A 71,997-nucleotide genomic window follows, 5' to 3' on the forward strand; every position below is an offset into this window, starting at 1 on the left:
CTGGATAGATGGATGCAGCAAAAACTCTCTTAGAGGAAGAGCGGATCCTGTAAAAGGCTGGGTGGCCTTTACAACCACAAAACCTGGGTTTTGTGGTTGTAAACGCTGGGTGAGATTAGCAATCTCACCCAGTGTTTTACAGGATCCTCTCTCCTTAGGGGTGTTTGGTTGCACCCATTTATTAAACAGAAATTAATAATAGATGATGGAAAATATGATGAGGGTTTCTAAGGAGAATTATTTCATGACTTTTACCAAAGGGGGCTCCGCTTGTTTGGTAGGAACTGTTAGTGCCCGATGGTACGTTGTATAACTGGTGGGGGTCTGTGCCTAACCCCAGCTTGCCTGTAAAAAAAAATTATTTCATGACTTTGGAGATGGCAGAAAATAGCTTCAACTTGCTTTTAAACTCATTCTTGAGTCAAGGAATCATTTTCCAAAGGATGGTGCAAACTTAGGTCACCCGTACCAAAAAAAGAAAGAAAACCAGGATCTTTCTATAAACTTCTAAACAAAAGAAATTTTTTCATATTTTTCTGTAATTTCACCAGCTGTATCCATGAAGAACTTCCCCACCGAAAGTGGTGGAGAAAATTTTCACAGCCGTACGTCCCATGCTTTTCTTATAATACGAATACTCGGAATCATATCAGAATTTTTTATCACTTCTGGCCTTAAACCAAAGAAAATGGGGAGTAAATAATTTAAACGATCAATCAACAAACATTCTGCATTTAGTTCTTACAGCTCTCTGTTTGGAGAGAAAACAAGCACCTGATTGCAAGAACTAAATCAGTAAACTGCGATGAATGGCATCAAAACAGACCCTATCCAAAGCTTTCCATCCTTCTCCTCCACTTCACTTACAGCTCTCACGACCTTCCCTTGCTTGTCCTCTAAAACTTCTAGCACTTCACCATTGGAATCGTACTTCACAACAATGGCATGAAGACGACCGCCAATTTGCAACAGATACTGATACTTTACCGGAATCGGAAGCCTGAGAATGAATGTTCGCAGTTGAGGATAAAGGCCAAGTATGTGATTGTAGAGGTTGCGACGGCAGTGAATTCCCACCCAGAATTCTCCCTTTACATTAGTTCTTATATTGTCAGGAAAGCCTGGAAGTGTGGCAAAAACATCGGTGGTTCCTGTTTTTTCACCCTTTAACCAGTATCTATTCAATCTGCAGACCAGAAATGTATCGTTATATACAAAAAAATACATATAACAAGGATAGGAACTCCATATGATATCTGGGTTAATTTCTAATTTCCAGAATCAGAGAGATGAATAGCAGTGAAATAACACAATTTTTCATGACAAAAAAAATCTTGGAAAATCTCGTCAAAAATTAAGAAGCAAAAAGAAAAAAGTGGGGACTGTCTTAAAGTTTTTAATGAATGTCAAAATAATCTCATATTTTGATGCTAACATGCTATCAAAACTTTAAGAATTCAAATTTATTGATAAAAGCATTTTGAAAATCGCGATATTTTTTGGGGGGGATATTTCATATTCAAAAAGCTCAATGAAAATATCATGATCCAGATTAGAGGTATAAGATATTCATCCAATGCATAGCAAAACCAGCCTGGTAAAAAGGAAAATGAGATATCATGCATCAATCTGCAATCATGGCATGAAAACTCCTACCTGCCAATAGAACACTCACTAAAGAGAAGGAAGGACTTGTTTTTGCTCATAGATACACCATTGGGGAATGAAAGGTTGCGAACCAAAACTGTTGCTTCCTTCTTAACAGGGTCATACTTCAATAGCCTTCCTGAATCCTCAGCAGAAAAGACCAGTTGCATAAAGTTCCTAGAGAAAATGTTAAAATGTTAACAGTTAATAACACCCTCCAAACAAAATCTGCTTTTCTATAATTAATAACTTGAGGAGCATAGTACTGCTGGCAAAAAATTAGCCCTTTAATAAGTGAAAAGGGAAAACAGAAGTAAAATACTTGGATTTACAGCCAAGAAAACTGGGTTCAGGAGGACCAATGTGCAGATAAGTGATATGGAATCAATTCCATGGTCAAGAATCAGCATAAGCCATCTTTAATTCTCCAAACTAACCAGGCAGCAGCAATCCATACTTTCCATACAGGTGCAACTTAGAAGTTAAAACTAAACTAAGGGAAGGTGTGGTGCAAGGTGGAAAATGCATATATGTGTCTATACTTTTGTATGGAAATTTTAGCTATTCTGAACCATGTATATGAGTGAACAGTTAGGGATACACTTGGAAAGGTAGGTCTCATTGCATGCAAATTCATGGTGGAGCCTAACTCTGAACTATCAAATTTGACTCTCTTTTTTTTTATGAACGAACCAATCAACAAGCATATAGAATATATGAAAAATCGCCTTCAACTTCATGAAAATATCATGTTTTCCTTGTTTTCCCTAATGAATAATTCCAAACAATAAAACCAAACTAAAATCCTTCAACTCGAGTCCTGCAAATTGTTTGTACAGTTAACATTGATATATAAAACACTCAAATGAGTAAGTCACAAGTACAAGGCAAGTGACATGACGACAGACCTGCCCGATTGATATATATATATATATATATATATATATATATATATATATATATATATATATATATATATATATATATATATATATATATATATAAACCAACTCTTTTGTCATCAAGTCACATCAGCAACCTCATCTTGTTCCAAACCAACAAAGGTTTTTTATCTTTGCCCCCACTACGTGAATTTTAGTATACAATAACTTGTACGCTTGAAGGGCTTCCATTACGTGGTCAGCTTAAAATATGCACACACAGCAAGTTTAGATTGAGATTGAGATTCTGCCTTTTCTTTTTCTTTTTTTGCTTTTCATTGATGTCCATGATGTATAACTAACCAGTTAAATTATGGAGCCTTTGCACTACATGGGCATAGGTGCACGTCCTCCACTGGGTTAAAAGAAAAATCCGGGTCTCTAATGAATCAGAAGGCACATTCCCCTCTCCCACACACAACCCCACTTTAGGATCTTTTTGAGTGTCAGGGAAGAGGGTGCCACGGCACCTTCTTCCGCTCTTTCCTTTCCACGGAAAGAGAATCGGGCCACCGCCACTGGAACACTTTTCGCTGAAAAGGGGGGATCCCGTGTATTTTGGGCTCTTTTTCCTCGCGGAAAGAGAGTCCTTCGTTTGTTTGGTCACAGTGAGTCCTGCAAAAACGCAGGCCCGTCGATGCATTTCTGAGGAAAGCACCCACTTTCTGTGACAAACAAACGGGTGGTCACCAAATCTGCTGGCACGCATACAGGTGAAACTGATGGGCACAAAACAAATAACATCTTAAGAAATAAGGAGGACAACCATTCTGGCTCATCCAACTACCAAACTGCAGACTCTCTGAAACTAGATTCTCCTCTACCAAAATATCAAAATTCCAGTTTCCAACCAATCACAAAACTAACAATTTGCAGGAAAATGTGAAGAACACTATGGAAAGCAGGATAGTGAAAAGAGAGTTGGAAATAAAGCAGACGAATGGCAATACCTTCTCTGATAGTGACCGCTACTATCTGTGAAGTAAATATTGCCTTCGTCATCTATATCCAGATCATTTGTGAACCTTAGCGGCACGCCCTCTGCCTCTGTCACCAGCGACGTCGCCAACCCACCTCCTGGTCCAACCTTCATCAACCCGAAATACGCATCTGCTATGTACAAATCACCCGTTTTCTTATCAAAACGGAGCCCCAACGGCCTCCCACATATGTGCTCATTCTTCACATAAGCCAAAGGCGATGGCTTTGGTGCACACAACTCCGATCTAACGCCAAAACAAATAAAAAATCAATGAGAAGAAAACAGAACCAATCTTGACGAAAAAAGCGAAATTCCGCGAGAAGAAATAAAAAAAATACCAAATGGGTATGGAGGAAAAAGGGAAATTCTATTAAAAGAAAGCAAAAAACCAAATGGGTATCGAGGAAAAAGGGAAATTCCATTAAAAGAAAGCAAAAAAACCAAATGGGTATCGAGAAAAAAGGGAAATTCCATTAAAAGAAAGCAAAAAACACCAAATGGGTATCGAGAAAAAAGGGAAATCCCATTAGAAGAAAGCAAAAAAAAAAAAAAGGTATCGAGGAAAAGGGGGGTATTCGACGAGAAGAAAGCAAAAAAAAAAAAAACAAAAAAAAAAAAAACAAATGGGTATCGAGGAAAAAGGGGATACATATTCGACGCCAAGAAAGCAAAACACCTGAGTAGCGATGAAAAAGGGCGAAGTCGTCTTAAGAAAGCGCAAAAACCAAATGGGTAGCGATGAACAGTGGGAAAACCGTGTACCTGTTGGAGGACGTGTACGCGAAATCGGTCCAGGACTCCTCATTCCAGAACAGAACCCGGCCATCGGCGACTCCGGTGTACGGCCCCCGGCCCAGTGGGTCAAAGGCGATGCTCTCAGGGCCCTGAACTTGGTTGAGGAACTTGATCTCGGACCTCTGGAGCTTGTTCTCGGGGTCGTTCAGGGAGGGGAGCTGCGACCAAGGAGGGAAGTCGACCTTGTAGGCCTTGAACTCTGGGAATCCATATATGGCGCTGTGGTGGAAGGGGTCGATGCCGCAGTAGACAGCGAAAAGGAAAACGATCCCGGCGAGAATTCCGGCCAGCGCCATCGTCGATCTACAACTACCAAGAGTATGCGTTTCTCTGAGGGATTTTAAGGCGTGCACTTCAACTGCTACTCATCCACCCGTCCTTCGTACTCTTACTTACCACCGATCGGTGAGTGGTCTTGTAGTGTGATTGTGTGGGGTGGAGACCGCACTCGAAAGGCATGATCTCGCTAGCTCAGCCGGTCATACTTACTGTCCTTCGTACTCCTACTTACCACCGATCGGTGAGTGGTCTTGTAGTGTGATTGTGTGGGGGTGGAGAGTTTGAATGGGGGTATATTATTTATTTATAACCGAAAAAACCGCACTCGAAAGGCATGATCTCGCTAGCTCAGCCGGTCAAACTTACTGTCGTTGTATCACCAGCGTAAACTTTTGAGGTTGAGACCCTTGTTCTCAGGGCTTATACTGGGCGTCAGCTTTCTCAGAAGAAAGATGCTTATGAAATCCAACCTTGATTGCACATCTAGCAACTAAGCTTCCCACCCGACTGCACCAACCCCCCTTTACGACTGAATTGGAGACCCTCTGTCCCAACTGACCTGCACACACTGGGAGAGAGGATCAGGTGCAATGTGATGCACACTTTTAGCATGCTAATGCACCTGATCGGTTTTGGACTGGGTCCGACCCGGGTCTGTTTTGGACCGGGTCTGACCCGGGCCTGTTTCGGACTGGGTGGTTCTGTTAGGGTCGGGTCAGACCCGGATCCCATTTAAACCGGATTGGATTCATGCAATGCAGGATCCAAACACTATTGAGACTGAATCGGATCAGGAACCTGATCTGACCCCTTCTGGAACCGGTTCAGAGCAGTTTTTGACCGGTTATTTCCAGTTTTTCACCGGTTCCGAAATGCTGAGACCCTGTTTTCATAGGTATAAAGAAATACAGGGATTTTGGCATACGGTTATAGGGTTTTATGAACTTTTGTTCATATTATGTATCGGTTTATAAGGTTCAAAACCGGTTCGGACCCTTAGATGACCGGTTCGGGGCGATTTCAGACCGGTTCAGAGTGTTTTTAGACCGGTTCCTACTTGAGGACCCTAGGTTTTACCCATATGAGCATGCTTTTGTTATTTTTCATGCTTTATAAAGTATTTATTTTGAATAATGCATGACTTATGCATGTTAATTCATGTATTTAGCGTTGGTTAAGTTATGCATGCTGATTTTAAGCATGAATTATGACTAAATTTATGACAATTAGTTTATGCATTTTTGTTGTAGTATGAACTGATATTATGTCATGAATATACATGCATTAAAATGTGTGCATGTGTCTGCTCCATAATACGAATAGGTTTTTCAGTAAAAGATTTTGATTAACCAATTCATGTAATCACCAAAGTGATCTGAGTCGTGTTAATTAAAGATTCTTTGGACCGTATTAAGATTCGTAATTATAATTGTGTGTGAATTTATGAAACATTGATTCTACCCAAAGGTAGGTCGTTGTGTTCCAAATTTACACAGGGTGTGATAGTAGATATGCATTCCAGCCCATGAAGCATGTTCGTACCCAAAGGTACAGTGCTGAATTGCCTCTGGATTCATGATCTACTAGTTTCACCAACTGTAGTCAATTCCTTGAGAATTGAAGAGACGGAGCAATTATGAGTATTATCGTTTTCACCAAAGTGAAACGATAATGGCTCAACTATGCTTGTCTCAGAAAAGGTGAAAATAAAGGGTCTCACTTTCACCTTTTCAACACGAGTCTCGTTTGAGCAATAATAGTAACATCTTTCCATTTTTCGTATCTTTGATTTATCAGGTTCCTTCCATATCGACGGTTCTAGTAGTATCCCTATCTTAGACAGATCAAATTTTTCTAATTGGAAAGAAATCGTGTTATTCACTTTGGGCTATATGGATTTAGATCTGGCCCTTAGAATTGACGAACCTCCCACTCTTACAGAGCAGAGTACAACCGATCAGAAGGCTGCCTCTGAGAAGTGGGAGCGCTCGAACAGACTTAGCCTGTTGCTTTTGCAATCTCGGGTGGCTAAGAACATTCGAGGCGCAATTCCTCACTGTAGGACTGTGAAGGAATTTCTGGGAGCCATTGAGGCTCAATTCGTCACTTCTAATAAGGCAAGAGCCAGTACCCTCATGTCCAAATTAATGTCTATGAAATATGCTGGTGACAGTCACATCCGACAGCACATTTTGGAAATGAGGAATATTGTGACTCAACTGAATGACATGAAGTTCGCCATCTCTGACTCATTTTTAGTCCATCTGATCTTAACCTCGTTACCTACTGAGTATGGACCCTTTAAAATCTCCTACAACACACAGAATGATGAGTGGTCTTTTAATGACCTCTTGAGTAAGTGCGTTGAGGAAGAAGAAAGATTGAAGGGAGAGAGGGTGCCAAGTGCACATATGACCTCTCATAAGGATAAACAGAGGTTGAGGCCAAAGAAAAACTCATTCAAAAAGAAGAATCAGAAGAGAGCCACTTGGGAGAGTTCAAACTCTCAGGCGAAAGCCAAATCCCAGTTGGGTGGTCCTTCTATAAAGTGTTTCTTCTGCAAAAAGAAGGGGCATAAGAAGGTGGACTGTTTGAAGTTCAAGAAATGGCTCGAAAATAAAGGTAATAAGTCATTTGTTTCTCATGAGTGCAATCTAATTCATGTTCCATTGCATAGTTGGTGGATTGATTCTGGTGCCACGGTGCACATTGCCAACTCTTTGCAGGCATTTCTGAACAAAAGGGAACCAACGGAGCATGAAAGAAGCATCTTCTCAGGAAATAAGATGCGTTCACATGTCAAGAGTGTTGGGACCTGCAGAATTGTGTTGGAGTCAGGATTCATGTTGGATTTGGTCGATACATTTTATGTTCCATCTTATAGTCGGAGCTTAATTTCAATTTCAAAACTTGATAAGTTTGATTTTGTGTTTAAATTTGAAAAATCTGAACTTATTATTATGAAAAATTCAATGAATATAGGTTCTGCATATATGTGTGATGGTTTGTATCGATTAAGAACCAAACTCCAAATTCAGGAATCTCACTCCATTGAGAACACAATGATTGGCAATAAACGTTGTCTAAAGGATGATCAATCCTATTTGCTTTGGCATCGGAGGTTAGGACATATCTCGAAAGAGAGAGTCCAAAGACTCGTGAAAGAGGGAATCCTTAGATTCCTTGATTTTACGAATATAGAGCCATGTGTTGACTGCATAAAGGCTAAGCAGTCTAACACATACAAGAAAGATGCTAAACGCAGCAATGGAAAGTTAGAAATAGTGCATACGGATGTCTGCGGCCCTTTTTCACCGTGTTATACGGGTGAAAAGTATTTTGTCATCTTTATAGACGATTACTCATGGTATATGTATCTCTACTTATTATCTGAAAAATCTGAAGTCTTTCAAGTTTTTAAGGACTTCAAGAAAGAAGTAGAGAAACAAACCGGTGAAGTTATTAAGGTTGTCAGATCAGATAGAGGTGGCAAATATTATGGTCGTTTCACTGAGATGGAACAAAAGGAAGGTCCATTAGCGCGGTTTCTAAAAGAGGAAGGCATTGTACCTCAGTATACCATGCCTGGTAGTGCTTACCAGAATGGTGTAGCTGAAAGGAGAAACCGTACACTTAAAGAAATGGTTCGAGCGATGTTGAATCACTCAAACCTTCCTTTGACCTTGTGGGGTGAAGCTCTTAGGAGTGCAATGCATATTTTGAATAAGGTTCCTACGAAGGTTGTTCAAAAGACTCCTTACGAGTTATGGACAGGTAGAAAACCTTCTTTGTCATATATACACATATGGGGATGTCTAGCAGAAGCTAAATTGTATAACCCACATATAAAAGCTTTTGATCCTAGGACAACTAGTGGTTTCTTCATTGGTTATCCAGAAAGATCGAAAGGCTTTAGGTTTTATTGTTTATCTCATACACCACAGATAGTGGAAACAGATAAAGCAAGATTTCTTGAAAATGGTTCTGTTAGGATAGATGCATCTCAAAATATTGATTTTGAGGAAATGCAGGATTTAGGTTCTACACCTGTTGAGGATAATGACCCGATTTTCTCTATCATTGTTCCTTCGAGTAATGTAAGAAAAAGTCCAGTCAATGAACATCAATCCCAACTATATCCGGTTGTTGATGAAAATATACAACAACAATAGGATACATAGGCTCATTTTGAACCACCTGTAGCACTTGTATGGAGGTCCACCAGAATTAGGAAATCTGCTATCCATCCGGACTATGTGGTGTATTTACAAGAGTCAAATGATTTCATAGACATTGATGAAGATCCCTTCACATTTGCAGAAGCCATTGAAAGTGAAAGATCAACACATTGGATCAATGTCATGAAAGAAGAGCTTGACTCTATGGCAAAGAACCAAGTGTGGGATCTTGTACCTAGACCTGATGGAGTTAGACCAATTGGTTGTAAATGGGTTTACAAAACCAAAATAGACTCTAAAGGTCATATGGAGAGGTACAAGGCTAGGCTTGTTGCAAAAGGTTTCACAAAGATAGAGGGCATTGATTATAATGAGACTTTTTCTCCTGTCTCAACTAAAGAATCATTAAGAATAATCATGGCCCTCGTAGCTCATTTTGATTTAGAGCTACATCAGATGGATGTGAAAACTGCCTTTCTGAATGGGGATCTGGATGAGGAGGTATACATGCAACAACCTCCTGGTTTCAGTATAGATGACTCGAATAACTTAGTTTGCAAATTGAATAAGTCAATTTATGGACTTAAACAGGCCTCCCGCCAGTGGTATAAGAAGTTCAATCAGGTAATAATGAACTTTGGATTCACTGAAAACATTGTTGATCAGTGTATTTACATTAAGACTAGTGGGAGTAAGTTCATAATTTTGGTTTTATATGTTGACGATATTCTTCTTGCAACTGATGATTTGAGTCTTTTACATGAAACAAAAGACTTTCTTTCCTCTCATTTCGATATGAAAGACATGGGTGAGGCCACTTATGTCCTTGGAATCGAGATCCGTCGTAACAGAACTAAGGGTGTCCTTGGCCTATCTCAGAAATCCTATATCCTTAAGGTTCTTAAAAGATATGGGATGGAGAATTGTTCTCCTAGTTCGGCACCTATAGTGAAATGGGGTAAATTGAGCTTGAATGACTGTCCTCAAGATGATATTGCGAAGGCTCAGATGGATGTTGTCCCATATGCTTCAGCAGTTGGGAGTTTACAGTATGCGCAGACCTGCACTCGACCTGATATAGCATTTGCTGTGGGAATGCTTGGTAGATATCAGTCAAATCCAGGCATTGCGCACTGGAAGGCAGCGAAGAAGGTCATGCGCTATTTACAAGGAACAAAAGATTATATGTTGACCTACAGGAAAGCTGACCACCTAGAGGTCGTTGGATACTCTGATGCGGACTTAGGAGGATGTATTGACAGTAGAAAATCCACTACTGGATACATTTTCCTTCTAGCGGGTGGTGCTGTCTCATGGAGAAGCGGAAAGCAGTCTACCACTGCTGCTCATACCATGGAGGCAGAATTTATTGCTCTATACGAGACTTCGTCACAAGCCATTTGGATAAGGAACTTCATTATAGGTCTTGGTATAATGGACTCTATTGAGAGATCAATAAAGATCTTTTGTGATAATGAAGCAGCCGTGTCCTTTTCAAATAACAACAAGAGCTCAACATCGTGTCGACACATGGAGTTAAAATATTTTGTTGTTAAAGAAAGGACTGAGAATCATCTGGTATGTATTGATACAATTGGGATGAAGGAAATGACTGCGGATCCCCTTACTAAAGGGCTAGCACCGGGATTGTATTCCCAACATGTAAAGGGGAAGGGTCTTTTTTATTCCTTCTGATGTATGACAATACATTATGTAATCACATTTGTGTTTATGTTTTGATTCTCTAAGGTTTTGAGTTATTGTTGATTTTGCATAAATGATCTCTCATATGGGTTAGAGAGAATAGCAGAATAACAATATTAAAGGACCAATAGAATAGGTGAGAGACCAACCTATTCATAAAGGTAATTTCTTTACATGCCTAAGCACTGAAGGTGAATTGTAGTGTAGTACAAGGAAATATGATATTTCATAAAGGGGTGTTTATATCCTTGACTCATACGATTCATCCTTGTGATAAAGGGTGGCATGTGAACCCACATGAAGAATTAAATCGAGATAACAGTATACACCTCGATTTAGTACACTTTTGGTGTCGATGGGTCAAGTGGGAGAATATTGGACATTTTGGGTTTTCGGGTCCAACCCACAGTCTGACCCAGTTTGACACCCTGTTAGTGGGTCACGTAAGTGACTGAATAATGGAGGTAGTGGGTGGGAGTTACGTGAATGTGGAGAGACCACATTCACGTAACTGCCCAATTCTCCATTATATAAAGATGTTTGGGGTTACGAAAATGATGAGAGTTCGTAACATATCCTTGCCAAAATTAAGTTCTGCATTGAGGCTTAAGCAGAACAGGGTCCTGCTCACCGTCGACATTAGGCCTGGACTCATTGTGGGCGTCGACCGGCTGAGGAGAACGCCGAATTGACTACACGGACAATGGCGAATCCAGGTACGCTCCCTGTCTTGTTTGTTTTACAGGGTTTCGCCCAACAATCCAACCTTGATTGCACATCTAGCAGCTAAGCTTCCCACCCGACTGCACCAACCCCCCTTTACGACTGAATTGGAGACCCTCTGTCCCAACTGACCTGCACACACTGGGAGAGAGGATCAGGTGCAATGTGATGCACACTTTTAGCATGCTAATGCACCTGATCAGCTTCTATCGTTGAGATACAGCTTGTCAGCATGGGGCTCAAGCAATGATGCCGGGTGATCAATGCAGCAGCAGCACACTAAATGTCTGCAATAAAATTACACCTAATCCTCCCTCGCCCGTGATTGTGATAATTGACTTCTCTTTTTTGTTTTCTTCATTAGTCTTCTGCATTTTAACTCTTAATTTTTTTATCTCTATGGTTTGAACTTCGAAGTTTGTCTGAACTTTTGGAGACGAAAGTAGAAAGACGGAGGTAGATTTCGGGATGGTAGGTTGCATTTAAGTGGGAGGAAGGATTATGAAGATGGGTATCTCCCCATCTGGGTTGGGCTGTGTTTAATCTGAACCAAATCTGTATTTGGGCAGTAATGCAAACAAACTCTCCAGAAGAAGCATATCTCAATCCGCAACGATGTCTTATTATTGGTTTCAATCTGAATAAAAAAATGCTCTCTATAGAAGTTTGAATCCAATATCACATAAAATTGTCACTATGTGTTAAGAATTCATAGCTACTGGTTACAAATCAGATGTAATCCGACCCGCTTGCACCCCTTCTAACTATTCACTCCTATTCAAATGATTTCCCACTCATTGTTGTGGGTATCGTTGCGAATCGGCGATTCGTATCTTATCATCCCAAAATCGATGGGAAACTAGCTGATTCGGCTTATTTAGAATCCCTGTCCCCCAACTTGCCTATTTAACAAAAAAGGGGTCCTAAAATTTCCTCAAAAAATTCAAAAAGCTTCATGCCTATATTTAGGATCTTTGTCTGGAACTGTGGATCCAAGAAAGCATTTGCAATTCAAAGATTTGGGTGTTACAACATAATTGACTTTTTATAGTTCAAATTCTTGGCTTTAAAGGGGTGGTGATAATTGTGATATTTTTCATTAATTTCAGATTTCATTAGTCCTATTCCTTATTTTAATTCTAGTTCCACTATTCAATAGCTTAATGGCAAATATCATGTGATATTTTTGAAAAATATCATCTTTATCACCCATGCTAAGCATAGAATATATCATGATATTATGTAAATTTTAGGCTGGTATTGTCTAAAAAAAAACATAATGTTTATGTTTGGTAAAAAAACAACAGTTTTAAAGTTGTTTACGTGCTTTTTTTTTCCTCTCAGGATCAAGTTACACATGTGACTCCCTTGGGGGAGGAAACTTGCTCTCACTTTCCAAATCGGTTTCACTCATCCCTATCTTAATACCCTCTTTAAGATTTCATTGATGTAACTTGTTTTGTTCAAATCTTATTCCATAGATGTGATCTACAACATTCATTTAGTGAATATCATTATTTAAATCACCGAAATCCGGCTTGGTTGACAAAATACAAAATTTTGTGATTTAAAAATAATATATTTTCATCAAAAGAATACCATCTAAGGGTTGACTTATTAAATCTTCCTTGCTGAATCCATTTATCGAGTTAGATTTGATCAAAACAACTTGTTTCATAAGATTTAAGAGGGGTATGATTGAAAATAAGGCATGAACGAAACCAAACTCCTCACCTTCACATGATGGTAAGGCCTACTTTACTCTTAACTCACTGTTGCCTATCTCTAGCAATGAATTAGCTGTGCTGGATGCTTTGATTTATGGTGGGTGCCTTTAAAGCTACACAGTACATCCAAATAAATGTGACGAGGATTGATGTGGTCCAAAATAAATCAAGGATGAGTCCTGATCAGTCTGTGTAAGGGGGTAACAACCTAATTCAGTTGACTAACCCTTGCCTTGTGTTCATGTAAACCAAGTGAACCTGTTATTTCTGTATATAAGAGGTTTATAAATGAAACAATTTTTAGGTTTTGTATTTTTCCAAGTGAAAGCATTCATCATCTTAATGTAATATAGATCTTATTCTTCTCTCTTTTCTTTTCTTTTCACATAAAAAACCACTCCACCCGCAAGACTAAAATAGTCAGGAAAAAACACCTCATTCACTCAAGCTCAGTGATGTAAAAATCCTAGGTCTCCCTTACCCACTGGAGATTACACCTTGCTTTTGACCTCACCACAAGCGACATGCATCCATGGGTTTTTAACTAATGACATCTCTTCAACTTGGTAACATTTATGTCTAAAACAGTTAAGTTATGCAGCTTTTCTTTTATTTTCTTTTTTCTTTTTCATAGTTACCAAATTAAGATTGGGTCTGAGAACCAATGTGCAAAGCTTGTGAAGTGAAGATGGAGCTTTTAGAAAAGGGATAGCATTTGCTACCATCAATAGTTTAGGAACCCCCTAGTTGGAACTCATATGGAAAGGTTATTTTGACAAAATCTGACTTCATAGATGTGTTTAACATGGTCAAAATGGTAGGAAGCAACTCTTGGATCATGTTTTTTCAGCATACAAAAATGTTTTTTTGAATGTTACATTGTAGGCCATTAACTTTTTCAGCCCAATCTAACATATACATTAGAAAAACATGAACCAAAGGTCAGTTTCTATTAGATTATATCTGAAAGGTCAGATCACTAAGAGGTTATTTACCCACACTGGTATCAAACATTACCCCTTTAGGAAATACCTTAGTATGTGAAGCATAAAATGTTTAAAAAGCAAAAAGGAAAACATATAAGAAGCGACTAGAAAGTAACGTTAAAATACACAAAAAGTTGTGTTGTTACTTGCATACATCTTTGGTCATCTTGCGTAAAATATCCACAAACAAATCTTCTATCAAAAAGCTGCATTTTTAACAAAGAAAAGTTTTAATTTTGTATTGTGAGAAATGAGCTTCTCATGAAATTTCAGAACCATGAAAAAAGCACTTGGTTTCATGCTTCATGTTTCTTGGGATGCATGATTTGAAGGTTTTTAAAAGATCGTGGTATCATCCACAGGCTGCATTTCAAGTTTTATTTTTTATTTTTAAAAACGGTTATAAATTTGTTCAAGCTACAAGTATCATAATGACATTTTTTTTGACAGAGAAAGCTGGGATTAGGCAGACCCCTACCAGTTATACAACCATACCATTGAGATTTGAACTTGTCTCAACACAAGGTGAAGTGCAATAACTTCTCTTGTTAGACAAGCTGAGTGTTGGATTTAGGATCGGTGTGTGTGCAGTGAGCCAGCTCATAAATGACCTGCATTAAGGGGGATCTCTCGTACTATGACTCATAGATGAATTTAACCTCCCTTAGTGTATTGCATCTCGAATTTAATATATTTAATGCATTTTCAATGCATGTATTTTGATTTTCTCACGAGTTATGAGCCCACCATTATGTGGCTCCTTGGATTTCAATGTGAGACTGTTATGCCCATATTTGATCCATTATCTAGATCCAAGATCTCTTACTTGGCCATACAAGACGAACAACCTATTATATCACAAGTGTTTCAAGTATCATATATAACATTTTATGACAAAACATACACCAAATAAATCATGCACAATTGCAAGGGTTTTATCAATATCTAAGTATGATATTTTTCTGACATGCTATGGGTTATTTTTTCACATAGTCATGCAAGTTTTTCATCATTCAGTTTCAAGTATGAGGTATTCACACATGTTATGAGTTATTTTTCATACAGTCATGTGGATATTTTCATCATTCATATTCAAGTATGGGGTTTTTGCACATGCTATAGTTATTTCACACATAGCTATGTGCACTTTTCTTTATTTTTAAGTATGATATTTTTCACACATGCTATGAGTTATTTTCATATGAATCATGATTTTTTTCATATATTATATGAGTTTAGTCATGACATCATTTTTTATACACTCATTTTGTAAGACCCACAAATTTTATGAAGAAAAAAAACCAATACATGATGGAATTTTAAAATATATTTATGTATATATATATATATATATATATATATATATATATATATATATATATATATATATATAAAGATATCGTAAGGATATTATATCGAGTCTCTAAGTTTTTTTTTAAATACATAAAATTATTTGAATTGCACCATCGAGAATTTTTAAATGAATTAAACCCCTTTCATTTTACACAATTTGACAAAGAATTGAGGTTTGAGAAATTCTTAAGTTTTACTGGAGTTTAGAAAGATCATTTTCAAAAAAAAAATACTAACTCTAAGTGTAATATTAGATAGAACAAAATTTGATTTTTTTTCTTGGTTTGTTTGGGCTCGACTCGGAAAGCTCAAACTTAGACCCTAGCTAGGGCTCACTGGGCGTGTTTGACTAGCTGGGCGTGTTTAACCAGCTGGGCGGTGGCCCAGTTGTAACTTTTGTTGGGTTTTCAAAAAGGCAAAGGCTCATTGGCCATAAGGGGCGGCATCCCTATGGCATTTTTGAAAGACAAGCTAAAAAGATTCAAAAAGGAGGAAGATGCTCATTGGTCACAAGGGGCGGCAACCCTGTGACATTTTTGGAAAGTTTTCAACCCTAGAGGGCTTTAAAGACTTTAGTGAGTGGTATTTTTGAAAAGCTTTTAATGAAATTCAAACAAGAGAAGCCCATTGGGACCGTGGGAGGCAAGCTTGAGGTATTTCAAGGTTACCCTTGCCTAGAAGGGTGTGAAACCCCTTCTAAGCCCTTGATCTTCAACTTTAAATCTCAACCACCCAATTGCAAACCCTACCTATTTAAATCTAAGGAAGAGAGAGAGAACTCATTTCTCTCTCTCTCTCTCTCTCTCTCTCTCTCTCTCTCTCTCTCTCTCTCTCCAAAGGGTGCCAACCGTACCCCTCTTCTCACTTTCTCTCTTCCTCCCAACCGAACACCATTGCTTCTTCCTTGAGCTTGGGTGTGTAGTGGAGGGTACCGTGCTTGAGGGACTTTCCCCTACACGGCAAGCCTTGAAGGAAGCCCATCTTTTCTCCCCTTCCAACAAAGAAGCACAGTGAGAATTTCTACAACTTTCATTTTGTTTTTTTGAAAAACGTATTTCTATGTGCAAACATGAAACTGAGTATCACTACAAGAAAATAGATTGTTAGCGACGGACTTTAGTGACGGAATACTTCCGTCGCTAGTTAGCGACAGATTAACGAGCAAAAAATATTTGTCGCTATCATCAATGAAATTTACGAAAATAGCGATGGAAGATATTCCGTCGCACCATCCGTCGCTAATTAGCGACGGATTTTGTGCCATAGTATTTTGTCGTAGCGGACACAACTTTTAGCGACGTCGTTTGCTACGAAATCTGTTCCGTCGCTAATTAGCGACAGAAGTGGCGATGGAATATATTCCGTCGCTATGTTGGTAAATTTGATTTACGGTCGCTATGTTAGTAATTGTTTTAGATTCTTTTTATATGAAATTTTATGTGTACTTTGTTTTTTATTTATAGGAAATATAAATTGTACAGAAAATATAAATTGTAGCGTTCTCGATATTTAATTTTCAAATAAATTTTTTTTATTTTTTTTTGCAAGTTTGCGACGGATTAGCGAGGGATATATCCGTCGCTATACATATAATTTAGCGACGGCTTAGCGACAGATGTAAATCCGTCGCCAAGCCGAGGTCACCGTTTAGTACCGGCGGATTTGCGACGGAATCCGTCGTTCGTTATTCCGTTGCAATTAGCGACAGAACTGGCGACAGATTTATTCCATCGCCAGTTAGCGTCAAAAAATTCGTGACGTAAGTTGTCCGTCGCCGCTTCGTCGCTAAGCCGGTTAGCGACGAAATAGCGACGAAATGAGGTCGTCGCTAATCCACTGCTTTGTTGTGGTGTATCCTCCAATGCATTTTATGAAATGCACGACAGATTCGAGGGATTAGAAATGTTAATGGCTATGTTTTTCTTTGTTGTATGCTAAGTACATGGTAATAACACACACACGCACATGTTTTACCTTCTTGCAGTGCCTTTTTCCTTCTTTTGGTTCAACCCACACCACACGACCTCTCTGTGGTCGTGAGGACTCCAAGCACATGAAGCAACCAGGTGGAGGGTGGCTGAAACTCACTTTTTGCATTCTTGAGTGCAAGGGTTGCCATTTCCGGTACTCTATCTTGCAATATATATATATATATATATATATATATATATATATATATATATATATATATATATATCGCACTTTGGATGGGTTCTCCTTTTGTTTCCATATTTCGGGCATCAGCTGGAAGGCCCAAACCAGGGTCTAAACCACGTGGTTCAGACCTGGTCAATCTGTCTAGACTAGCTTGCCTCTGGTCTGATTCCATTCAGACCAGACCTGGGCGCACTCTTCGTACCGTTTGGGCGGCTGCAGCATGACACGTGCACCACTCAGCTGAGCCAAGTTGGGTGCATCCCATGCTGACCCTAGAAGCAACCCGACACCTGGGGGCTTGCTCAGATTCGGATATGCCTGCATTAAAAAAAATTAATAAAAAAATAAAAAGGAGAAGAACAAGCATGCTTATGTCAAATCGGCTTTCAGGCACATAATGATGTATAGGTTTCTTTCTATTTTTGGTTTTAGCTTGTTGTGGTTGAACGGGTGAGCCAGACCAGCTGGTCAGCGAACTGACCAAACTGGAGGTCTGCCTTGTAGTGGCAGCAGCTTGACACCGTCGGGTTTGGCCACTAGGTTGCAAGCCGCATGGCCCAAACTGTTGCATGCTGCAGGTTGAGTGGCCCTTTCAGCACCTTGACCGGTGGGTCTTGGCCTACACATCAGTCTGTGTGTCCCTTGCCGTAGGGCACACATATCAGCCTTGCCCTACAGGCGCAGCAGGTGGTGTTGCTGCTCAGCAGATTCCTGAACCCCACTAATGCCAAACCATCAAGTGCCGGTGAGCCCTTAGGTTTTGGAAAAAAACCAACCCTTGGACAACCCCTTCGCTAGCCATAGTCTTTCTGCATTTAGAACACCTAAGTGGCAGCACCTTCGGTACCGCACTTCCCCTCATCTTGGTGCATGTTTGGCATGCGTTTCAGCACTAGAATGTTGTGCTGGAAAACATCCCTAAACCTTTTGGCCGAAAGCCTATTGCCGCGATTTACTTTTCGCTTTTTCATTGCATGTGGCAGCACATAGAGGCTATGATATTTTTCTGCAACCTTGTCGCTTGATGGCAGCACCTCATGCACAACAATTTCCTGTAGAAGAGCGCTTGCTGGCAGCATTTAATTGGCTGTGTTTTCTTTGCACACTTTGAATGCATGGCAGCAAACCGTTTGCTGCGATCTGCCTATGCACTTGGCTCATGTAGGGCAACACATAGCTGCTAGAGTTTTCTGCACGTGTGGCACCTTTGGGCAGCACCTTGGCTGTCGTTGTTATGGCGGTTAGATCATAGCTTGGACAATATATAGTGCTACCAACTCACTGCACCTATGACATTTATTTGACTGCATTTAAGTTTTTATTTAAATAGTGTAATTCTAACCCAAATGAAGGTTACTGCAACATGCTTGAATATGATGTTTCACACTCACTTATCGGCACAACTGTGAATTTTTCATTATGAACATGATATTCAAGTATTGTAGTTTTTCACACAATGCGTGATGAAATAACATATGCCACAAGCACTTGTCGCACATCTTGACACGATTGCAAGTGTACGTTATGAGCATGATATGACATGAAAACATCGATGCTATAGCACGAATGAAAACTTGCCACGTGCATATTATGTCACTGAACTAAAATGTGATGAATTGAGCATGTTTACAAATCAAGTTTCTTATATTTAACGATGTTTCTTAGCATGCAATGAATGCTTTAATGGATTCGTGTGCATTTACACTTGACACTTGATTTGTCCCAAAAATATAATGGGGACTTAAGGCACATTATAGGGGTATAATTGTCTTTTAAGACTTGATATATGTTGTAAACTCTATGGCGAGTTATGTGTGGGTGATGGACCCACCTCGTGAGTCAAGCTCACTTGTTTAAGAATGTCATACACCCCTAAAATGATGAATGTTAATGTCGTCTTCACCGACGAAGTGCTCCAGTTGGCTTTGTTGTGCTAGAGCACGTGAATGGCCGGACTTGACCTTGTTATGGTGTTTGTGTTGCCCTGCGGGGAACATAAGGCAAATGTGCCTAAATACCTCGAAAGGAGGGAATGCTTACTAACTAAAGCCATAAAAAGATAAACCGCCTGGTTGCCCATTCACAAAATGGTTCACCTTGGAGAGGGTGGATGGTACATCTCTGAGTGATCGATCGATTTTACAATACGTTTAAAGAGCAATGACATCCTTTGGCCTCTAGTCACTCAGAGTTAGAGAGGTCAAGGTTATCTATTGAGGTACATCAGCTACTGCAGTAGTATGAGTTGTAATCTGTTACCTATGCAAAGTTTTCTCTCGGCCACAGGCCACTCGCATGAGGTTTACTCAGTCTGTAGGTACCCCAGTTATCACATAACATAGAATAACAAATGACAGGGGTATTTTCCACAAAATGCGAGATTCCTTCGTGTACCCGAAGGAGTAATCAAGACAGAACAATAAAACTAACATGCTAACTACTGACTTATGAGTTGATGTTTATGTCATAGTTTATTTCTTAGTTGTTTAATTGCTTAATTTCACTGCCTAAAGCATGCTAGACTCTTGATGTTGTCGCCTATTGCTCAGTTTTGATATTCTGCTTATTGTTTCCTTATTGGCTTATTGTTGCTCTTGTTAATTATTGCAAATGTTTCTAACTGTTCTATCATGTTAGATTTACTTATGCTTTTATAATGGTTAGCCATGTTGATATTTGCACCTTATGCTAGCACTGTTTATGTTTTTCATAAAATGGTAAGTTGTGGATATTATCTCACCAACTCGAAGAGTACTGATCCCATTTTATGGGGATACAGATGATGATTGCTAGTGGTGTGATGGCATTCGATGTACGGTGGAAAATTGGGCCTACACTTTAGACTTTTGCGATCTTGGCAGTTGGTTTTGAGAAACCCCCTATTTTGAGAGATATTTTTTGTAAAGGGAATGATGTACATCTTATTCTGTCTCATTTTGTAAACCAATAGTAATGTAATGTTTCTACTTGTTTATCCCGTAACCCGCTCATAATTTTCAACTGTTTTTTCCTATGGTTTTTCGCTTGCGCTATATTTCAAAAAAAAATTTACTCTAAAAATTTAAGGATTTTTTCAAGTTGGGATTTTGGGGCGTTACACATTTCACATAATCGTATGTATTTTTTATTATGTCATAATTTAAATTATAACCATAATATGCAATATCATATTCAAATAAATACATTATATTGTTAGTCTCACTTTCTTAGTTAGCCATGGGTTCTTATGGCTCTTCCATGATAATCCCATGGGACATCATCATGTTCACATGCACATTAGTGAAATACTACAAATTTTCATCATGGATTCACGATAAAATATGATTTGCCAAATATGATAAATACTCTCATTTTTCAAAATTTTACTATAGTCAACACTCTCACTATCCATGTGCATCATCATCACATGCAACATGCTTTAACTATCATAAGGTTAAACACCACCTGATCATTTTGGATTGACATATTCAGATCTAAATAATCATAAAAATTATAAAAAACATGAATAACACCATATTTCATGTCATGCATAAGCTTCTAAAAACACGAAAATATCACTTCATGCATTCATATAACAAACCATAAGGAGCATGATTTATGATGATTATTTATCATCATATACAAATAAATGTTCACATATGCATGTGTAAAATTATAATTCAACTTACTTTTCTAAATATCACAAAAATTAAATATAGTGCTATTTCCTATACACAAAAAAATTCTTTTGCAATTTACTGTAATATTTTCCTTTGCTAAAAAATCATGATAAGGACTAACGGGGCTCCGCTTGTCTGGCCCTTGTGTTGGGATGTTGCAAATTTGAACCCCAAATGGTATGGTTGTATAACTGGTAGGGGTTTGCCTAACCCCAACTTTCTCTGTCGAAAAAAATAAAATTTATGATAAGGAGATTTACAACTACTATTAAAACAGACCTCAACTGGGTGAGACCCAGGCCAAACCCCAACACAATAAGAATCTGAGTTGGGTCTTTCACGGGCTTAGTGATGGGGCTGTGTTTGTTGGACCCTAACAGGCACATGGTTCAATCGGGTCAGACAGGCCAACCCTTATTAATTTTCAATAATGTAACACTGACAGGAGATCGAGCAATACATTATGCTGTTTTGAAAGACATCAATTTTTTTTATATAAAACCCCATCACCAACCACACATTGGCTGGCCTCCGGTTGGTAAACTACCACTCGACGTCCTCCTCGCCCACTCCAGAGTACACTCAGCTTCACCACCCCGAGTTTTGAACTTGAGATGTCCTGTCAACTTGGTGACGTTAAGACCAAACAGGAGTTGCATTCACCTAAATTACATACATTTTTCATAATCTAATAATATGATTAAGGTTGATACTTGGTTGTCCTCTAACAGCTTAGGGCTTTTTAAAATTTAGATGATGCACATGCTCGTTGCCTGGTGCTGGGTATCCCTTAGTGTGAGCAAAAAGCATGAAAAGGGCGATTAAAATCAGAAGCCCTTCTTCAAAAACTATTAATCAAGCAATTAAAAGAAGGAAAGAAAACTGGTTTATCTTATATGTCCACGGCTTAATAACACTTGATCTCAACCGTTGAGAGGGGTTTAATTAATTAATTAATAAAATTTCGGGCAATGTTATAACGTAAAATAAATTGGGCCTACGTGGTCGGAAGTAATACCCATAGCCCGTAGGAAGGGAGAAGAGGCGGCTTCGCTTCACAGAGGACTCGTTTCCTTCCGCTCGTCTTTCTCTTTCAATCAGAAAGAGGAGGAGAGAGCTAGGGATGGCAGTGGACTGGGGCGGGGCGGGGCGGGGCGGGGCGGGGCGGGGCGGGGGACAAGGTCTTCACCCCCGCCCCGTCTCAAAACTTTAACCTTCATGCGGGGAGACGTTGGACCTCCACCCTCGCCCCGTCTCAAAATATTAATCCCCATCCCCTACCCTTGCCCCGCCCCGACCCGCCCCCCCTCCCATTTTCGCTTCAAGGGTTTCCTCTTGTTTGAGGTAATTGCGTGGCGAGTGGAGAGATTCCTAAGGTTTGTTTTTGGGTTCTCCGTTAGTGATCCGTTGGTTATGGGGAGTTTGCAATTGCGAGTCTCTGAGTTGGGTTTGAGTTGAATTTGAGATGCTTTAATTGTGATCCTTTGTTTCACTGGAACCTTATGTTTTGGTTTTGAGAATGGCTGATTATCCTGCAATTTCTTCTTTTTTTGGCCCCGCTTGCAGATTATTAGGTTTCGGGGAGCATGGATAGTTTGTGTTGGTCGTGAAATGTTTGTGCATCTTGTCAGGAAGTTTAAGTCCTTACTCATTCGAGACATTTTCTTGTTAGTTTATGTTTCTCTCTAAAGCAATTTTATGAATAGAACTCACGATTGTCTAAAGTGGGGTTTTCCCCCATCAGTGAATGGCTATTATAAGTCGTTTTGGAATGATTTGGTGGATATTGTATACCGCTCTAAGGCATGCTAATTTTAGAAGAGTTGGTGATTTATCATGTTTCCCTGTTTGCTAGGGCCACTCGGACTGGAAAACTGGGTGACTCTAGAAATGTTTGCTACATTTCAAAAATTCTTTCTGACAAAGTATGCAAATGTTATTTGGTTGCATATTTCTTTCCTTTTTGATGATTTATGGAAGTACGATTTAATTGTCATTCATAAATCCGAGGGCTTGTTTCATTTTCGACCGACATTAGGGTTTCTTTCTACTTGGTAGGCAAGTTGGGGATGGGCAGAATTCCACCTGTGTCAAGGAACTGTTCCTCGATAAAAACATTGAAGCTCATCTTTGCTACTGTTTAAATGGGTGAATAACTTGTTCAAACTTGAAGAAGGAAAGAAAAAGTTCTTTGATATTCTATTTGCAGATGAAAGTGTTTCCAAGAGTTAGAAGATGGTCACTGGTATAATATTTTGTAATTGAATTTTTGTTTCCATGTTGCCGTACCTTACTTCCTCTGTTCAAGTCATCATGGTTCTATAGCTTGATCTTGATAAAGTATTGTATGACACTGTATTTGCATACTTCTAAACTTTGTTTTTTTATTAATGCAATTTGAGCAGATATGAAGTTAGAGACAGTGCATGAGTATCACAAACAAGAACCTGAGGTAACTTGAAGCTTGTTATTGTTTTTTTCTTCTTCTTTTTTGCAAAATAATGTCAGCAATCTGCATTTTTTTCCTAAGTAGGGAGTTTTTAGAGAAAGTTCATGTTTCCCTATCTTGAATAGAACATCGGTTTCATTCATTGATTTTGCAAATTGCTGGTAATGTCTTGAGCAAATTTGTAGGTTGCACTTGTCTAGTGGATTTTAAATAAACCAGTTCTTGCACCATTGCCGTTTAGCATTGATCGGACCATCCTTCGGTTGATTCCTCTTGATGAAGTTGTGAATATGTTGAATAATTCTTCCTGTTTTCTGATCTATGATACTTTACACCGTTTGCTTCGGCAGTTCACTTATATTAACTTACGAATGTATTACCTATATTATACGTTGCAGATATTCCTTTTGTTGCTTCATTTTTATCTCATCTTTCCATAAGAAAAGAAAAAAATCTCATTCCTTGCTATTGCTTTTAGACTATGTCACATAGGTGCAGGTGCAGATGCGGATGCGGCGATGCGACACTTTAAAAAAACTTGGGTGCGGGGGTGCGGTGAGGGTATATATATATATATATATAATTTTTAACAGTTTTAAGTTAACACTATGTATGTGTGTGTGCATTTATGTATATATATATATAATATAGATAAAAATGGACTTGATTAGGGTTAACTGAATCTACTTTTGGATAGAAATGGACCTCAGTGTGGTTGACTTCACCTAACACAAAGGAAGCTGTGTCCAAGTGTCGCACCTGCCTGGGTGTGGGTGCGACGCGGGTGCGGTGCCCTGTCAGAAGAGTCCGTGTTACATACCTTTTAGATATAGTGTTCTTCTAGTTAAAGTTTTTTTGTCTGTTTTTATTCTTTTGATGATATGCAAAACTTGCCAATAGACGAAGGCACTTTTTTTTTTCGGTTTCCTTATGTTTTATATTTTTATATTGCTTAACTAAAGTCTCTATTTCTCTCTCTCTCTCTCTCACTCTCCATGTTCAACTTTCTGCATTGCAGTAATATGGTCTTGCCTGTACATTTTACATATTTTAGTCCTCTTAAAGAATTTAACTGGAGTATTCAGGCAATGAAAATTTTTGCTTCTCTTTTCTTTTTCTGTGACTGGCCTCTGTAACTCTAGATGTCCTGTTGTACATGGTGCAGAATCCATTACAAGGCAAACAAGAATAATTTAGTCTCCAAGAAGAAAGAGAAACTAAAAATTCTATGAGTAATAGACTTGATGAGCTTGAGCACATGCTCAAGGATAAAACCTTGTCAAGGCAAGTAATGGCTTGAATATGATTTTACTCCCACCCAGCTATCTGTAAGTTGCAGCTGTTTACTTATTTGCTTTGATTCTGAAGTGGAAGGAGTGCCAAAACATTTGCCTTGTATTACCTGTGTATCAACTATCAACTGCCATGAAATTTCTTTCTTTCCTTTTCCCTTAATAACCAGAATACCAGTTGCTGACATCAAAACATGTCATTTTGAGAAACAACATGTGCTGATGTTGTCTGGTTATATTCAAATTTCTGTTGCCTCCATGATTTTTCATTGCTTGCATGTAATATTCAACCTATAATTTATCCTTGCATTTGGTCGAGATGCACTCATATTGAATAGTTTTGGAATTTATGTTCTGTGTTCTCTTATCACTTTGTAGGGATGAGTTCAATCTCTTAACAGAGATTTTGCAATCACGAATAGTTGATTCTTCTATTGATAGTGAAACTGAAAGGATCCAAATGAATACATCGAAAGCAGCAGCCACTTGTGTGACAATCTATGTCACATGGGTGCGGGTGCGGGTGCGGGTGTGGGTACGACACGGGTGCGGAGCAATTTCAAAAATTTTGGACATGGGGACACGGCTATATATATTTATATTTTAATATATATATATATAACAATAATAAGATTGTAAATTTTAAAGCAATAAGTTGACCGGTCAAAGTTGACAAAATATATATAACAATAATAACAAAAAAAAAATATATATATATATATATATATATAACAATCATAAATGGACAAAAATAGACTCGGTCAAATTTGACCGAGTCCAAAATTAATTTTAATAAATGGATAAAAATAGACTCGGTCAAAGTTGACCGAGTCCAAAATGTGGACGGACTTGGCCCCAGTGCGTTGACCGAGTCCGACACTTCGTTGACCGTGTCCGCCCCGTGTTCGAAGCTGCACCCGTGTCGGGTACGGGCGACGCTGGTGCGTCGACCTTTTAGCTGAGTCCGTGTGACTTAGGTGACAATGAATGGCATAAATATCTCGATGCATGGAAATGTAAAAGACCTGGTGAGAACTGGATGATGAGGACCCTCATTTTTTTGTGCCTATTCAAGTTCATAAAGCCAGTTCAGTCATTCTTTCTTGTTCTGTAAACATACTCATCAATGTTTTATTATTGTAATAGGACCACCAGTAGCGTGAAGTTTTTCAAACACTCTCTACTTTGGGACAATGATCTAAGAGTTTTGACACCTGTTATGGGAATTACCTGCCAAAAGTTATCATCAAAAGTCTTAAATGCTAATTGAGAGATCTTAGGTTCAAATCCCATAGAGGGCTATACTGGAGAGAGAAAGCTTGTTATCTTCCAGAGGCTATTGAAGAAGGAAAAAAATGTTGGCATGCATTTATAGATTAGGATGGAAGATGAGATGTTATGCACTTATTTCCTTTTGTTTGAGCAAAACAGAATGTACAGGATGAGCTAGTTTTTGTGTGAGTTGCTGCTTTTTGGCATCTGAAGCTTAAAAGTGTCTTTCGTTGTTGTCAGTCATTATAGATCCCTCAACTTTTAACTACCTACTCAAAATTTGTTGACCAATTCATTTCACAGATTGCTGATGAAACAACTGCTTCTCCAACTGAAATTGCAAAGGCATTCATGGGCAGTAGGCCTGCAAGAGTATCCCCAAGGATCTCAGGTCTTCAAAGTCGGACTTACAGACAGTTTTCACCATTGACACCTAAAGCTGATAGTCTGTCGCATGTTCTAAAGTCAGCTAGTACATTTTCTGGTGTCTCTCAGGTCTGGAGAATAAGGCTTTTTTACTCCAAAATCTCAAGAATATAGATCTGTGTTGTATACTCCTGCATCTGCATATTCAAGACTTGTTTCAGAGTCCGATCGTGAGGTATGACTGTTGATAGTTCATTTCACCTTACAGTCTTTCATGCCAATGGCTTGTCAATAAGAAGTTTTCCTTCTTCCTGCCCAGGTTAATGGTGATGGCTACATTGGCCTATCAAAATCTTCTCATCAGGCAGAAGTTAATGATGCACCTTCTAGCAGTGGGCAGGTAAGTATTCCTCCACCCCCTTTTTTTTCTTAGTTTTTGGAGGCATTCCTAAGATGTTATTTTTTCTTGAAGAAGGATTTGATCACAATTTTCTTAAATCATAACAAAATTCGCTAACAAATTTTGAGCTGTGTGGGTGTTTATATTTGTTGCTGTGCATATAACTGTGCATTGAAGTACAGAATGAGAAATTGTCAGTAGTGGTAAGGGGAAATAGAACTAAACAGTTGGGAAAAGGAAAATTGAGTAAAAACAAACCACATCCTTGAGAAATAGATTTTGTGGTTTGCTGGTCTGTATTTGCAATATTCTCTGAAACCATGACTTAGATCAAGCTTATAGTGGCCGTTTAATTGCTGAAATTGTCTGTTGATTGGAATCACCAGTTAACTGTACGTGGTTTGACTGATGGTCACACTCACGTGTGTGACCCTATTCTTTTATTACAAGTATTGCTAATATGTGGCTTACTTATTTGCTATATAAGTTAACAAAAATATGTTTTTGTTACAAGTTTGCTAAAGATTCACAAAAGCCTATTTTGAACTTCAAGTTGCTAGTTCATTAATCTGTCTAAGATACTGAAATGATCACACAGCATGCATGTGTGTGCATACACAGTTGCACACAATGCATCATAGCTTCCATGTTTCTGGCCTTCTCATCACACTCCTGCTACTTTTCTAAATATGTTTGTTGATGCTTTTTGTGGGCATTGAGTCCTAATTTTGCAACTTCTGTTATGCACTTCCATTTGTTGCGAGTCTGATCCCCTCAATGTCGATTACTCTATCTCTCGGATTACATGTCCAACTTGTTTAGGTTACTATTGTTGAAGTCATGAATCAAACTTGCTACTGAGAAATACACCTGATGGTCCTGTAAAGGTAAGCTAATTTCCATTTACCAAACTACTGTTGGTCATAAACAACTTTTGTTAATTTATTGTTGTTCAGGTCCTGAAGCGGAGGAGTTCTATTTTTGATAATGACATTGGATCCATCAGCTCTATAAGGCGGATTCGCCAGAAGTCTAACTTGATGCCTACTTTTAAAGGGTTTGGTCTTCCTGCCAGTCCTATTCCTCTGCCATCATCAAGGTCTGATGTTGGTCAGAGCTCCATGTCTTCATTCCAGAAATCCGTGCAGTTACATTTTCCAAAATACAATTTGGCTACAAATAACCAGGCTATTGCAAACAGTGATCATAAAATTACACCTGTGAGTTTTGCTTCTGTTCCTCCTCAGTCTAGTGAAAAACCTAGGAAAATATTGGAGGAGATTGACAGACCATCACCAAAGGAGAAATCAACTGAACTGAAGTTGGCTATTGCAAAAGAGAAGTCTCCTACCAAGTTGACATTAAGTATGTTAGGTGGTAAGGCCCTCAGAAGCATGGAGGACATAGGCATGGAAAAATTGACCGATCATGGCATTACTTTTAATGGTTCTGGTAGTTCTCATAAATGGCCTCTTAAGGAAACAAAAGATAAGGTTGAAATGAATGGTCTGGCTGAGACTTCTGTAAAAGCCACCAAAACATATTCTAAAGATGGTGGTTTAACAAATGAGAGTTCTCCTGTTGCTGATTCTCTATCTGGGTAGAAACATGCAGACTCTAGTTCTATGATACGTCCTAAAAAAAAAAGCTGCCCTTCCAAATGGCTGCACCTGAGGTATGTACCATGTAACTTCATACGATCTCTTTTTTTCTTTTGGAGAGGTTCTGTGGCTGAACTGAGTGATGGAGTCAGCAACATAGCTACCTTTGTTCTCATGCATGCATCTTCTTAGTGTCATAATGTGCATCCTCTTTTATTTATATTTTGGTTGCTTGTTATCTACATCTTGATTGTGCATTATGAAAGTATTTATGGCTTTTGGTTTTATTTGCGGCTATTCTTTGTTCATAGTTTAAGTTTTGCTATTCAGATGGATGAGGATAACTACAGTCTTGGTGAGACCTCTGCTACATCTCTTGTGCAAACAGAAAAAGCGAAACCTTTTGCTGAAATATCTATCCAGAAGCCTTTGATTCATCCTTCTGAAAGGAAGCCTGCTACAAATTCCTCATTGACTATCAGAACTGGTATGCAGAATGTCTCTAATTTTACTTTTTCTGTTACATCATCAAACTCTCTTTCTGAGCCACCGTCTGCTCCTGGACTACAGCCTCCAATCTATAGTAAGGTAGTTGAAACCAAGAAACATGCTGTTGGAAAGAGTTCCATCATTCCACTTAACTCTTCTGCTTCTGCTGTAGTTGATGCTTCAATCAAGACTGGTGCAACAAAGATTGAGTCCAGTTAAGTCTTGTAAGATCTTGGTTTAAAAGCTATTCTGTGAGGTTCTTTGTGCCTTCTATATTTGTTACTTTTAAGTTGTTACAAACCCATCTGCCCTAACTGATTATGGTGTTTTATGCATTGGTTAGTATCTTGGTTCTGAAATGTTATTGTCTGTTCATGTCAATCCTTAAAACATAAAATTAGCTTTTGGATAATTTTCTATTGGTTTGATGTCAAGCAGTTCATACTCTGGAGAGGTATGAGCTGGGATGCCCCTTTTTTCTCCCCTAAATTGAAGCGTTTATAGGTAGCTATACACATCCGCCATTAAAATGTTTTGCATTATCCATGCCTTGGGATAGTTGGCTGTTGTGCACATATTGTGATATTACTTTTGTACTCCATGTTTATGAAAAGGTGACTGCTAACTAAGGTTGTAGCATTCAGGAAAGCCTGTAGGCATGGTGAATATTAGTTACCTTTTTTATTTTCAATTTGTGTCTTGTGATTATCAGCATTTTCTGTTCTATTCAAGAAAAATTTCCCTCATCACGTTGAACCCTATTTTTCATATCTAAGACAATTGATTTCTTGCTTATGGTGCAGTGATAATGCTGTTGTGAAAATGACTTCAACTCAACAGATAAACTTGGGATTGGATTAAGAAGTTAAACTTCGGAAAGTTGAGGAAACTGTCATGTCTTCTGCATTTACATCAGCATCATCTTCTCCCAGCGTCCTCTTTGGTTTTGGCACTTCATCTGCTCCAAGTTTAAGCATTGATTTTTCAAATTTAAGCTCTTCTGCATCTCAAGCATCATTTGCCCCAGTGGCACCTGTTTCTACTTCTGTATCCCAGACTACCACCAGCAGCCATGTAACATTAGCTTCTACCAATTTTCAGTTTGGTTGTGCATACTCATCACCTTCTTTGGCTGCAAACTCTTTTCCATCATCATCTAGGCCACAGCTGTTAGATTTGTCACCAAAAGCTTCAGAGAATCCATTGCTACTTGGCAATATTGGCTCATCTTCTCCAGTGATTATGTCATCACAATCTGAGCCTGTTTCTAGCACCTCTGTTACCACCAATGCTTCTGCTTCAACCCCACCAAATTCTAGCTCTGCATCTGCCAGTGGCAAGTTAGGGATCTACGCTTCTCCATTTAGTTCCATGATTCCCTCCCCTGTTGGCTTCCAGTTGCCACAGGCTGGAAGTGCACCACTTAAAGGTAGTTCACCAAGTCAGTCAAGTTCATCTGCTTCATTACCAACATTTGGCCTCAGTGCTGCTTCAACTTTTGGTTCTTGTAGCTCTCTCTTTGGCTTATCACTTAGTTCTGGTTCTATTCTGAGTTCATCATCCTTGTCAACAGGTGCCATTTCTTTTGGCACAGTCAACCAAGCATCTTCTACACCATCTACCATTTGGAACTAGTACCCAGTCTCAGTCCTTGTTTAGTTCTGGAGTTTCTTCTTCCTTGCCTGGAGTCAGTGGATTTTCTTTTGGCGGATCATCCTCTGGTGCCACTTCCTTAACATCGGGCTTCTCTTTCGGAGGATCAGCTGCTAGTGCTGCATCTTCAACAACAGGGTTTTCCTTTGGAGGATCGTCAGCTGGTGCTACTTCATTTCCTGCACCAGCTGGGTTTTCTTTTGGTGGATTGGCTTCTGGCTCTGCTTCATCATCTCCTTCAGCAACTGGAATTTTTGCAGCTACATCATCAAGTGCAACAGTGTCCTCTTTGTCAACTGGGTTTACTTTTGGTTGATCATCAGTGGCTGCTTCTACATCCTCATCATCAATGGCAGGGTTTTCTTTTGGTGGGTCATCAATGGGTGCTTCTACATCCTTGTCATCTGCAATGGGGTTTTCCTTTGGTGGGTCATCATTTGGTTCTACTACATCCTCCTCATCATCAGCATCCTTCTCATTTGGGGCACCATTGGCTGGTGCATCTTCTTCGGAAGGTACAGGTTTCTCTTTTGGGTTATCATCTGCTGTATCTTCTCCAGCAACTACTGGGTTTTCTTTTGGAGCCGGTGCTGTATCTTCTCCAGCAGCTATTGCATTTTCTTTTGGAGTGTCATCTTCTTCTACCAGCACGCCATTTGCATTTGGGTCTTCTGCTGGCACTTCCGCTTCAGCAAGGTCCTTGTTTTCCTTCACTGCAGCGGCATCTTCTTCAACACCGTCTTTGGGTTTTACTTCAAAAACTGGCTCTCCTGCTCCAGCTCATCCCATGATGAAGTTTGCTTCTGCATCACCAGGGAATGATCAGATGAATGTTGAGGATAATATGGCTGAGGACACTGTCCAGGCATCCATGCTCCTCGCTCCAGCATTTGCTATGAGTTCACCAGCATCCTCAAATTTCATGTTTGGCTCCCCCAGTGTTCCCACTGGAGGTCAGCCCATCTCATTTGGAGCTCCACAAGGTCTGCCAACTCAAGCACCCTCTCCATTTGCTGCTGGTGGTGGCAGCTTAGAATTCACAGGTGGAAGCTTCTCATTAGGTGCAACTGGGGGTGATAAATCTGGTCAGAAAATTGTAAGGATCAAACGTGATAATGGTCGGAAAAAGTAGTAGTGCCAGATTTTACTACCACCCGGGGTTTTCCCTTGCTTCGGCAAAGGGTTCCTCGTCATAAAAAAAAAGTTAATGGCTCTTGGCGATTGGTGGCCGTGTTATTTTGCTTGTTTTTGTTTCTGCCCGATTACATCACTTTGAGGGGTAAGCAGTGTCGGTTTTTGCTACAATTGGAGAGGTACTTGGAAATTTGTTGCCTGTTTCTTCAATCGGTGTAATTGTCACCATCCCTCATATGCCTTCCAATTTTGATGGCTTAGTTGTAGGGTATATCCGAGAACATGGCGTTCTGTTCTCTGTTGGCCTGTGTATGTTGTGTAACAAAAACAATTGGATGCGTGCATTGGTAATTTGTATGAGCTCTTTCATATTATTATTCCAGTAAAAATTTTTCCTGTTGTGCTATTCACTTGTATCTGCGTGTATCAGTAATCTGTACCAGCTCTTTATTCTACCGAGCAGAAGTTTTTCCTGTTTGTATTATTCACTTATTTTCTTCGAATGATCATTTGATGGATAGCAGTTAGTCCGAGACTTTGAGAGAAGAAAAACAATGTAACTTTGGTATAATTGGAAGGAACGTACCATGGGATTTTTAAGTTCTGTATTGTGATCCAATGACGGCATTCATCCCATTAAACTTCCCCGTCCCCATTTTTGTTTCCTAAGCCATCCTTCACTATGAAAAAAGGTTTTTAGGGTTTTGATTTCTGTAGTTTTTCTCTTTCTAACAAGAATACAAGGCTGTGTAACCAAGCCTAGGGTACTGTTGTGAAGTGTCAAGCTTGAGCCAGGTCGATCAGGCTTGTTCTTGTACTGGGACCACGCATGTTAGACCTGGCCTAAGATTAGAAGGGCAAAGGCCATACCCAGCTTAATCAGGTAAACACCCCTACTCCACAAATTTTTTTTTGGGTTAAATATACCACTCTCCTAGACAATCGAGTGTTAATTGTATATATTCTGGTTTAGATATTGATAAAGTTCACAGATGCTAAAACCAGGTCTAGATCGAGTTAGCGTTTGTACCCTCGAGAACCAACCTTAGTTTATCAGGCATGGTTTTGTGGGTCCAAGTTTGATTTCTATGGCGGTTTTATACGTGCAATCTCCTATCTCAAGTGTCTATCTCGGGCTATCAAATACAATACTTGAATAGAATTTTTTATTGAATTTAGCACTCAAAGCTACCAATCTAACAGCCGGTTGGAGATGTATTGCTTGTAATAATCTAGTGAAGGTTGGATTGATTGATCTGTGTTCAGATGATCAAATGCCATCAACAGTTGAGGCATGTCTGAGTTCACTCAAGTTATCTACTACATAAAAAGCCTCCTACTGATGTATTTGAGGGCACATCAACAAAATTGAGTCTAAACGCAGCCCTATCTATGACAAAAAGAAAGTGGAGTGGAAACCAACAATGTCTGAAGTCTCTCTCTCTCTCTCTCTCAGCATACAAGTCAATTGAAAATAATGTTAAGACTAATAGCGTAGAGTTGAGACCAACTAGAGCTGCTTAATTAGGTCTTGACAAACTCATGTCACCAGATGGGCCAAGCGATGCTCCAATTGTGCAACATCCATACATCCGTTTGGATGATGCCCAAAACCTGGCCAAAAACCAGGTTTTGGGCATAAATAAAACCTAGATTGGTGGCATGTTTGGATGTCACTAAAATATATAGGTTTGGTAAAGCCTAGTTTTTACACAACTGGGTTAAAAACCTGGTTGAAAAAACTTTGTAAAAACTCTGTTAACTGGTTTTTTCAACCCAATTTATCAGGGGTAGCCTCTCCGACTCCTTGACCACCGTCCTCTCCAAGAGACCATCATCTTCCTCTTTATTTTACCGGCCATTTCTGACTAGTGGCTGGATGGAAAATAGCTTGAAACAGGAAGCCATTTTTTTTCCTTCATGACCCTGTCTGGCCAGTCACCAACTGAGAAATGACCGACTTTTTTTGTTTGTTTGACATCCAAGACCATTTAAAAAAAAAACTTGATTGGCCATTTCCAGCCGGCCACTGGCTGGAAAATGGCTAGCCATTATTATTTTTTATTTTTTTTGGAGTTTTGAAAATTAAAACTAAGGTTTTCAGGTTCTGCGTCACGTAAACACCAACAACTTCTTGGTGTGAGTGCAGGAAGCGTGCAAACATACGATGTAATAAAAGAACAAGAAAGGAATCAATCACTCAAAAAACCAAATTTATGTGGTTCGATAAAATTGCTTACCTTCATAGGGAGAGTACAAGAGAAATCTTTATTGAAATCGGTAAGTACACAATGTTATAGAGCTTTCAAGAAAAAGATGAAATACACTAATATTCCGTCAATGCGGATTACCTCGATTCGATAAGTCAAAACAAAAACCTGCACCACTTTCTTTCTCCTCCCTTGTTGCAATCCGAATAAGCTATCCTTCACATTTGTGCATAATAACCCTCAAAGTCCTCTGGTGAAATATCCCACATTGGAACCAGTATCCTAGTAGTTTTCAAAACAAAGAAAGAAACCCACAATAAGCTAGGGTTTACTTGGAGATATAGGAAAAATACTGTGAGTCCCATGTCTCATGTGGCAAGTCAAAGCCACATTACCCAACACTTAGATTTTGACAAACCAGGCTTCAAAGCCAATGCCATCAAAACATGTATAAAGTCTAGCGGGTTTTGTTGAGGTGGCGGCTAAAAGTATTGTATTGGCGTTTAATTAAATTGATTTATTCTTAAAATGTGTTCTGATGCTGGTGATAGAGTGGTGTTTATCAATCTTTCAATTTGTATAAATGCATTTACCAAGTTGTGTGACTAACTTGGAAAAGATAAAGATGTCAAATTGTTGACTGCATTGCATCAATTGACAATTAGATAGACATAGAGATGCATGTGCCTCAGAAAGGACGAATTTATTAAATTTGCCTGAGAAGAGGAAACTTGACATTCACAATGGGAAATGGAGAAGAGGAAATGATTCTTTCATTGAATCTGGATGGATGAAAACATATTTTTGTCTACTTAGACTATCATCCAGAACACGACCACTAATTTACACCAGTTCAGGTCACCCGAATGGTGGCAAGCCTGGGGAGAAGTTGCTGACCCCTTGGTCCCAGGTTCGGTTCTCACCGGGTGTGCGGGTGCATTTCACTGGTCGGCTCTATAAGGGCTTGGGCTCCATTGAGATTCATCATAAAAAAAAGATGACCATTCAAAACAAGAGCACTAAGTTACGAAGACACCTGGCCATGCTGGTCAACCCTGCCAACCTATATGATCACTACTTTGGGGGTGGTTTTCTCCTGTTCTGATCGACAAAAAGTTATGAATTCTTCTATCATTACAAAAGATAAGTTTTTGCTTCAATAATACCTCAGATACCAAAAGATCACTACTCTAGGGTGGTTTTCTTCTTGTATATGCTAATGTCATGAGGTTCACATCCAAACCTCAAAAGAGGTTCACAAAAAAATAAAAAAATAAAATATATATATATATATATATATATATATATATATATATATATATATATATATATATATATATAAAGAGAGAGAGAGAAAGAGAGAAAGAGTAATGGGTCTGTGTCAAACCAATTTGGTGCTAAACCACATGCTAAATAGTTTTTTCGTGCCTTTTTCATTTTATTTTTAAATTCTAACCATACAGATGTGATCTATGTACTTGATTTTATAGGGATCAGCTCTTGAAGCGTTTGATTCCAACACATTGGTGGGTTTTTATAAAATTTGAAAAATCAATGGTCCAAAATCTTTGCAAAATTTTGAGGCTCCAAACATCATTTTTTTCATCCTAAACACATGATTCAGGTGTGGATTCTTAGTAAATTGACCATGTCCAACACATTTATGGGCTGAAACCGCATAAAAAGCACCAAAAAAGCCCGAAAAACCCATTTAGCACCACATTGGTTTACCACGTACCCATTTTCCTATATATATATATATATATATAGTAACTAGAATATGAGAACTGAAAATATGGGCATTTTCAACATTTTTTTTGCAAATCCAACCATGTGGATGTGCTTGACATGGTAAATTTGCTAAGAATCAACCATTGGATCATGTATTTTCGATGAAAAATATATTATTTTTGAATGCTTGAATATTTATGAAGATTGTGAGCCATTGATTTTAAAGCCTTAAAAAAATCTTGTTTATGCATCAAAATTGGATGATTCAAGGGCGATTTCTTATAAGACCAAGCATGTAGATCACATCCATGTGGTTAGATTTAAGAGGAAAGAATAAAATCCATGAAAGTCAGTTCACACATTAGTTCTCATATTTCTAGTTCTCATATTCTAGTGATTATATATATAGAGTCACTAGAATATGAGAACTAGAAATATGACCATTTCCAACACTTTTTTGCAAATCCAACCATGTGGATGCGCTTGACACACACACACACATGTGTGTGTGTGTGTGCGCGCGCGAATGTTAGGGGGTTCACATGTGAACGTCAGAACAAAATTGCAAAGGGTAAAAAATGCCTTAAAAATTCTAGAATCAAAATTTTGAACATGGGGAGGATTTTGGCAAATTGTGAGACATTTCCAAAAACACACTGTTTTACAAAGATAGTACGATCATTTTTTGAATTTCAAATGGGCATAACTTTTGATGATGATGATGCAGGCAATGAACTGCTATCAAGTAAAAACCTTATTGAGAAGTTCAATTTTCTTTTTTTTGGATAATCTAAGGGTCCCAAATCACCGACCACACATTGAAAGGCCTCCGGTTGGTAAAACCCTTGAGGTCCCCCTGTCCTGATTTTTATTACCAAATCAAGGTTATCTTATGGATTTAAGACAATGTTTGGCAAGAGGGAATGACTTCTTCCCATGACTCCAACTATGCCAAGTAAATTTCTTCAGCAAAGGAAACTGATGCCTTTGAATTAACCTTTCCATAGCTAACACACAAAGTAAGAATTTCACTCTAGTACAACAAATATGCCTCACGTAATTTCGCAGGGTCATATATATATATATATATATAAAATCAAGAAAGCTATGGAATTTATATATGATGAATTCAACAAAATCACCACTAAAATGATGAAAAAACTGTTTTAATTAAAGACACCGTATTTGACGATTAATTAAAGAAATACCACATGCTAGATTCATAATCTAGCAAAGTTTTAAGCCTATAGTATGTTGGAACCCGGTGGTTCCTTAATTCGGTATGGATGTCACTAAAAAGAGGACTTAAACCCCTATCTATCTGAAGATACATGCTCTATCAGTTGAGTTATTCTAGCCCTCTCCATATGGTGGGTTTCCTCTTCAATCCTCTCTTGAGCTCATTTCTAGCTCATGCCTCTACCATTTTCTGTTGTCATGGTCATGGATCTACATATATGGATCCATGAAGGATTGAGCTTAACTCCATCGTTGATGTAAAAATAATGTCCCATTAAACTCTATAACCACTCTATAAACTATATATTATAGGTTATATGCAACCCATAAAACTTATTAAATTATCTTAATGAGCCCACCATTCTTTGTGGCTCTTGGGTTCGGGTGTGACACTTTATGACCACATTGGATTCAAATCCAAGATCCAACATCTCTCACTTGGTCACATAGGGTGAACACTCACATTGCATCATAACCGGTGCATCATGTATCACATATAAAATTCATGATAAAACATGCACTAAATAATCATGCACAATTCCTTTGGGTTATATCAATGATGTTTTTCTCATATGTTATGGGTTATTTTTCACATAATCATGTAAAATTTTCTATCATTCAATTTCAAGTATGAGGTTTTCACATATGTTATGAGTTATTTACCATTTAGTCATATGATTTTTTCATCATCGTATGAACCATGATTTTTTTTTCACATATAGTATGGGTTTAGCCATGATATCATAAAATTTACATACACTATTTGGATTTCTCCTTCATGATATATCCCTATCAAGAGGCTATACACAAACTAGTTGATTTTCCTTCATGATACTTTTATGTACCCATTTCACATAACTATATGGATTTTTCACCATGTCAAAATTTTTATCATAACCCTTAATGTGTAATAATTTATTTTCAGTATTCACTATCAATTGCATACTCCACTATGCAGTCTATAGTTCTCGACAAGGTGAATACATCATAATATATGTCTCACATAAGTTATGGGGTTCTTATTGCTCTTCCATGACCATATCATAGGACATCATCATGTTTACTTGCACAATGGTAGAGTACTATAAATTTTATCAATTCATGAATCCATGATTTGCCTAACATAACAAATACTTTCATTTTTCAAAACTTTCACTATAGTTTATACTCTCACTATCCTTGTGCATTATCTGACATGCAACATATTTAAATTCACATCAGGTTAATCACCACATGATATTTTTTTTTATTGATATATCTAGATCCAAATCCTATGAAAGTTATTCCATTACTATTTGGATATGATAAACATGATAAGCTCATTCAAAAGCTTTAATCACACTACAAACTTGTGAAAATATCTGTTCAAATCTATTACCAGTTGCACTCAAAAAATTTAGATCAAAATTCACTGGATTTGTTTGAGTTTATATCAAAATCCGACTTGAGATGTTATTCATCAAGTTCAACACGATCCATGCAAAATAAAACCATGTATCACGAAAGGATTTATTTATAATCCAAGTCCATATCCATATATTCCAAATTTAAATGGATCAACATCTTACATCCAACATTATTCTTATCTAGATCTATCCGGGTCAAACCAGGACCCATATAGAACATGTTATTATTAAATCCAATATCCGATCTTGAAACTATCTAGATAAAACCTAAATAAAAAACTAGTTCCATATCCCATATCTGTCAGTATATTTTCTGATTCGTCTCTGGATTAAATCTGGATCCATATCCTATTAATTGGATATATTTAGATCCATTCAAGTTCAACAAGATTCAATAGCATTGTTTGGATCCAAAACTAATTCAACTGAATCTATCCAAATCTATACAGGTTCATGCAGATCCAATATTGTTTTATTGGATCACACCAGGTCTATGTCACCTTACTAGATCCAAACATCTAATTCAATAATGATCAGATCCAATCTTAACCCAAAATATCATACCTAATGGATCACAGTTTAACTAAACTTGATCCATACAAAAACTGGATCAATATTAAGTCATACCGGATCCATATAAATTAGGACCCAAAAATTAGAATGACACTTAGATCCAAAACGTATCCAACATGATACTATCTGAATTTATCATAAATCTAAATCAAATATGGATTTGGACTCATATGACCAGAGGATCTAAAGAGGCATCAAACAAAGCACACACACATAATGGATTAATTATGTAAATAAATAAATTCTGGATCCAATTAAACTTATCTGGATCAAGCAGACCATAAGTGTGTTCAAAAGAAATTTATCGGTTCTAAACAAGTTTATAAAAAACTACATGTACCAACTTGATCCAATCCAGATCCAAACATGTCAGGATAAAACCTTGGGAGGTATTTCTCAAACAAGAATCACTTTTCTACAAAATTAGAAAATTTAGAAATAGTTATGAGCAAAAATAACAATTCTGAACACTAAATATAATTTTCGAACTTTCTGAGTTAAGAACCAGATAATTGTATAAGGTAACCAGAAGTTATTGTTATAGTAACTCTCTTTGAGAGAGAGCGATAGAGAGAGTAGTTATGAAGGAGCATAGCATTTCTATGTAATAGAGATTTAAATTTATGAGTCGAACCCGTGTCAGGTGTCCTCATGTCCATGTATCTTTGTGACATAGCTTTAAACAAGTCCCCTGTTGTATCCTTATATATGAAAATTCTAATTCATTTTGGACAACTTGGTTCCCTACACTGTCGTCTTAGATTTGCTCACAATTAACTGAAATCACTCCCTAAATTATACTCTTCTCTAAGGCCTTGTGCTTCAAGTTGATGTCAACAGCCAAGACTTCTACTTAAACTTGCATGCTTCTAAGTTGTGTCTTTCTTTGTGGACTGGAGAAAAACTTCTTCTGTGAGTCCTTTGACTCCTTTCCTAAGAAGAATAATGTATCCTATGTATTAGCTAAGTCTAAAGAGGGAATGCTTCACTTTGGAGTATATCATTGATCTTGATGATCCAAATTAAATATTAGGTATTGGTTTTCTACCTAGAGAAAATGAATACTATCATACATTAACAAGCATGCATGTAGTGTGACTGTGGTTATCAGATGCTTCTGCTATCTTCAGAAGATGGCCTCTTAGAAGCTGGAACTAGGTGCTTCTGAAATATGGCTCCCTTGTTATGGGTCACAGCTTCCAAGGGCATCAGTTTTTTGTTATGAAAATTATACCCTAACTAAAATGCATATTTATATAATTAATGAATTGGGATTCATGACAAAAGAAAACCTGGTTGACCTATTGACAAAATATGTCATAATCTCCCTTATGGAATATTCTTTATCTTTGCAGGAACGGTGCACAAAAATTGCTTGGGATTTTGATTGCTATTGGAGAGGCAGTTGCATATGTTCTATCTGGGATGTATGGTAATGTAAGCCAACTTGGAGCAGGAAATGCCATTCTGATAATTCTTCAGCTCTTCTTTGCTGGCATTATTGTGATATGCTTGGATGAGCTTCTCCAGAAGGGATATGGCCTTGGATCTGGCATTTCATTATTTATTGCTACCAATATCTGGTAAAATGTTGCCTTATTTTTAGTTAAGTATTTAACTAATGGAGTTATGCACACTCAACAATCATATGTGTTAATGCAGTGAAAGTATCATCTGGAAAGCATTCAGCCCTACGACAATCAACAGTGGTCGAGGGGCAGAGTTTGAAGGTGCTGTTATTGCATTATTCCACCTTTTGATAACTAGAACAGACAAGGTCCGGGCACTTCGTGAGGCCTTCTATCGGCAAAATCTTCCGAATGTGACAAATTTACTTGCTACAGTTTTAGTTTTTCTTATTGTCATCTACTTCCAAGGGTTCCGTGTTGTTTTGCCTGTGAGATCTAAGAATGCCCGTGGACAACAAGGCTCTTATCCAATTAAGCTTTTCTACACGTCCAACATGCCTATAATTTTGCAATCTGCACTTGTTTCCAACCTCTACTTCATTTCTCAGGTTCACATTGCTTTCCCTTTTGCACTTGGGAACTGTTGGATCATATGCATGGGTTCTTGTGAATTGGAAGTCACTTGTCTTTTTCATGCCTGTTGCAGTTGCTGTACAGGAGGTACAGTGGAAATTTTCTGGTAAATTTGCTTGGGAAGTGGAAGGAATCTGAATATTCAGGTGGTCAGTTTATTCCTGTTGGTGGTCTTGCTTACTACATTACAGCACCATCGAGGTGATTAGTCTGCTTTTTCATTTCCTTGCTTTAAATTGATCATCTGCACCTATTCAATAGCAGCTCTATTTGCATTCCTTTGATTCCACTGGTTTGTCCACATATCAAATTATTTGAAGATGTTTTGCAGCCTGGCAGATATGGCAGCCAACCCGTTCCATGCTCTCTTCTATATTGTTTTCATGCTATCAGCATGTGCACTATTTTCGAAGACTTGGATAGAAGTATCTGGCTCCTCTGCTAGGGATGTGGCAAAGCAGCTGAAGGTAAAATTTTCATTTAAGCTTTCTTCATTTATGGCATGCTCTATTATAGTCTCTAAAGAGAGTAGTACACTTGCGAGAAGATATCGAGTGCTATTATCAACCATGGGATTAAAAGTTACATATTTCCTCTAGGAAAATCTTGTTTTGCAGTGATATCCTGCGTAGTTCACATATGACAAATTAGTAAAGCTCAAAGCTACGCAAGATGAACAAGAAAAAATCTATGTTTACAGATATGGTGTTCCTCAGAATTATGGAAGTTTAAGATAATTCAGGCAAATAAACAAGTCTTATAAGCAAACTTGGGAAATCCGTGAATTAAGAAAAATTCACAGATACTTGAATGTGAATATGATTTGTTAGAGGTTATGAAAGTTTGACTGTCATGGGGCTGTTTGTTCAAAGTTTTCCTTTGGTTACCAGAAACGTTAAAAGAAAAAAGACTCAGTTCTCTACCAAATAGTTGCATCATCCTTTGGCATACAATTTTTTCACATGGAAATGCCTGATGGAGCTTGTCATACCTGATGGATTGCCGAGTATGCTACCTGATTTGGCAATACATCAAGTTGCTTTTATTTATATATAACCCGACCTATGTCACATGGGTGGGGGTGCGGCATGCGGCACTTTCAAAAAACTTGGGTGCGGGGGTGCGGCAAAAATATAAAAAATTATATATATATATATATATGTATATATATAATTTTTATGTTTTAAAAGAAAAAATAAATCCTGTGATGTTTCGGAAAACCCTACCCCTGTAAAACCCAGGATTTAAAAAAAATGGGTCGGACCCAAGTCGATTTTGGACCCGACCCATACCCAAACTCAATACCCCACCCCCATGCTTTTATAAAGCAACAGAGGGGTTAGGGTTTTCTCATTCCCCACCTCCGCCGCCTGCCCTGGTCTCTCCTCCCGTACGACCTCCAGCCGTCGGCCGATGGCTCGTTGGAGTGCCGACCGATAGCCTACCCTGCCCCCCCTGTGCTCGTCCCTCTCCCTCTCTTTGTTACCCTCTCCTCCCCCTCGGTTTCCCTCCCTCTCGAGCTCCCTCAGTCACCGGAACCCCGACGAGCCTCACCGCTCGTTTCTCCCTCTCTCTCACGACGTTCTTTCGACAGCGACCCCCCTCCCGTGGGCACCCTGTTCGCCGGCGACTTCAGCGCCCTCCGCGGCCTTCTTAGGTAAACCCCACTTCCCCCGAGTCTTCTTCTCCCTCGACCCTCCCGCGGGCAGCCTGTTCGCCGGCGAGAGCATTTTTTTTTTGGGTTCAAAAAATGGACACAAATGATCCTGGGTGCAGTTTGCCCAGTCCCTGTGACTTAGAACCCGACATTTAGGAGATATTCGACACCCATTCCTGTATCATCATCGTGCTTATTTTTTCTAAGCTATCTACAGGGCAACGGTTGTTACATAGTAACAATTCAAAGCTCTTCCATGTGACTGCACTGTATCCAAAAGATGCCCATTCTGTCCTAAGCACGTCAGTTGGATGTTGGAAAATATCTCTATTCGTTTGCTGGAAGTTGAATGCTTTAATGTCATTTTACTTGCTAGGTGGTGAAGCTCTGGGCTTGGTATCATATAATATTATGCTCATTTGTTCAATTTTTTTCCTTATACAGGGTTCGTTTCCTTTTTCTGCTTCTGTAAAGATTTGCATCTATTTTCTAAATTCCAATCCTTGCAACAGTAATTCTTACTTGTACTCCAAGTCTTTTTGCCCTAGTGGAGTAATTTTCCTTATTGTCATGCAACTTTAATTGTATTTCAAAGCTTAATAAAACTGAGGGCCTTTACTTTGTATGGGATGTGCATTACTGTGGCAAATTTTACTGAAGTGGTGATTTTCCTCAGGTGTAGTTCTTTATATTCTGTTTCCGTTTTATAGGAGCAACAAATGGTGATGCCTGGTCACAGGGAGTCTAATCTTCAAAAAGAGCTGAACAGATACATACCCACAGCAGCTGCCTTTGGCGGTGTGTGCATCGGTGCCCTGACGGTGTTGGCAGACTTCATGGGTGCGATTGGTTCTGGCACTGGGATCTTGCTTGCTGTGACAATCATCTATCAGTACTTCGAGACCTTTGAGAAGGAGAGAGCCAGCGAACTGGGCTTCTTTGGATTCTAAGGCTGCTAACACTTACAAAGAATCAGGGTGGTGGCTGTGCTGGCAAGGCTCCCCAGCGGTTTTGGTGAGCTGAGAAAGTATAGGTCAAGTTCTATCTTAGTGTAGCAATGCTTTCGTTTGGTTCTCACTTTGGCTTTTGAAACTGGACGGGACAGAAATAGCACAGGGTAATCTAACGATGTATTTTCCCCCTACTCGAGGTGGAAATTAGTTATCTACATCTTTTTTCCCATCAATGATTTTGCGTTATTTTACAGTGCGGAAGGGAACTGATTCCTTGTTGCATTGAATTTGAGTTAGATTTGATTAGCATGATGCATAACCACTTTTTGACTTAATGACGAGTGGCTTGGTTTCTTGTACGTAAGCCTTTTGAATTAATTAGTCATTGAGCATAAATTAACGGTAATTATTTGCGAGCCCCCAAGATCTGGTTTTTGCTGGCGCACATCCTCTTCCGATTTGATGATGCACTTGATTGCTTGGGTTGGCTGTTGACATCAAACTCATCCAACTATAATTTTTTTTCTAGACAGAGAAAGCTGGGGTTAGTCCGAACCCTACCAGTTATACAACTATACATACCATTGGGATTCGAACTTGCAACGACCCAACACATGGTGACGTGCACTAACTGTAGTTGGATTGATGCTGCCAGGTCTGGTCTATTACTATTAGGTTAGATTGGAGGGACTCCAGCTGGACTGTTTGGTTTCATCCGAATTCAACAGGAGGATCCTCCATGTAGGGATGTCGGTGAATCCAGTTGCTTTTGGTTACTTGACCAATCAATTACTGTTTAGTTGAATTTGGTAAAACATTGGGCATCCAATCAACCAAACAAGTTTACTTTGGCGTTGCGGGTTTTATCTTAAAATATAGAATGATTATCATTCGTAACAAAATACATGTAAAAGTGTTTGACTAGCCTTAATAGCTAACTGGACGTTGATTTAGCAATAGCCTTGCGGGTACCTGCTTCTAAATAGATAAGTTTGATTCGGAATTGCCTTCATTTGAAAAGTTGGACACCTAAACTTCGCATGTATCGTTTCAATTCAAAGCATACCCTAAATCGCATAAGCCTGCATGTCTATATCGATCATTCTTTACTCCCACTAGTCTACCCCTTATTTGGTGCCATATATTTCGTCCATCTTTATCACTTGATTTCCAAAGGGGGGGAGGGGAGGGGGGGGGGGGGCGCTTGTTCTGGTAGGAGCAGCTAGTTTTAGTTCAAAACCCAATAGTATAGTTGTATCACTGGTAGCCGTCTGCCTAACCCCAGCTTGCCTTTAAAAAAAAAAATCGTTATCACTTCAAAACCCAATAATATAGTTGTATAACTGGTAGCCCAGCTTGCCTTTAAAAAAAAATCTGTATCAATTGTTCCATTTTTGCGACTGATTCATTTTTGCTACTAGTTAGAGCTCGCTTCGTTAACAAAGTTATCTACTTGCATTTATTTCCTACCCTTATTTGACGCAAGATTTTGTTAATGGAACCATTTTCTGTCAATCTCAAAATTTCTTCACATATTTTCCGTGACCAGGATTAGCATGCAAAGGCTGTCTTTTTCTACATTCAGCAATACGAGCAACAGCGACGGACTTTTTTGTCCAATAATCTGTTCAATGCTGCAAATAAGATGCTCTTACTCTGAATTATTCTCTTCCACCAATCCTGCGACAAATTGGAAAATGAAGCCATTCGGGAACAGATCCCATGTCTTATGGTTCACCCACATCCATAAAACATGGTTAACAATATCCACGTACCCCTTCGTAACTGAATCCAATGCCTTAAATTTATCCTTTATTCACCCAATGAGGAATCAGCTGTAGATCTCCCCACACCCAGATCAGCCAAGTATAGCAAATGTAAACAAGACGACTAAGGGAAGAAGCCTAATGTATTTAGCTGTTCCGGATCTGAACTGTTTGCATCCCTAGAAGAAAGGTGGCCAAAGAGAGTGCACAAACACAAGCCCCTCAATGTTAGCCAGCTGCAGGGAACCATTCCATATATTTGAAAGAGACAGTTACGAGTCATATGGTGACCCAGACCACAAACCAAACATCAAGCGCCCGTTATTTCCTGCTGCCATACAAAATTCAGCTGTACTTTTGGCATAAACAGAAAGATGAAGGTACTATTGGGGGAAGAAAAAAGTTTTTTCGTAGAATGCACAAGACACCTGCAAAGACTTGTTTCCCAAATCCAACATCTGGATAAAGAAACCATTCCTCTAATTGGGTGCAACATGATTTAAATAAGAAAAAATGATTGTAGGGCAAATATGATACATTTTTCGAAATGCTTCAAATTTTTTGCTATTCTCCTCATGTCTAAAAGTGCAAATACCCAACTTAGTTATGACATTTTTAATCTTCACATATGCAGATTAGTGAAGTTCGCACCATATATTGTTCCGCTCCTCGGGTAATGCAAAATCTCACTTAAAAGGAGTTTCACATTTTTTTTTGCGGACATCACGAAAGTCGGATAAAATTATGTGCGAACTTCATGTTAATCTCGAACTTTGAAACATCACACGTACTTGATGAAGTTCACACATTATCATGAAGTTCACATCAAATTATGTGTGAACCTCATGTATGAAGTTCAAATAAAATTATATTAGAAACAATTTAGTATAAAAACCGAAACATCACATCCCATGACTTTTTTTCGCATAAATTTTTAGGGTTCTTTGTGGTCCCCAACTTGCTTCTCGATGATGAATTTTCGGCAGTACTTCTAACAACTATTCTAGTGAGACTCCATCCAAGCGTTTTTCAAAATCATCGACGATAATTTTTTTTGGTAAGCACGTATGTAACAAATGGACTAGTTATTTTTTTAACATATTTTTTTTCATTTGTTTCGATGATTCATATGCTACTATTCTATCCTCCAGTGTTGTTGTTTATATGGTGAGGATCTTGTATAATAAACATGGTATGTTGGGTATGATGTTTGATTTTTGTTGTTATTTTCTTAATAATTTGATGTATTTTTTGTATATATGATCATATAAACAACCCCATGTTGTGGATGTTTATATTGATTTTTGTTTGATTGTTGTTGTGAATATTTTTTGTGTGTTTTCTTTTGTTTTATTTAATAATTGTCACTGGATTTACTGTTTAGGATTTAATATATATATATATATATCCTTTTCTCACATGCTAGTTTCTGAAGATGAATTATACAGTTGATATAGGCACCTAACGCTGGACTCTGAAAGGGTTAAAATATACTATTGTAGCATTGATCACTCTACTTAGAGATCTATATTGGTCTCCAAAAATAATTGCTATAAGAAGTCTGTACCTCTAATGTTTGATAAAACCGAATATACAAAAAAGTCAATTAGCCTCCGATATATGAAAGAACTCAAATTAGATGGCCAACACATATGGATAGAGGTCTTGGATGATGATGACATAGAATCCGTGTTACTTAGTGGCGACGTTTACTTAATTATTCACAAGATTAAAGAAAGAGTTCTTGTTTTGGAAGTTAAATAAGTAGTTGAAGAATGAAATGATGGGTATCTTTTGGAGAACATGCATCTATCTCAGGTATCATCTACCGAGCTCAATTCTTTAGAGAACATGCATCTTTGACGTGCAGACAATGAAGAACGAACAATTAATGTTGTGCACGATCAAAAGATCATTGCAGAGGATGAAAAACCAGTGTCACTAATAATGCTAGGTACAAGTTTTAATTTATACTTGAGATATAGGTGCAATTATTGTATTTTTGCATATATGGTTAATCTTAAATGTTGGAAATGTAGGAATGTTAAATGCATGGATGGGTTGAAAGCGATAGATATGATGAATCTTGATTTAGTTTGTATAACTGAAAATCAATTAGTGGTAGCAGTGGAGAATCAGATGATATCGATGATAATAACTATACCATGTCGATGAGAGAGGATGAAAACAATGGTGACATGGGACAGATAATGGCGGGTGAAAGCGATACACAAATGACATTTTAGAAATTAAAGACTTAATATATGTTAGAAGTTATATGAACATTTTTTTGGCATATGTTTTATATTTTTATACTAACAAGACGTTGAATAGGTTTTCGTTTAATCACTATAAGGATGAGGGTCAATAGCGACAACTCTTTTTCTGCAAGAAAAAAATCATGCCGCTATTGATAATGCTATTACGGTGAGATTTTTGTCCCTACTAAATAGGTAATAGTAGGGACATAAATATCTTGTCATCATTACTCTACTACGGCCATAAATCTAGCCTCTATTAGATTCATCAATAACGACGAGCAAGATATCCCTTAGAATGCCTTGCTCTTACACACATCTCATCATTAAAGACATATTGTAATAGTGAGATTCGCTGTCCATTAGATATCATCATTAAAACACTTGAATGGCCATAAGATCTCGCTGCTATAGATAAATAACGGTGAGATCTAGCTCTCACTATTATAGGGTTTTACTCCATAACGACGATAATTATGTTCTTATTATAGAGTGATGTTTATAAAAAAGGGCCCAACGAGTCCTTTTTATATTTCTTTCTTTCTCTCTTTTTCTTTGCGATCTCTCTCTCTTCTTGCCTCCTTTAGACCATCATTGGAGTCACCCTTTTCGGGTTCTCTCTCTATCGCGATTCTCGCCAAAGACACTGTTTGAGGTTCTCTCTTGGAGTCACCATCCTCTATCTCCCATCGGACTCTCCAAAGACGCCTCTTTTCTCTCACTGCTCACTGGACTCACCGTCGTCTCTCTCCCATCAAATTCACCACGGATGCCTCTTTGATATGGCAAATATCTCTCACTCTCTCTTAGTCTTCCCCTTCCCTCGCCATTAGGGTTTCAAAGATAGTCCCTTACCATAACTCCTCTCTCTCTCTCTCTCTCTCTATATATATATATATATATATATATATATATATATATATATATATATATATATATATATATACAATGGCCTATTTTTTCATGAAAAACATATGAAAAAGCATAAAAATTATGTGTTTTCTAAGAAGGTTTTGTTTAGTTATTGAATGATTTTGAGACTTGCAATAATGGTGTGTTTTCTGAGAGGGTTTTCACTCTCTCCCTCTCTCTAAACGGATTTCTTAATTTGCTCTTTATGCGTTATGGTATTTCAGTTGAATCGTTTTTTCTCCCCCACCCCCTATTCACACACACACACACACACACACACAAAAGATAAGAATCGATAAAAGTGGTTCCACCACTTTTCTTCTCAAAAATGAAGTAAGAGGAGTTAGTTTGTTGGTTTTTGGTAGGCTTTTACATTTCTTTGGTTTTTGAAGTTGTGTCAGGGCTCTCTGTGAACAAAAAATTCATTTCACGTGATATTTAGAACTTATTCAATAATATTTTTTTTTATAGAAAGATATGATATGATCCATTCAGTATACAACAACAAATCTTCTGTTGTAGAAAATTCAACAGAAATATAGCTTAGAGGTGGTGATGAGATGTCATCGCTCAAAAAAAGAAATGACCAAAAGACAAATGCCGAACAATAAAAATAACAAAATGCAGGCCGAGCAGGCAAGTTAAAATGCATTTGGTTCTCCTAAACCCACGCGGGAACTATCCTGGCCGAATCCTGCATGATATAAACGATAGCAAATCGATGGCAAGAAGATGGTACACAAAAGCCTAAACAACCATTCAGTTGGAACCAATCCAGCCCAAGGCAGTTTCGGGCCATTTTTGTCGGGCCCTAAAGGCGACCTCCCATCTCAGCTGGTCATGTAGCACCATGAGATCAGATTGTATATTCCTGAAACAACGATGATTTCTCTTCGTTCAGATTAATTTCCAAGCAGAAAATACCCATACCCTCCAAACAAATTTTCATCTCCACATCTCTTGGGAAAATAAAATAATTCCAACAAAGTGTTATATCACCCCCATGCCAAGGAAAGCAAGAACCTGAAATAAGGGCAGTCACAAAATAAATAAGAAAGAGTTTCCTCATCTTTACCGCATAGAATGCACCAACTAGCAAGATGAATCCCAAGATGCTTTAACCTTGTTTTTGTGTTTAATCGGCCTAGGAGAATCTGCCAAGCCAAGAGTGAGGCACATAGATGGAGGTCTCCCTTCTAAAGAGCTTTTTAGGGAGCCATTGTCTAATCAAGTCAACCAAGAACAAGTAAAAAGACTTAGTGCTAAACGAACCATCACTGGTTAGTGACCATGTTGCAACATCTTCTGTTATAAGCACCAGTGGTTGAGTAACTTGAGAGATGATAGTCGACCAATGTTGAAAGACCAATTCTGAGGGGTCTGGGTGAAGAGTCAAATCCCAAGACACAAGTGAACTTTGACCATAGTTCCACAACTGTAGTGTATTTCCTTATTGTAGCTAGATGGAAACATGTCTCTAAATTGACCATTAGGCCACCAATAGTCCTACCAAAAAGTGTTAAGTGCTATTCCCAATATTAACATGAACACTCAAACAAAATTACTTTAATGCTATAACCCATCCCTTCCAAATTCTAGAATCTTTTTTCCAAAACTTGTTTTAAGACCAGTTAGAGGGCCATCCTTGTAGAGCATATTTTTCTATAAATACCGTAGCAATCCTACCATTTTTCTTACATATAACCCAAAGCCACTTTTCCAAGAAAGCTTTGTTGAACTTGTGCAAGTTATGAATTCCCAAACTCTCTAGATAGAGAGGTTTGAAGATCAAGTTTCAACATACCAAAGAATTATATGTGCCCTTCAATTTTCCTGACAAAATAATCTTTTGAAAAAGTCTAGTAAACTTATTCACTTTCTTTGGAATCTTAAAAACCGGTATGTAGTATAAGAGCATGGGTGTAATGTTAAACTTCACCAATGAAATGCAACCATCTTTGGATTGATGATGGGTTGCACAATTCTGATTTTTTTACATGACCCTATCTTCAAGGCGGGTCTAATGTAGCTCTCTAGAAATACCAAAGTGGAGAGGTTAACCAAGATACTTCATAGGTAGCGACCCAGTCTCACAATGAAAGATAGACTTCACTATCTGTTGTATTTCTAAATATGAAATTGAATTAATATTGAATCATCTAAAAATGTCAACTGTTTTATTAAATCATCAATTAAGAATTAGAAGCACTTGCCCTTTTTTTTTAATGACCAAAAGACCTATTGTGGTGTCAAACTGCTCCAGGTGGGTTTGTACCCACAGTGGATGCAATAAAACCTTGAGTACCCCACTAGAAAGGTGGTTCATTTGGCTTTACCATACTACTAGTGTGCACATGAAAAAATCGATCATGAAATGTTCAAGAGAGCAAATGAGTGGCTCAAGAAGAATAACAAGAAAGTGATGAAACTGCATACATACAGAACTAGACTTGTATAGGACTAGCTAGATGCATCAGACTACTACAACGATCACATGCTTCACTCAACTGACCTCTTAATTATAATTCGGAATCCCCACCACTTCTACGTGGTGATTTTCTCTCAACATTTTGTGTATATCAGATGATCTATAGCAGCGACTGATGATTCCTTGTTCTCTTCTCCTGAGTTTGTCATAATGTTCATTGCCATTATCATTGGAAATTTGATGCCACTCTTGGCTATACGTCAAAAAAAAAACTTCGGCCTGGTTCTATTAAGATTCATGATGGGACGAGATTGTCTCATTTGTTGGAAAATAGCCTTGAAAGGAAACACCAAGACTAGGATGAAAAAATGTTTTTGATATATGATCTAAATTACTCACGTACGTAGCTGATACACTTTATACAATACATTGAGAAAAACAACAAAATATGTAACATCGATCTGCATGGTTATCACATTAATTAGCACATTTCTCTATATTTGATGTTATCATATCCAGAGATGATTTTCATCATCTGGATATGATAAGGTCTTCCTTATCAGAACCAGTTTCACATAAGTGCAATATCAACACATTTGTTGTTGCCAGTTAGCGCAATATTAGCACATTTGCTGTTATGTGTCATTATCATATCCAGATTGGATTTCCATTTAGAAAATCGTCTGGATATGATAAGGTATTCTTTAACAGCGCCAATGGCTGGATAAAGATGATCTCTAACACTCCCCCTAAGGTGGGGAGTGTGGGTTCAACATCTCCAACTTGCTCTTGAGTTGATGAAAAGGATCACATGCCAGTGGTTTGGTGAAGATATTTGCACATTGTGAAACAAATGAAACAAACTAGGTACATAAGGCATCACACTGATTTTGTCACGAATAACATGGCAGTCAATCTCAATGTATTTTGTCCGCTCATGAAATACTAGATTAGCAGCAATATGTAGAGCAACTTGATTATCATAATATAGCATCAAGGGTTGTGAATGACGAATGCCAAGATCAGTGAGTAGCGATTCTAGCCAGGTTAGTTCACAGCATGCCAAGGCCATGTCCCGATACTCTGCTTCAGTCGAGGACCGAGCGATTGTAGTCTGCTTCTTTGTTTTCCATGAGATTGGACTTTCGCCAAGGAGGATGAAATAGCTTGATATGAAACACCGGGTCATCGGGCAAGATTTTCAATATGAATCACAGTAACCGGTCAAATGAATCTTCGAAGAGGAAAAAAGGAGTGTACCTTAGCCAGGTGTCCCTTTAAGATATTTTAACATATGGAGGGCTGTTTGCATATGAGGAACTCTGGGCTGATGCATGAACTGACTGAGAATATGTACAGAATAAACAATGTCAGGCCTGGTGATGGTGAGATAAATGAGTCACCCAACGAGCCAACGATATGTGGTGGCATCGTGCAGAATGTCACCATGCTCAATGTCAAGTTTAGTATAGGGATCCATTGGTGTGGTTAGTGGTTTCGCTATGAGAAAATCATTATCAGTGAGAATATCCAAAAGATATTTTCGTTGAGAGAGGAAAATACCCTGTTTGGACTCTGTCACCTCAAGTCCCAAAAGTATTTTACCTTTCTAAGATCCTTAATGCAGAATAAATTGTTCAAAGTTGTACTGAAGTTCAAAATATATGCAATATTATCTCCGGCAATAATGATATCATTGACATAAACAAGAATGAACATGCGACCAACTGGAGTGTTCCTAAGGAACAATGAGTAGTCCGCCTTTGACTGTGTAAAACTAAGATTTTTAAGGGATGATGAAAACTTTGTAAACCAATTGCATAAAGATTGCTTGAGTCCATAAATGGACTTGTTCAAACGATAAACTTTTGGCTCCCCTTGACTCAAAAATCCTAAAGGAAGACTCATACTTTCTCCTCTAAGTCACCATGCAAGAACGCATTGTTAACATCAAATTAGTAGATAGTCCATTGAAAAATGGCAGCAAGGGCAATAAGACATCTTATAGTAACAAGTTTAGTAACTGATAAAAAAGTCTTATTGTAGTCAAGCCCTTCAATTTGAGTGTAATCTTTTGCGACTAAGCAAGCCTTATATCACTCGATGGATCTATCTGAACAATACTTGACTTTATAAACTCATTCGCAGCCGATGAGCTTTTTATCAACAAGCAAGGAAACAAGCGTCCAAGTGTTATTATTTTCTAATGCCTGAATCTCAATTGTTATCGCCTCTTTCCACTTAGGATCTTGAGCCACTTTAAGGAAAGATCTAGGTTCAATGGTTTGGGTGATGGCTGCCAAGAAGGCTTTGTGAGAATCTGAAAAGTTATCATAAGACAAGAAATAAGTGAGAGGATACTGAGTTCCTTTGGACGTGTCCATCCCGGATGAAGGAGCTTGTACAGTGGTGTAACATCTTGAGCTGTTTGAATGAAAGATCTAGGTTCAATGGTTTGGGTGATGGCTCCTAAGAAGGCTTTGTGAGAATCCAAAAAGTTATCACAAGACAAGAAATGAGTGAGAGGATACTGAGTTCCTTTGGACGTATTCATCCTGGATGAAGGGGCTTGTACGACGGTGTAGAATCTATAATCTTTGAGATACCCAGGTTGAGATCTTGGCCTGGTCGAATGCCTTGGGTTCAAATCTGAATCGATATGTGGCTCTTGGATTGGATCATGAGATGAGTCTTGCGCAGGGGCTTGGTTAGGTAGCACGATGTTGTTGGGATCTAAAGTTGGATTATGTTGAGGTGTCATGGTGTCAGTTGACGAAATTTATTCACCATTGGATGCTTGAGATATATCAAAAATTGGTATAGGTACAACCACACCCCCATCATCATCTGGTGTATCAATTATTTTTTGGAAGGGAAAAATATTTTAATAAAAAATCACATCCCTACTAATGAAAATTATTGGATTATCAAGATCATATACTTGATAAGCATTTTGGCTATGAGGATATCCAATGAACATGCATCATTTCGCACGAGTGTCAAACTTATGCGAATGATGAATATTGTTGGCATAATATAAACATTCGAAAACACGTAAATGTTTGTAACTAGGATTTTTTCTAAAAAGAACCTCATAAGGACTTTTACCAAGTAGGGCTTTGGTGGGAACTCAGTTAAATAAATATGCAGCTGTGAGAATGCATTCTCCCTAAAATTTTATAAAAAAATTACATTGGAATCGAAGGGAACATGCCATATTTAAGACATCACGATGCTTGCGTTCTACCACTCTATCCTGTTGAGGTGTGTAGATGCAACTATGTTGATGTACTACCCCTTGATTACGAAGGAAAGACTGCATATTGTTAGAAAAAAAAAATCAATTTCATTGTCACTTTGAAGATGTTGTATTTGAGTACCAAATTGGGTTTTGATCATAAAAAAAAAATCTTGCATAAGCTGCAAGGTTTTAGACTTATATCTCATTAGGTAAACACAAGTACTTTTAGAAAAATCATCAACAATGGTTAAAAAATAATGAGCACCCGAAGTAGAGAGAGTTTGGTATCTCACCACAAATCACAATGTACCATTTGGATAGGGGCACTAGTTAAAATGAAACTTATGGAAAATGACAAATGAGTCTATTTGGCATAGTAGCAAATATCACAATGATCATTAAATGAACACACATCTATTTTATTGGAATTAACGAGAATTTACAAACGTTTATTAAAAATGTGACCTAGTCTAGAATGCCAAATGTGGGCAGGCGTTAGGGCAATCAAGGCTATCTTACTGGTATTCTAAAAAATGTAAAGACCATTCTATCTTCTACCCGCTCCAATCATTAGTTTCGAGACACAGTTCTGCAATAAACAACAATCATTGTCAAATAACTCTATACAATCTAGATCTTGAGTTAGTTTACTTATGGAGATTAGGTTGAACCTAAATTCAGGAATATGCATGACATTTGAAAGACTGATTTTGAAAGATATGGTGGCATTTCTAATATGGGAGACATGAGTTAGGATCTCATTTTGAAGGTTAACAAGGGGCAAGATGCTGGTATTGGTGAGGTGAGATTATGAAAAAATTTGATCATATGATCGATTGCACCGGTGTCAAGAATCCATTATTGCGAAAGAGGGATGACGACAGTGAAGTTTGAAACATTACCTACCAAATGCACTTGTGGACTTGCTCGATTATCTTGATTGATAAAAGTAAATAACTGTTCAACTTGATCCCTGGTGAATGATGGGTTTGGTGTGGATTCATTGACTATGCTTGTATGGGCCAAGGATTTCTGTTTTGCATTGGGTGTCCCATCACTTATTTTTAATTTATTTATGCTCCTCTCATTTTGTCGATTAGGAAAGCCATGTAAGTGGAAGCATTTAGCCTTGATGTGACTAATTTTTTTGTAGTGATCGTAGTGCGGTCGAGACCAGCCTTGATTTGATTTTTCTTGTATCTTGAATGTCACAACAAGAGGGGTTTCAACCATGGCATTAAGAGCAATATTCATGCCATACTATCGCTCTTCCTGCATGACTAGAGAATAAACCTTCGACATGGTTGGGGGGCACTTGCATGAGAAGGACTTGACTACAAATCGTGCCATAGTTGTCATTCAGTCTTATTGGAAACTATATGAGATGATCCAATTGTTGACGGTCATACACAGTTTTCATAGCACCACAAGTGCATTCAAGAAGCAGAGCGTGTGAATCAAGTTCATCACATAAGCCCTTCAGTTTTGTGAAGTATTCTGTCATTGAAGATTATATTTGCTTCGTGTTGATTATTTGATGTTGGATCTGATAGATCCTTGGAGCGTATTCTGTCAAGTCTGATCCTTCAAGTCCTTCAGTTTTGTAAAGCCCTTCAGTGAAGTATTCTTTCACTGAAGAATCGATCCTCCAAGTCCTTCCATACCTGGGTGGCGCTTTGAGCATATATAACACTTTTTGATAAATCTTTATGAATGACATTCAGAATCCAAGAGAGGACCATATTGTTATACCTCTCCTAGGCGGCTACCATTTTTGGTGGGTTTGCGGGTTTTGTGATGGTGCCATTGACGAAGCCCATCTTATTCTTGGCATTGAGCGCCATAGACATCACCTGCTTTCACATACAATAATTTTCTCCCGTAAAAACTTGTGATACAAGCAACACTCCTAGATTATCAGAATGATGTGTATAGAAGGGATTGAGATCTACTGCATCTTCATCCTTTTGCAATTGATCGGTCGAAGTCATGAATAACGAGCTTAAAAAAAATGGATTCGGCTTTCGCTCTGATACCATGAAAGAAAATGCCAAGACTAGGATGAAAAAAATATTTTTGATATATGATCTAAATTACTCACGGAACTGATACACTTTATACAATACATTGAGAAAAACAACAAAACGTATAACATCGATCTTTACGGTAATCACATTAGCCCATTTCTCTATATTTGCTATTATCATATCAAGAGATAATTTCCATCATTTGGGTATGATAAGGTCTTCCTTATCAGAACCAGTTTCACATAAGCCCAATATCAGCACATTTGCTGTTATGTGACATTATCATATCTAGAAACAATTTCCATTTGGGAAATCATCTGGATATAATAAGGTATTCCTTATCAGCCCCAACGACTGGATAAAGACGATTTCTAACAAGCCTCTTCCATACTCTTGGACCTAAGGAAGAAATTGATGCATAGATGATGGTCCTAAGTCAACAAACTATTTTAAAAACTTTCTATCAAAATAGAAGAAAAAGGCAGGAAATGAAAGTCTATAGACGTACATGACATGTCACCCATCTAAACTTGGCGCACTTTTTGTTGAAATCAGTCCGATTTTGGTGAATGTAAATAAGAACGAAATCGGTTCCACTCATCCCTATTCTCATACCCCTCCTTGAGATTTCATTAATGTAAGCTATTTTGATCAAATCGGGAACTCAAAAGTCAACGGTTGACAAAACACAAAATTTATGATTTAAAAAAATCATATTTTTTCATTAAAAAAATATGACCCATTGGTCTATTCTTATTGAATGACCATGATGAATCCGATCGGATTTGATCAAAACAACTTGCGTGATGATAGGGGATGAGTGGAATTCCACTCGAACCAAAATTAGCTTATTAAAAACTATCATATTTAGTATTTATAGAAAATTATTCATCACAAGGTTGCTTGCAAACAATATCTTTTCTGCAATATGTTCTGCTAAATTTTTTTCTTTTGTTACCTTTTTTCTCCTTTTTTTTTTTCATTTATTACCTTTTGTCATAAAGAACATGAGGTATGAAAGAAAAAACCTATTCATTTTTTTTAATACTTTAAAATAAGAAAAGCTCTTTTGATAACTTCAACTTATGAGGATGGACATGGTCATTGCCTAATTTCATCTTTTTGGTTGCCTCGGTGGCTGCGAACGGCTTGATAAAAAAACCTTGTTACTTGTGAAATGCATCTAATATTTTGAAGAATAAATTTTACGTGGAGACAACCTATTATTTCACCGTCTCAGCATTAGAACGTGGTGATGGTGGTACTTCTTTCTCTCTACAGCTAGCAATCTACGCTAAAGATCTCTGCCAATATATTGCAACCATAGAGAGCTAAATGGACCCATCACCTACCTGCTCACTAGCTTGATTCAGTTGCCTTCTGACCACTGTCATCTGTACGCCAATCTGATTAGCCTGGCCAGCGAGCTCCTGGGCACTTTGAGAGAGAGAGAGAGAGAGAGAGGTGTGGAAAGCTGCAACGTTCTTCCCGATAAATGCAGTCAATGAAAAAGGGGGTCCTCAGTTTCTCTCATTAAAGTCATGACTTGACGTTTCAGATTCTACACACGACCGGGCCAGTAGGCTATCCCATCCTCCCCTCATCATTTCCTTCTCATTTCTCCAAAATGTGAAGCCCCCCAATCTTACGTTTCTCATGATTTCCCTTCCATTATTGGCATTATTACTCAATTCCCACGAACAACTCCGGGCCTCCTCCCCCGTCTTGATTGCAATAGGATTTTACCTTTTCTCTACCTTTGTCTTCCTTGGAACCCCCTTAGCATCATCATCATCTTTTCATGCCAAACAAAGTATCTTCGAATCCTCCCAGTTTTTAACCAAATAACAACAACTTTGAATTGCACAAGAAACTGTGTTATTCTTGTTTGGCTGGCGAATGATGGCTTGTTTCTCAGGATATCACAGAAGTTATAGAAAGAGAAAACGAAAAAGAAAGTTTTGCATATTATTTAGTCTTTGGTTTGGGAAGGCAGGTGGCAGGTAGCAAACAGTGCATGTGCAAGCATCTGGTATTTCATGATTGGTTGCTCTTTTTTTTTATATTCAGGAAAACCACCTCACTCGCCTAGCTGATTAGTGTAAAAACTGCAAGCATCCTGTGCCCACCAAAGAGTATACCTAGCTTTAGCCTTTTTTCAGCGAGGGACACATATCCAAGGGTTTTTGAACTTGTGACATCCCTTCAACTTGGTGGCTTTCGTGAGTCGCTCCTGGCAGATGAGCGGAGCCCTTGTGGGCCTGATCGGTTGCATTTTGGGCTTTGTAGTTTTATTCATATCCATACAGGAAGATGATCACTGAGATACCCATTTGAAGGCCAACGGTGTAAGTGGTAGGATTACCATTCCAAAATGGAGAGAGGACCACGTCAGAGGCACCTCTGACGGCCTTGGATGTCGTTCATCTTAAGAATGAACGACACCCATCAAAACAGTGAATAAGCTCATTGTGAGCCGGTCATTTTAAACTATTCCGATGCCGTCCATCCAAAATACCAATCGAAAAAAAGCGAGTGAGGCCCATTCAAGTGATGGGCATCTCATTAGTACAGATTTTGAATGCCGTTCATCTTGAAATCAGCGGCATCCAGACACTATGATCTGATCCCATCTCTCCAAAATGAATAAGGATTTCATTAATCATTCAAATGTGTGTGGGGGAGGACATTGAAACATTCACTCACGTTCACGTTTACCGTGTGCAGACTCCAGAGACTGGATATCGTTTCCCATGAGGACGTGATATGCACGAAATTTCATGTTGGCGGGGACTTGTGCCCCCGAAGTTGACGGGTGAATGACAAGGCTGCAACGGCACGTAGCCCCATCCAATCTACCGAATCTCTCTCTCTCTCTCTCTCTCTCTCAGGTGGAAAATGAAATCACAGCTTCTGCTGCCAAAACAAAATACACTGAACAGAATAGCAAAAGCAGGAAAAGAGAGAGAAAAGACGTCGGAAACTAATGATGTGATGGAGAAGTGACAAACGAGAGAAAAAAGCCGATGCTTTTGTTTGCTTTTTGACGCAGAAGCAAGTGGGCAACCATAATGAGTTATAGGTGTTCAAGTACGTTTTTTCATATATTAAATAAGGGGTTGGCCCATCGTGCTTGGGCTCATGAAATTAATGGTGGTGATGTTCCGTTGTTTTTCTATGCAAGCTTTGCTACCCAATGATCTTTTGCTACCTTCGTGCTCTAGCAAGCAAGAGAAAAGCTTCATTTCCATACGTCAAGGTGGGGCTAAGATATGTAATCACAAGCAGACGTGAGTTACAGTGAGTTTGATGGTTTTCTTGTAAACTGAATCTTTCTATTACTTTTTGAATAATTCAAGGGAAAGCATCCCTCCCCCCCCCCTCGGGTGACCAACTGCACATTGGCTGGCATTCCGTTGGTAAAACCCTTGAGGTCCTCTCTGCCCACCAGGGAGTACTCTCAGCTTTTACCTTGCTGCAAAGGATGCCATCCGTGGGTTTGGAAATGTTGGCGTGCAGTCAACTTGGTGACATTCACAAGTGGCTCTTACCAGATGAGCAGAGATTTCTGTTCTTTTGAGTACAATCTATTCATTGATATTAATGTTGGTATCGTTTATTTCCCTTTTTAACCTATCAAAATATCGTATTATGTTTGTAAATGCCATTCACAGTTTCGTCCTTTTTGCACTACTGCCATATTTGTTTTCAACTATGCGATCTTTTCCTCATGGAGAGAATTTTTGGCATTCCGAGTCCACACCAAGCAATCATGACTGTCGAGACTTTAGTGTTTGCATAGCGATTGCATGAGCATGGGATGATCTTGAAAATCTGATGTTCAAGATTTTCACAGGTCTATAGGACATTTTCTGCATGAAAATGTAGGTCCCACGATAGATTTGGGAGGTCAACTTTGTCGTTTGTTGAGCCAGATGATGGAGCTCGTGCATTATCAAGTAGGTCAGAGTATGCCAAAAAATGTTTGGTATGATTAATGTGCTATTAAGAAGGGAAATAGGGCCCTTGGATAAGGTTAATTGCCGGGGTCTCTTTATCCAGCACGCCTCAGATATCATTATTTAGTTGTAAATTAAGATCTTTTGGTTGTGGAGCATTACGCCTATATATGAAATGTGGAATATTGGTTTGTATTGTTGTCTAAAAAGCCATGCACCATACCTCTAAAGACAGTTTATTTTTTTTAACTGTAAAGTTTGAAGTTTAATGGTTTCTTGATGTCAGGTTTCTTGATGTCATGTCAAGAAACCAGTGAAAAAAATATATGAAAATCCAATCCCAACTAGGATGTGACGTTCCACCTGCCTTGCCCCATCTCGTGCCCAAGTATGTAGATAGTTCTTAGTTACCATCTTTGTCTTTTGGTTACGCCAAGAGAAAGCCCCTTCCCTCCCCCAGTCGTAGACTACACATTGGTAGGCCTTGGTTTGGTAAAACTCTTTTAAGTCCCCCCAACCCTTCATGGTTTTTGAAGCATGGTCCTCTCATGTCAGGTGACAAACCATGGTCACCCCTAGCTAGCCAGGAAAGCGGAGCTCTTGCGGGCTCTCAGTTTCTGTCCTAATTATGACAAGCTCATAAAATTTTAGACTTGATGTGTACCTCGATGTGCCATATTGAGCGGTATGAGTAGGGGTGGCAATCGGGTCAGGTTGGCCGGTCTGTCGGCGGGTCAGCATATCTCAACACCAACCTGACCCGTTTATTAAACGGGTAACCCGACATGACATGGTTAACCAGTTTAATAAATGGGTCAGGTCGGGTAAACGGGTTGGCGGGTTAGCGGGCGGGTCGGGATCGGCTAAACGGGTTGGCGGGTCAGGTTCGGATAAACGGGTTGACCCGCCCGCCTAACCCATTTATTAAACGGGTCAGCCGGGTTGGCGAGTTGGCATACCCCTAACATGAACCCGACCCGTTTAATAAAAGGGTTAGGTGGGTCGACCCGTTTAAGACACGAACCCATTTAATCCAAACCTAAACCCGCCTAAGAAGCGGGTTGGGTTGGCGGGTCATGTCAGATTTTGCCACCCCTAGGTATGAGTGCCTGCACGTGTGCTGCGTGCTTGTTCGTATGTGTAGATACGCTCACGCTCGAAAGGATGACTCAAGTGCATAATGCACGATGCACATATGCTGTGTTTTAACACTTAAAATGTAAAATATTCGCTCAATTCCATTCATATTTACATTGTTCATGTGAATTCTAGGGATACATTGTGGAACATTTTCTAATTAATTAAATTTTGCATGCATTATTATGTTCTACATTGAGAACATGCTACATACTGACGCACAATTTATTGATAATTCATGAACTCACTAACAATAAAAAAAGTGGGCATTATCATTTTTTTTAGCAAGCTGCTCTATTGATATAGATGATAATGACGGAAGAAAACTTGCAGAAACATATGACTCCATCAACGACATGTTCATTAGAAAAGATAAAGTTTATAGCAGTATATCTACTTGGAATTATTCATTCTAAATTTACCAGTCAAGAACAAATAGAGGCAATATTTAAGTTCCATACAATTCAATTTTTTGCTTCAAACAACGGGATGGACTTTATTTGACTTGTCATACATCTATGGCCACTATTATATAAATACATAAGGAAAAAACTACAACATGGTACAATGAAAGTAAAATAGCCACATTCATCACATTTAGAAATCCATGATTACAGTGGGATGAATTCAGAGGGAAACAAGAGCAGGAATACTGCAAGTAGTATTGTTTTATAGGGATCTCAATGGTCCTGAATAACTCAATTCAAACATCCAAAATGAAATATTAACTTGTACCTATATCTGGCAATTCTTATTGAAATGTTTGACTCATGGCTGCTGCACCACCTAGAAAAGATTCATCAAGTTTTGCTTGCTTGTTGCCTTCCAGAGATAATCCGAATTGAATGTGAGGAAAGTGAGCCCACTACATAACAAAAAACCATGTAAAAAGTGTACTAATTTTATTGCATTTTAAGAGTAAATGCTAGTCGGTTATATAGTTCAGTTTGGTGGTGGTCTTGTTGTTGTTGCTGCTTCTATTATTTATGTTATTATCATTCTCATGCTTATGATAATCATCATCATAATCATAAACGAGGATAATGATTTTTTTTCTTCTAAATTTACAGCAAACAATCATAAAATTGACTCACCCAAAAACCAAAAAGGATTCTTATTGTCATGATGTTATAGAGGTCCTGGCATTTGTATGATAGAGTTCACACTTGTATTCTATACTTATTACTTAACAAACTTGAAATTTAAGCTATTTCAGGCTACTAAATTAGTATAAAAACAATAGATAATTTCATTTCTTGAAAAAATCTCATAAATCCAATTGGGATACAAATAAGTAGCCATTTATTTATTGCACAAAAATATCTCAATAGATTGGATTGAGAACAAAAGCTTTGAGTTCTAGATTCCTGTTGAGTAGATGTAATTACCATGAAATTTTCACTGTTTGATAAACTAAAAGGGTTTTTGCATCTTCAACTACATAAAAATCTCTATGGAAGTACTTTTTTTGAGAGAGAGCAAAGTATTCAGAATATATTGATTAATTGTGAAATACAATAAGAAGAATTACGAGAAGTCAAACTTCAGCTATGCAAATGGTTTCAAAAGCAAATAGGGAATGGCTCCTTGAGGCTTGGCCATTTGAATTGTAATCTTAGACGAAGCTCTACGGAAGTACTTTTGAAAGGTCTTAATTATTATGTTATTGTTTGGCCTTAGTCTATGAGATGCAATGGAGATGGCCTCCACATTGTCCACCAAATTTAGCTGCAATTTTAAATAACATTTGAATTCCACATGTACTTTAGATCATATATCATTGACATAAATCTTACTGTCACAAAAATATAAACATGGAGCATCAATAATTGTGTTTATGTGCACACACGTGTGTACTCCTGCTACTTTTAGTTATATAGCTTTATTTTCATTGGTTGTTTGATTGTCTTATATTGTTTACTTAATTGCGCAATGTGTTGTTCTTTTTCTTTTTTTGAAGGAAACAATGTGTTGTTCTTTCATTTTTTTAGAAGAAAGGCAAATAAATGTTGTTCTTTCATTCAGGTGCATTTTTTACATGTTCTTTACAAAGCATCTTTAAATGATGAATAGAATGAAATTATGGAAGGTGGGGGGCAAGAAAAGCAAAATGTAGACAAGGGTTGCCATTCACTACCAGGGTAATGCATATTCCAGCTGTAGAGATGACCTAACCACATAGGAGGCCCCTGGTGGGCACCAAAGTTACATGTTTAACATCAACATATATAGAAGTCACGTTTTTGTGTTTGAAATAACCAACAAATTAAAGTTTGAATTTGAGAAAAACAATTGAAATTGAACATTTGGTTAATATACATCAAATGCACCAAAAAACACTTGCAGTAGTGTTTATGACAATAAGTACGACGACCCTGAAAAAAGCAAGTATTATAGGACATGATGAAGTAATATTTGAAAAGTATGGAGTCTCATGGATTATTTTCTTTGTATTCTTTGATTGGTCCCTATCGTTCTTCATCCTGATATATGAACAAAGTGAAATTTTAGTTTTTCAAAAAAAAAAAAGTTTTCCTTTTTCCCTTTTCAAAGAAAGAACATGACAATTTAAAGCCAAGCTTCTCAGTTGTGTGATGCCATGTGAGAAGTAGCAAAACTATTCTATGTTACCGCAACAAGCCATGTTTTTTCCCTAATTCCCAAACACCCAGCAGTAAGAGTGGTATCACCACAATTTGTGGGCATAATTTTGTAGCTCAAAATATAGTCACCACAGTGCCATTGTTTCTGCTACTGTTTTTTATAACAGCAGCAGCAACAACAACAATGAAAACAAAAATAAACGACAACAACAACATTAAAATTAATAATAACGTTAAGATTTTTTTTTTTTGAAAGAAAATGATGATCATGATAATGATCTGATAACAATTTTCAGGAAGTTAACAAATTTCCCATGTTTAACTGATCAATCTGGGGCAATAGGAGGCCAGGATTTTTCCTCAACGATGACTGTTAGAAGCTTTCTCTTTGTTTTAATTTTTTTTTGAGTTCCACCTTATTTTTAAATTTCCATGATCAATCTGTGGCAATAGGGGAGGTAGCCATTCTTGAATTTCCATTCTCCTTTGTCAACAGGCATTTACCCTCCATTTAATTAAGGCATTGTAATTCCATAAGGAAGAAGAATGTTACTGCAGTTACTACTGAATAACGGAATATGTTAATTTAGACAATGGAAGTTAAACCATGTTCGTGCCCCATCAAAAAAAAGTTTTTTCCCAAAAATAAAAAAATTAATGTTCATCAATATTTACGATTATTGTATTGTTTTCTGGGAAAAATAACGAAATCCACTTTGCTATTCATAAATAACAATAATAGATATAATGTTGTTTTTTTAGTTGTAATCAGATATTAACAAAACATTGTGGAACTTCTGCCCATGTATAGGAATGCTAAATTAAGTTAATTAACCGGATTGAGATCAAATTGTACATTTTGGCCTGATGAGAAGGACGGCTCGGCACGTTCCCCGTCCCCATCTCAACCAAACCAAGGCTATGTTGCCATTGTTTGACTCGTACGCATCTTCTATTTGTCTTGATGATGATTTAAAACCATAATGATTTTTTTTTTTTGCATTATAAGAGCAATAAGCAAGCTTTCTCTATTAACAAGAAACACTTGAGGGGTCTTACATTTTTTGCAGCTGTGCTGAATGCTTCCTTGTGACTGATATCTGGATTACAGGCTTTTATCCTTTGGATCTCCTCCCTGTTAAGCAGGTATCAGAAATTCACAATGCCTTTATATGATGCTAGATGACCAAATTATATTCTTGGTCAAGGAAAAAGTGGACCGTCCCCTACATTGACCATATGTAATAACTGCACAAAACTTTCATCCTTCATAGTCTACAGATAAATCGATTTCATACTTACTTGATGAATCTGTTATATGCAGAAGGGACTCGTTGCCTTTTTTCTGGTGCTGCGTAAAATTTAAAAAAAAAAACTCACATTGTTGGTAGCATTCAAAGGTATAAATTTTCAAAGCCTTTCCCAATCTCTAAGAAGAACACCAAAAGTTTTAACATTTTGTAGTCGAGTTTGACATAGTTCACTAAGGAATATATCAACCACAAACATACACAGGTAAACACAAACATTTGTGTTAACAATGATCTAAATAAGAGCAAAATATGTTATCTTCAATGACAACCAAAAACTGATTATAGATTTTGATGTTTTAATCATGCTTACAAGACATGCAATGAATCAATCAATCAACCTATACCAACCAATCAAACCATTAAATTACCTTGTCTTTGTAAATCATATGCTTTAATAGTTAGAAGAAGGAAGGGGAAAGGAAGAAGTGAAGAAAGAAGAAACGTACGTCTGTTAGGCGGCATCCTTTGTTCATTCTTCTCAGGACCCATCATTGGAATCATGCTGAATCTTGAAGAAGACGACCCACATTCCATTCCATGTTGTTGAGAGTTGTAAGCATGATTCTGCAACTAAAAGATATCGCATACCCTTGTCAATCTGTCACACAGTCTATTAAATAACAGACATCACTCAGGTAACACCCATCAAATCAAAAGATCTAAAGGTATGATATGTTTATTTTTTTCCTTATACGGAGGTATCCGTATTTTTTTTTATTCTTTTAATTATTTATAAATTTTTCGATGCAACTATATAAATCAACCAAAACGATCTTCCAATTCTTCTATTGTAAAACGAAATGATTATAACACATCTACAAAAAGGAAATGATAAACTAAAAACTAAAACATGAAAACGACCTCTATTTTTTTCCCTTTCTTCTGAGAGTAGATCATTTCCATCGCCATTATTACTGCTTTTTATGATTATTATTATCGTTACTTCATGAATAAAACATTGAATTTATCGGCGAAAAAGTTCATTGTGGTTACCTGGACACCCTGAATGGGTATGGCTGCTGGTAGCAACGCTCCCATGTTCACAGACTGAAGATTTGAGCAGTGGCCGCATCTTATGGTCACTATGTTGAACAAGTTGGTGCATGGTACGCTTACCTGTCAATGTACACAAGACCAAAACTTTAGGAATCTCTCGCTCTCTCTCTCTCTCTCTCTCTCTCTCTCTCTCTCTCGTCAAAGAGAGGGAGAGGGTAGTCAGTCCCGTTATGTTTCTCTTCTATTTTATTGTTTTATTTTGCTTGGTTTGTTCATTACGGGTGTCCTTCCTTTTGAAATAAAATAAGAAATTCTAACAGAAAAAGGGAAAGAGCGGAACCCTGAAAATGGACAAGGACTTGACAATGCAACGGAAACCGTAGTCCAAATTAATCGTTCAATAAACCGTGCATAATTTCTTTAAGGATGGAAGGGTGGACTGCCTTAATAAAGACAGATTTAGATGCAGAAATTAAGCATAGAGAAAGGAAAGTGAATCCCATTGCTAAAGAGCTTATACACACATGTATAACCACTAAAATTTGAATTAGATTAGGATTGAATGCACCATCATCCACTAGATATCAGCAGAAGCCACAAACATCTCCATTTCCATGATTTCCTTGCCATGATCCATCAAGGTTATTGGTGAAACCTGTTTGCTGAGTAAAATTTTATGCACCACAAGACCCTAAATCTATTAACGATGAGCAACACAAACCATATTTATGTTAGGAATTCTTATGCATAAGGTCATGACTCGGTTGAATGTTAAACCAAGCATGGTACGGCTTATCAAGGTATCCCATGAAGCAATTCTTGCTAAATTCCATCTGTGTTCTTAGAAACCGAATGAAATTGACAAAACATAGAAAGGTAAGGAGAATAGATGGCCTCAAAGTTATATTTTTCAGAAAAAAAGAGAAACCAAGAAGCAAAAAGGTGTAGAACTATGTTCTGGTGGGTGCAATTAAAGTAAATCCCTGCATAAAAGATCAAGTCGAGCGTCTTCTCTTGCTTCTTCTTTTCTTCAATTTCTCCATGGATCATCATTCTCCTCTTGGGCATCATGATTACACCCGCAGAAAAAACCAAATAACACAAAATCTAGTGGTTAGTGCAAAAAACAAAACAAAGCAGTCTCTGTACCGCTAGGATGGTGTTGCAGAAGTTGCAAGGAAGGTAGTAGACATGCTCATTTCCCATTTCCATCGACATCTCCTGATCCTCTGCGAGCCTCAGAAACAATTCCTCGGAGAGAGAGAGAGAGAGTATGTGGTTTATGTGTAGCGGACGAGGGGGGCGCATAATAGGCGGGGGGAGGGAGGTAAAAAAAAAGAAAAGAAAAAAAGGAAGCCGACAACAAAATCCAATGCCCTCTCTCACTCTCTCTCAATTACCAAAATCCTGACCCTTCATAAATGAAACCAAAGACACGGGTTTAGACGGCAGTCAGACATATAACAGACTCAGTTAGGACACCAGAACCTACTTTTCAGATGTTGGTTAGTGATCCTTGATGAGATTTATTATGGGGGTTGGGGGGGGCCCTAGATATCCTAACTCCATTAATTGGTAATTTGGTCACTTCGATCCACAGTGTCTCTGCACCCTCCGTACTCCCAATAGGTCAGAGATGACACTCCGAGCCCTCTCCTAATTGACCATCCTGCCCCTTCAACATTGGTTTGATAATGGTGCTTGTCCTTTGTTGACAACACGCATTGCCCCAGTTGGCCATAATTGCACTCGCCGTATATGCTTGCTGTGGAGCACCGCTCCATGGAGAGAGGGTACAGAACCCCCAACACCAGATAGATGTGCTCGCCCCCCCCCCCCCCCCCACTTGGAGTTGGACCACCCTCCGTTTTGAATAAATTATAGCTGCATGTGTGTATGTTAAGATGGATGCTTGGAGTTGTGGAAAAAAACAATATTAGAAGCCAGTATATTAATGTGCATTTAGAAGTCTTACTAATAAAAGAAAAAAATAGAAAATGTCATTTAAGATGAGAAGTTATGTGAAGGACTCATAAAGCCAACCCCAAGTAGTTGAGATAAGGTGTGATGATGATGATAGTGATGAAAGGGATTGTGTTAGATCAGGTCTCTTATTTGAATTTGTTTTGAATCTTAAAATAAGATCCAGATGAGAATTAGTATTGGATTTGGTATTGGACTCAGATTAGTATCAGCCTTTTCTGTTGGGTCCACTGTTTTTGTCAGGTCAGATCTCTTATTTGAATCCGTTTTTAATCTTAAAATAAGATCCAAATGCAAAGCTATTGGATTTGGTTTTCATGATTGGACTCAGATTAGGATCAGCCTTTTCTGTTGGGTCCACAGCTGGATCTGCACAGGAATCCAATCTGTTTGCAATTTTTACCTGTAAAAACCTGATTCTTTAAAACCTCATATCAGATTCATTGAGACCACATAAATTTTCGATCCCAATTCAACTTAATATATCAGATCTAGTTCAGATTTAAATTTAGGCTTGGATTGGTTGTAAAAAAAATTCGCCCCTACTTTTGGTTGTCAAAGATTGGGTGGTGCATAATTATAAAGGTTAGCTAAGCCCACAAGTTTTCCACTCATCTGGCAAGGTCAACTTGTAAATGTCAGAAGGAACTTCTTTTGTTGCAAGGCACAAGTTGGGTATATATACTCCCCAGTGGACATGGGAGACCTCAAGGGTTTCACCAACCACCAAGGTGTGGTGGGTGAAGGGGGAGAGGGAGTTCCCTTGGACTAGCCAAAAAAAAAACAAAGGTTAGCTCCTTGCCCTAAACTTTTGTTTTTTTTGAAAGGCAAGCTGGGGTTAGGCAGACCCCTGCCAGTTATACAACGATACCATTGGGATTTGAACTTGCAACGTCCCAACACAGGTGATGTGCACTAGCTACTCCTACCAAACAAGCCGAGCGCCCCCCCCCCCCGTTGGTGCCTTGCCCCAAACTTACAACAACGGATAAGTTGACATGCCATATCCTGATATCCTTGGTATCATTATCACCCATGTTTCCTTTGACGACGCCCATTGCAAGCTGGGTCCCCTACCTTAAAGGCGTGCATTCAGGGGCAGAGCCAAGTAGAGGCCAAGGTGGGCACGTGCCTATCCTGACCCAAAAATCCCTTGGCCAAGGTGGGAATGTCCACCCATATCCAAAACATGTGCCCCTCATGCTAAATTCAGAGCCCTTTAGGGCTTCATGAACCCAAAGCATGAAGAAATTTGGACAGTCCATTAAAATAAAGCTCTTTTATCAAATGGTTCACATCCATATTGAGTAGTATAGGATTTACTGATATCCGAGTTAGAAACATAGAGCTAAATATGTTTAGAACTTAGCTTGATCCAACCAATTTTACACATTCTATGAAAAAACCAATATACTCGATCCAAATTTTGCAAATCTAGTGTCGAGAGGGGGTTGGATCACATCTAGATCCATAACTCTGTCATGTGTTGGGAATAAGATCCACATGAAAAATTAGATCCACTTATTGAAAATTGGAGTCATCACCGTACAAGCCTACGCCACAAATCTACACACATATACAGATGTAAAAGTGAAAGATTCATTTTGGGCGTAGTTTTTATTGAATCTGATCTAACCAAATTGGAACAAATTCATATGGAAAATGATAGTACTGGATCTGGATCCGGTTATCATAAGATGGCTAAGCAGATACATTTTCTACATATATTTGGATTCAGGTGTGAAATGTCAAATTGAATATGAATCTTATTATTAACATGATGCTTCTTCACACACACATGTTTGCTACAAACATTACTCTGCAGTTGTGCCCACCCTAGTTTACATTACTGGCTCCTTCCCTATGTGCACTAATTGCCATTGATATGGAGTGAGTCCCAACGAGGTAACTCAGCTGCACAAAGAGCTCTTCGAAAACTCAATTCTATGAGGAAATGATCATTGAATGGTGCAAGAACAATGGCAAGAAAAAATTTGATCAGTTAAATAACTGGGAGGCCTTCGACATGGTGCGTTGAGACTTCTTGTTTTGTTGCCTTTGAAAGCTCAACTTTGGAGACTTATGGTGTCGATGGATTGAGAAACTCCTACGAATCTCTAGCACAACCATATGCGTAAATGGATCTAAAGGTATGTTCTTTGACTTGAAAATGGGTCTTCGCCAAGGCGACCCCTTATCTCTTCTTCTCTTTCTTGTGGTTATGGAAGCACTTTCATCTATTCTCAGCTCGACCATTTCTAATGGCCTTTTTGTGGGGGTGGATGTCTTGGGTAGCCCTAACTTTTCACACATCTTTTTTGCGGATGACATCCTCATTTTTGGTCATATGCACATCAGGCCAATATCATGAATTTGTGAATCTTATTTCAAATTTGTTTTTTTTTTTTTTGAGATCTCTGATCTATCTATCAATGGCCTCAAATCTTGTTTCATACCTCTAATTGATTCAGAAAGGGTAGTATTGTTTGCTACTAAACTTTTCGGGTGCCAAGAGGGTGTGCTCCCTATTAAATACCTTGGACTTCCACTTCACCTTGGGGTGTCTAAAGATTGCTTTTGGAATGAGGTAGAGCAAAAGGTAATGAAGAAAGTTAATGGTTGGGTCAGATTCAACTTAGCGCTTGCGGGTAGAGCCACTCTTATCAAGCATGTTCTTTCTAGCTTTGTGTTGCACTCCATTAGTCTTTCACATGCCTTACAAAACCAAGAAAAGATTAAAATAAAGCTTTCCAAACATTTCTCTGGTCCGAAAAAAGGAGTTCAAGAAAGAGTTCATTTGGCCTCTTGGGATCTTGTCTCTAGTCCTCAGGAGGCGGGAGGTCTAGGCATTTAAGATTTGGGGAGATGGAGCAAGACACTCTTGAGGAGGTCTAGGTAAATGTGTGTGATGCAAATCTGAAGAGGTATCCACCTTCCATCATTTTTGAGAATGCAATTTTTTCATGAAATGTTTCACTGCAGTTAATTTGGCGGGTCTCGAATAGCTTTTGGTGTGAAGTGCGGAATCTTAAGGAGGTTCTTATTGCAAGTTTTATTCAAAGAAAAAGTAAATTTTTGTTGTTCGCTTGGAGATGCTTCTTCCTGATCATATGACGCTTGCTATGGCTTCAAAGAAACAAAAGGCATCATGAGAACATGGAGTCGCCTGCAAGGGTGTTGGCACAATCAGCCTTGTGTGAGCTCCGTCAAAGAATCATGATCAAATGGCCAAATTTGAAAGATCACTTTCTCCTTCATTTCTAAATTATAATTGTATATTCGAAGACTGACTTCTCGTCATTCCTCATGTAAATTGCCTTCATGAGTAATATAATACAAAACTGATTATTTTTCTTTAAAAAAAAAAATAACTGGGAGGCTGAATTGAAGACAATCTAGATTATAATGAATGAAACAGATAATCCAGAAGTATTAAAGAGTTAAAAGAAAGGCAAAACTTACTTTGATTGACAATCTAGATTATAATGAATGAAACAGATAATCCAGAAGTATTGAAGAGTTAAAAGAAAGGCAAAACTTACTTTGATTGACAATCTAGATTATAATGAATGAAACAGATAACCAAGAAGTATTGAAGAGTTAAAAGAAAGGCAAGACTTTGATTCGGCGACACTTTACGATTTTTTTTTTTTTAATCTCCTAATTGTATATCTGTTGAGTGATATCTCACCACTCGTTCTTTGTATGTGCTAATTCTTCCAATCAATATGAATATCCTAATTCTCTTTCAAAAAAAAAAAGTGCCGTTGATCATC

At 38.2% G+C, this 71,997-nt stretch overlaps 3 protein-coding genes, 1 long non-coding RNA gene and 1 pseudogene across 5 annotated transcripts; 3 read left to right on the forward strand and 2 right to left on the reverse strand.

Annotated features, from left to right (window-relative positions):
* Positions 1 to 695: 695 nt before the first annotated feature.
* On the reverse strand, positions 696 to 4,802 carry LOC149831773 (protein STRICTOSIDINE SYNTHASE-LIKE 3-like). The gene is made up of 4 exons (XM_090012229.1): positions 4,333 to 4,802; positions 3,539 to 3,814; positions 1,657 to 1,824; positions 696 to 1,186 (listed from the first exon to the last, which is right to left on the reverse strand). The coding sequence occupies exons 1-4, from the start codon at positions 4,659 to 4,661 to the stop codon at positions 793 to 795; spliced, it is 1,167 nt and encodes a 388-aa protein (XP_089868355.1). The 5' UTR covers positions 4,662 to 4,802; the 3' UTR covers positions 696 to 792.
* Positions 4,803 to 22,443: 17,641 nt separating this feature from the next.
* Positions 22,444 to 32,168, forward strand: LOC149831774 (uncharacterized; annotated as a pseudogene). Its single transcript, XR_016433195.1, has 10 exons — positions 22,444 to 22,507; positions 23,537 to 23,583; positions 26,448 to 26,608; positions 26,640 to 26,745; positions 26,830 to 26,910; positions 27,867 to 28,510; positions 28,823 to 29,214; positions 29,866 to 30,634; positions 30,693 to 30,925; positions 31,010 to 32,168. The product of XR_016433195.1 is annotated as an uncharacterized LOC149831774 (transcript).
* An 8,135-nt stretch (positions 32,169 to 40,303) lies between these two features.
* Positions 40,304 to 44,004, forward strand: LOC149831775 (uncharacterized). The gene is made up of 5 exons (XM_090012230.1): positions 40,304 to 40,529; positions 40,609 to 40,963; positions 41,062 to 41,189; positions 41,320 to 41,455; positions 43,356 to 44,004. Exons 1-5 carry the CDS (start codon positions 40,372 to 40,374, stop codon positions 43,593 to 43,595), a joined length of 1,017 nt encoding a protein of 338 aa, XP_089868356.1. The 5' UTR covers positions 40,304 to 40,371; the 3' UTR covers positions 43,596 to 44,004.
* Positions 42,349 to 43,270, forward strand: LOC149831776 (uncharacterized). Its single transcript, XR_016433055.1, has 2 exons — positions 42,349 to 42,645; positions 43,090 to 43,270. It is a non-coding gene; the product is annotated as an uncharacterized LOC149831776 (long non-coding RNA).
* Positions 44,005 to 61,894: 17,890 nt separating the features above from the next.
* LOC149831777 (axial regulator YABBY 5-like) lies at positions 61,895 to 67,512 on the reverse strand. The gene is made up of 6 exons (XM_090012231.1): positions 67,388 to 67,512; positions 66,236 to 66,358; positions 65,689 to 65,812; positions 65,232 to 65,280; positions 64,989 to 65,064; positions 61,895 to 62,191 (listed from the first exon to the last, which is right to left on the reverse strand). The coding sequence occupies exons 1-6, from the start codon at positions 67,454 to 67,456 to the stop codon at positions 62,078 to 62,080; spliced, it is 555 nt and encodes a 184-aa protein (XP_089868357.1). The 5' UTR covers positions 67,457 to 67,512; the 3' UTR covers positions 61,895 to 62,077.
* Positions 67,513 to 71,997: the final 4,485 nt, after the last annotated feature.

Source organism: Nuphar pumila, chromosome 7 (genome assembly GCF_984573655.1).
Source record: "Nuphar pumila chromosome 7, dmNupPumi1.hap1.1, whole genome shotgun sequence".
Classification (NCBI taxonomy): Eukaryota; Viridiplantae; Streptophyta; class Magnoliopsida; order Nymphaeales; family Nymphaeaceae; genus Nuphar; species Nuphar pumila.

Bases quoted from the DNA above. Each gene is read 5' to 3' on its own strand.
- LOC149831773 (XM_090012229.1), bottom strand. From the start codon at position 4,661: ATGGCGCTGGCCGGAATTCTCGCCGGGATCGTTTTCCTTTTCGCTGTC. The intron at 3,815-4,332 runs GTACACGGTTTT...TTTTGGCGTTAG, and splicing joins GCGTACACGTCCTCCAACAG to ATCGGAGTTGTGTGCACCAA. The intron at 1,825-3,538 runs GTATTGCCATTC...CATTTTCTCTAG, and splicing joins AGCGGTCACTATCAGAGAAG to GAACTTTATGCAACTGGTCT.
- LOC149831775 (XM_090012230.1), top strand. From the start codon at position 40,372: ATGTATGGTAATGTAAGCCAACTTGGAGCAGGAAATGCCATTCTGATA. The intron at 40,964-41,061 runs GTTCACATTGCT...TGCCTGTTGCAG, and splicing joins ACCTCTACTTCATTTCTCAG to TTGCTGTACAGGAGGTACAG. The intron at 41,456-43,355 runs GTAAAATTTTCA...TCCGTTTTATAG, and splicing joins ATGTGGCAAAGCAGCTGAAG to GAGCAACAAATGGTGATGCC.
- LOC149831777 (XM_090012231.1), bottom strand. From the start codon at position 67,456: ATGTCGATGGAAATGGGAAATGAGCATGTCTACTACCTTCCTTGCAAC. The intron at 65,065-65,231 runs GTAAGTATGAAA...CCTGCTTAACAG, and splicing joins GCATATAACAGATTCATCAA to GGAGGAGATCCAAAGGATAA. The intron at 62,192-64,988 runs GTAAGACCCCTC...TTTGTTATGTAG, and splicing joins TCAGCACAGCTGCAAAAAAT to TGGGCTCACTTTCCTCACAT.